The sequence below is a fragment of the Mytilus californianus genome, unplaced genomic scaffold (genome assembly GCF_021869535.1).
Source record: "Mytilus californianus isolate M0D057914Y unplaced genomic scaffold, xbMytCali1.0.p SCAF_30, whole genome shotgun sequence".
Lineage (NCBI taxonomy): Eukaryota > Metazoa > Mollusca > Bivalvia > Mytilida > Mytilidae > Mytilus > Mytilus californianus.
The window spans coordinates 1,286,453-1,358,541 of record NW_026262680.1 but is presented as its reverse complement, the minus strand read 5'-3'; the positions used below and the strand labels follow the sequence as shown (position 1 = coordinate 1,358,541).

The window sequence follows — 72,089 nt, the reverse complement described above, 5'->3', positions numbered from 1 at the left end:
ACTGTCTATCAACAGTACTTGTCTATACCTACCGTCGGTGGTTAACATACAATAAAGTACTCCTATATGCAGTCTATTAACTGCCTTTAGGAAGCTAAGTCCCTATGTTTTCTGGAATCTAGGGAGCGCATTAATCCCCAATTTTTGATAGAAACTCATAGACAAGTAATTTTTAGCTCAGAATGGTCTAAATATATTTTTCTTTCAACAAAAGTATCATTTCTGGAAATTATTTGGCTAGTTTAAGTAAACAATGAACCCAAAAGCACTATTTTTTGTCAGAGTAGGGCTACTTTTAAAATTGTAGGGAATGAATAAGTGGTATCTGTATATATGCTTACTGTCGGATATGATACAATATAATACAGCACTCCAATATACAGTTGATAAACAGTATCTGGCAATATCTACCCCTTACTTAATCGAAATTTAATTCATGTAGAAGCACCTACTAAAATAATACCGATATGGAATAATTTAAATTTAAACTCATTAATATTAATTTCTTTTGCATCGGAAATATGATTTTACGATATTTATAAACAGTTTCATTTGTTTTAGTTTCTTGATTCTATTCAAATCCATGAGATATATTGTTTTAGGTTACTGTTACCTAACGCTGAAATGCATGCAGGTTTCCATCTGTAAACGGTAAAGTCCTGTACGGGATGTATAAATACGTGTCCAAATAAAAGTAAAGTGCTTGGCGTTTACAAATTTGATGGTAAAATTATTTCCAAAGAGGGTTGTCCTTTGTGCTCTACGGGATTTATGATTAAGTATCCACGTTAAATAAGGGATACGTTTAATCGTAAGCTTCGAGTAGAGAGAGTGCCATGAACTCCGCAAATAGAGAACCCTATCAATAAATCGTTGAGATATCTGGAGGTCGCCTCTGGCAAGACTGAAGTTCTTGTCAATCAAAAGAAGGGGAACGATTCCAAAGAGGTATCCAAAAAAAGAACAATTTTCAAGTGGCATTCCAAATTTCCGTATTTATTTCACTTAACTACGATTGACCGATTACAGGAATATTATGTCCCTATTGTATTGATTATTTAGTTCTTTTCCCGAACTTGGCCGAAATATTTGCCGCTGGATTGATGACAAACAGCAGTCAATCAATTTCTTAAAGTGCTTCTAAATCTTAAGATCATATTATTTTTAATCTAGCTAATTAAGTATGATCGGTATATGTATGTATGATATTTGCGCAAATTTTGAAAATATTGAAATATATTTGTTTTCATTTGCGCCAAAACAAAGTTTTCATTTGCACCAATTATCCTTTTTTTTTTTATTTTCGCCAAATTATTTGGGACAGGTTAATTCTGATACATTTTAGATAATTACATTGACTTAGTTTAACCAAACGCAGCAGTTCATTTAGTACATGTCTATGTTATAGATAGATGAGCTTCAGTCTGTTACCCGATCATTAACTTAAATTTATGAATGTCATAAAGAAAATTCAGGCATAAACTTATATAGAAATGAAAATCAGATCTCTCAACGTGGCAGCAACAGTAACATAACATGAAAAGGGGAAAATTACTTTTAAAGTATATGGTATATTGTACAGAAGGTATCACAAAGTCGCAGTTTAACAGAAGTGTTGCATGACAATACTCAGTTAGGAAAGACTTGTACATATGCAAATATGCTTTTGATGTCATACTGTTACTAACTAATTTTGTAAAGTGCTATTTTAAGTGTGATGTACACAGTTTTAGAACTTTTGCAATAAACTTATCCTGCTCAAAATTCCACTTCCTCCTCCCCGTCACGGGTTAGCAAAATGTAGATGACAGAAGGTCATGGCAGAAGGGATATTTTTGTTATTATATCAATAAATTTGATACATCTTACATGTCTCATGATTGGCGCAAATGCAAAACGCCGCGATAAATATAATGTTTTCTCGGATTTAACCAGGTGCATGTTTTCTTCCTTTTTTATCATTCAGTTTTATCTGGTCTAAATGACTCTGTCTCCAGCACGACTAAAATTATGATTGATTTTAATTCATGATGTCGGTCATATATAGTCATTCAAGCTTTCATTTTTATATAGAATGTATTCGAATCGGAAATGATTAAACATTATATTATCGTACACAACAGAACGTTCTTGTTTGGTTATTTAATTTACGCCCGCGGTTATCGAATATCTAACAAATTTAGATCATTTTTGAAAAATATAATTAAAATATTTTTCTTCAAACATAAATATATCAATTGTTTTAAAATTCCGCTGATATGTGAACAGTTGCATATTAAGCATTGATTATGTATTTTGATTTTCGTTGCAAACAACTCAAAGTTGATAACTGATAAACAGTATTGTAGTATTAGCTTTCGTACATGATAAAATCGTTAACTGTATGATCCTGTATGAATTCACATCATTTCTTAATATTAATCGTGTATAAATGTTTCACATATAGGTCTTATTTGAACATAAAACAGTATGGAAACAATGAGTGCATAGTATAACCAAATATGCATGCACAAAGCATTTATCATGCAAAATAGTCTAAATGTTTACTGTTACTGTATTGTATATAGCTCAATTCAATTCAATTCAATTTCAATTTCAATTTCACAGTTGTTTTTTTTTTTATTTTCAGCAAAAACATGATTTCTAACAATCAACATGAACTAATGTGGTATGACGATAACACACAATAATTGCAACTGCTTCCGGCAATCACACTCATGTTTTTATTTTCATCGATGTCAATCATCAAGTTAAGATGAATATTCATTACTACCCTCGGTAGTTAACGTCCCTCGCTGGTTAACTAAGTACCGATCACCGACCAGACCACCTGAACCACAAAGGCCAACAACTATCACTCTTCTCAATACAATATCCTACCTTAGATCTTTCATTTTACGTATCAATGAAAACTCACATGTGGGTTTAGTTCTGGAGGAACAATTGCATTCAGATTTAGAACACTTGAGTCAAGAGGTGTCTTATTTTAAGCCCGTCGTAAAAATTCTTCTTATTATTTATTTTTAGCCTTTGAGATATACGACGGTAAATTATACTTATTTCTGACTTCGGTGCAAGAACCCGGCGACATTTGGTTTCTGATGTTATTGTCAATGATGGAACATGGCAGATAATAAAAAATGGAAATTATGGACCTAAAATTATTTATTTCACTCAATGGAATTCAGAGAACTTTGGACCTGGCTTCAGAAGAGCGGACACAAGCGTATTTCAATGATGGTATAGATATAGGTGGAATCACTGATTCCACTGTAAAAAAATTATGAACTGGCTATTTATTTGTCAATTTGCGAGTAAATTTTTTTTATGTCATTTTTTTATTCAAGAAGCCAGAAAACGCCTGGTTATTATTTTGACGCCGAAAACACACCTATCATTACATCACCTTGTTTAGGGGCCAAAGAAGATAACGTCTTTACGAAAAATGTTCTTTAATGAAAACTTTACACTGAAATAATGATTCAAATTGAGTTATGTACTTGTTTTGCATTAAACTAGAGACATCTGTGTTGTATTTGAAGCTTTGAGAACGTCGAACGGTAGTTTTACTGTTGCAGATACATGTTTACAAGTCTTCGCTACGCGTCGGCGGGTAAACTTAATTTGTGACTATAAAACTACCGATGGAAGTCCGCAAAGCTTCTTGTAAAAGACAACACAGTTATCTCCTAAATAACCCCTTTAGCCCCTCCCTCCTTTTTTCCCCAAAGGCAAATACCAATTTGATTTGCCAGAGAACCCCCCTTTTTTCTCCTAAAGGCTATTTTCTTCGAATACATTTAAATAAGTTGACTCTAAACCTTCCAGCATATCTGCTTCCAAGTTAAAATTTAGCATTAACGGTCACAAAGGATCCAGGTCATCCAGATCTGACATGTGAAAATGGTCATCTGACGTAGCCATTGTTATTGTCATACGAAGTATTTACGTCACAAGATTCATACGCAAGGAATTTTGTGAAGCGGCTCCGACGGGTACATTGTAATTGTACGCTTGACAAGAGCCAATGAGAAAGCGTGTTACATAAAGATTGCATTAGAAATACCCGTTAATGAATTTCTGTTTTACTTTTTCAGACACAAATATGAATGAACCTATTAGCGACATACCCCTTGATGAATTTCTGTTTTACTTTTTCAGACACAAATATGAATGGTCCTATTCGAGATATACCCGTTGATGAATTTCTGTATTACTTTTTCAGACACAAATATGAATGGACCTATTTGAGATATGCCCGTTGATGATTTCTGTTTTAATTTTTCAGACAAAAATATGAATATTCCTCTTTGAGATATGCCCGTTAATGAATTTCTGTTTTACTTTTTCAGACACAAATATAAATGGTCCTATTTGAGATATGGCCGTTGTTGAATTTCTGTTTTACTTTTTCAGACACAAATATAAATGGTCCTATTTGAGATACACCCGTTGATGAATTTCTGTTTTACTTTTTCAGACACAAATATGAATGGTCCTATTAGAGATATACCCGTTGATGAATTTCTGTTTTACTTTTTCAGACACAAATATGAATGGACCTTTTAGAAATAAACCCGTTGATGAATTTCTGTTTTACTTTTTCAGACACAAATATGAATGGACCTATTAGAGATATACCCATAGATGAATTTCTGTTTTACTTTTTCAGACACAAATATGAATGGACCTATTAGAGATAAACCCGTTGATGAATTTCTGTTTTACTTTTTCAGACAGGAATATGAATGGTTCTATTTGAGATATACCTATAGATGAATTTCTGTTTTACTTTTTCAGACACAAATATGAATGGTCCTATTTGAGATATACCCGTACATGAATTTCTGTTTTACTTTTTCAGGCACAAATATGAATGAACCTATAAGAGATAAACCCGTTGATGAATTTCTGTTTTACTTTTTCAGACAGAAATATGAATGGTCCTATTTGAGATATACCCGTAGATGAATTTCTGTTTTACTTTTTCAGACACAAATATTAATGGTCCTATTAGAGATACACCTGTTGATGAATTTCTGTTTTACTTTTCTAGACACAAATATGAATGGTCCTATTAGAACTAGACCCGATGATGAATTTCTGTTTTTACTTTTTCAGACACAAATATGAATGGTCCTTTTGAGCAAACACCTTTTGCTACCATGTGATCAAGGTTTCTGATGATTAAATTGCATGTAATTTTTTTTAATTGAAAAAAATGAAAAAACCTGTTATATCATATATGTGCATGATGGTGATATGTTCAATCCATCAATTATATAAATTTTCTAAATATAGATTGAAAAAGTTTAAGCTTTTTGTATTTGATATTTTATCATATACACTTAACAATAGCATTATTAACTATATCTCTAAGTTTCTTTTTCTGGTATCTTTTTTAGTACTGGATAATTCTTTTTGAGTGTTGTGCTTTTATTTAATTTGATCAATTTAAAAAATATTTTATAAGAGAAGTTTTACTAATTTGGGTTCAGGTTTTTTTTTCAGCCAGAGAATCATTATATTCTGAGATATGTTAAATTATATAGAAATTGTACTTTAAAGGGGCATTTGCTGTCAAATTCATATTCACCGAAATTGTTTAATTTTTTTTTATATCTCTTAGCTAATGCCCCGTTAATAATGACATTTACAGAATCATATCATATAATCTGTATTATAACATATTTCAGATTCTTATTAATGCATTCAGAGGATTTTAAAGAGGGCAGAACCTCTTTATTACATGTATTACATTAGTGTGAGTATACCCATCTCTGACAGTTTACAACCATTACCAGGGGAGATAACTCTTAACATTCATCTCATGAATATTCAAGTATTACAGTAATTTGCCACTTAAGAGATAAACTACAAATATGAATGGACCCATTTGAGATATGCACGTTGATGAATTTCTGTTTTAATTTTTCAGACAAAAATATGAATATTCCTCTTTGAGATATGCCCGTTGATGAATTTCTGTTTTTACTTTTTCAGAAACAAATATGACAATATATGAATGGTCCTATTTGAGATATGCCCGTTGTTGAATTTCTGTTTTACTTTTCAGACACAAATATGAATATTCCTCTTTGAGATACCCCCGTTGGTGAATTTCTGTTTTACTTTTTCAGACACAAATATGAATGGTCCTATTAGAGATATACCCGTTGATGAATTTCTGTTTTACTTTTTCAGACACAAATATGAATGGACCTTTTAGAGATAAACCCGTTGATGAATTTCTGTTTTACTTTTTCAGACACAAATAGGAATGGACCTATTAGAGATATACCCATAGATGAATTTCTGTTTTACTTTTTCAGACACAAATATGAATGAACCTATTAGAGATAAACCCGTTGATGAATTTCTGTTTTACTTTTTCAGACAGGAATATGAATGGTCCTATTTGAGATATACTCATAGATGAATTTCTGTTTTACTTTTTCAGACACAAATATGAATGGTCCTATTTGAGATATACCCGTACATGAATTTCTGTTTTACTTTTTCAGGCACAAATATGAATGAACCTATAAGAGATAAACCCGTTGATGAATTTCTGTTTTACTTTTTCAGACAGGAATATGAATGGTCCTATTTGAGATATACCCGTAGATGAATTTCTGTTTTACTATTTCAGACACAAATATGAATGGACCTATTAGAGATATACCCCTTGATGAATTTCTTTTTTACTTTTTCAGACACACATATGAATAAACCTATTAGAGATAAACCCGTTGGTGAATTTCTGTTTTACTTTTTCAGACAGAAATGTGAATGGTCCTATTTGAGATGTACCCGTATATGAATTTCTGTTTTACTTTTTCAGACACAAATATGAATGGACCTATTAGAGATATACCCCTTGATGAATTTCTGTTTTACTTTTCAGACAAAAATATTAATGGTCCTATTTGAGATACACCCGTTGATGACATTCTGTTTTACTTTTTCAGACACAAATATGAATGGTCCTATTGAACAAACACCTTTTGCTACCATTTGATCAAGGTTTCTGATGATAAAATTGCATGTAAATTTAGATTGAAAAAGTTAAAGCTTTATGTATTTGATATTTTATCATATACACGTAACAATAGCATTATTAACTATATATCTAAGTTTTTTTTCTGGTATCTTTTTGAGTACTGGATAATTCTTTTTGAGTGTTATGCTTTTATTTAATTTGATCAATTTAAAAAAATATTTTATAAGAGAAGTTTTACTAATTTGGGTTCAGGTTTTTTTTTCAAGCCTAAGAAACATAATATTCTTAGATGTGTTCAATTATATAGAAATTGTACTTTAAAGGGGCATTTGCTGTCAAATTCATATTCACCGAAATTGTTAAATTTTTTTTTATATCTCTTAGCTAATGCCCCTTTAATAATGACATTAACAGAATCATATCATATAATCTGTATTATAACATATTTCATATTTCTTATTAATGCATTCAGAGGATTATAAAGAGGGCAGAATCTCTTTATTACATGTATTACATTAGTGTGAGTATACCCATCTCTGACAGTTTACAACCATGACCAGAGGAGATAACTCTTAACATTCATCTCATGAATATTCAAGTATTACAGTAATTTGCCACTTAAGAGATAAACTTCAAAACATGTGTTAGAATTCAATTTCCATTCTCTATTTTATCAAAAGACATTCAATGTTGCAAAAAAGTAAAAACTGTCTTTTTTGTTTAACCATGTCCAGAGAAAATAACGAATTCTCTTTTCAATTTCATCTCATGAACATTCAAGTATTATGGTAATTTTCCACTAAAAAGATTAATTTCTAGTATTGATTTGAAATCAAAACATGTACTTAAAGACATTCAATGTTGCACTAAAGTAAAAATCATCTATGACAGTTTAACCATGACTAGGGGAAATAACTATTTCTTACCATTCATATCATGGTTATTAAAGTATTACGGTAATTTGCTACAGAAAAGACAAATTCCTAGTATTAATTAGAAATTAAAAAAATGTCAGACTATCAATGTTGCAAAAAATTGATAATCGTCTCCGACAGTTTAACCAGAACTAAGGGAAATAACTCTTTCTTAACAATTTCATCTCATGATTATCAAAGTATTACGGTAATTTGTTACTAAAGAGATAAATTTCTAATATGAACTTGAAATTATAAAATATAAAACACTAATAAATTCAAAAATTAAATTTTGTGTATCACTGCATATTAAAGGAAATGGCATCCATGGCATTGAACTAAATACATGTACAGTGAATGCTACTTTGTGGTGTGTTACGTATTAAACAAACATTATTGTGTTTATTTTGTCAATACTTTATCTGTTATACTTCCTGGTATTATTTCAGGTATTTTATGTTGGCTCTAACTTGGATGACAATAGATGGCATAATTTGTTTATCAAACTAAGAGGCAGCCATCTTGAATTATTTGTGGATTCAGAACAACCAATCATGTATTAAGTGAGTTTTATACAATGTTGACTGACAATTTATTGATCAATGAATGTTAAATATAATTAAAACGAGTTAAATTATTGGTTAATATAAATGATAAACCAATCTAATAACTAAAATTAATATAAAAAAAACCAAAGAAACATTTAGCAATAACCAAGGATTTGTAAGACTATACAAATCCTTGCAATAACTAATCTGCTAAAAAGAATGTCAATAACCAAAATCTTAACAATGGAATCATATAGCCTGAGTCCAGACTAGTTGTGATTACCAGAGGAGTTATAAGATCACTAGTATACAACTGTCGCCACGGGGGTTGAAATGAATTGTCAGTAACAAATTGAAATGAATTCAGCCAAGCCCCTCCTCCCCCTTCTTAAAATGAAAAAAAAGTGCTCGAAGTCAGCTTGACGTCAAGACCATATGTCAAATTTGACAAATTTTGTCCACAATATATTGCGAATTCCTTCTGAAGGTACATGTACGAGAACACATGTTACGCATACATTGTACCTGCTGAAAACACTAAAAGTAAGTTGATGCAAATGATACGAAACTTTCTATCTTGAGGGTCAGCGTCTTAGGCAGTGACGCATGTTCATATTTTTACGAGATTATTCCAAAAGTACAAATGAGTTTATTTATTTAGAAAACTTAATATTCTTTATTGAATATATCGTAGCAAAATCGTTTTTATCTTTTCTTAAAACCATACATTTTTTTTATATTATGTTCTGCACTATTTGTATTTTACTTTAATGAGTCCGCGGATTCTGAGTAAAAATATCGTTATATGAACTTACTGTGTTTTTGTAGTTGCAATGCAGACGACAGAACGGATGGCTTGCAGATATCTATTCTGAAAGTGAAGCTTTGTGGCTGGCTGAATATATTAATACACATCTAGGTTTGCATTTTTATCTTATATATCTTCGCTCAAGATGAAGAAAACTGTGCCACTCCGCACGGTACCATAGTCAACGTCACACTCCCACTTGTTTCAACACGAGAATTTTAAAATACTGAACGATTATATATTCATCTAACTATTCAAACTCATATAACAATTGATTTTTATACTACAGTTAGTAAATAATTACAACTAACATAAAGCGACATAATATTTCATAACTTTCATATCTATTTACAATCCCTATTTTTGTTAACCATCAATTTCTGCTGACTCATGAACTAATGGCAAGGTTTAATTGTTCATAACTTGGTTTTGATAAATACATATATTTTCGTCAGTTAAACTTCCATTGTGGCACTCTTTTTGTCCTTTCTTTTAATCATGTTATTAAATAAATTTATACCTGTTCAGTTTGATATATGTTTGTCTGAACGAAAGGCATTGGATGAACTTTTGGTTATTGTTGAATAAACATCCAAATACATTATAATTATTTGTTACGGGTGAACCACGAACTTAAGGGTTCAACCAAAAAATGTTCATTTGCCTGTCTGGGTTGAATGACGAAGTCAATATCGTTTACAATTTAATGTTCCTACAACATGTACATCCACGAAAATTTCGTAAAAAAATAAAACTGGTTTTTTTCACTGTAATCTAGTCATTATTGTTTTACTATCCAATCTACAAATGAACTTTGATTGTTGAAATATACAATGTCACGTGGTAGCCTATCCATAGAGGGACCGTATCAAAGACATAGATAACTACCTGTTTAAATGATCGAAAATTTTCGAGACGTTCCGAGAATCTTGATTCTGAGGATATCAAATGGCCCATAGACACTTCCAAAACTCACCAATATATAAGCGTGAACCCCTCAGGGGGTTCACGCAAAAAGAATTTGCATCCCATTGCTATGTCATATCTAAAAAATATCTATTTTAACATTCGTGTATATATTCATGTATATTTTGTCCCAAACCCGTGTATAAATGTATAGTTTAAAGGTTCACTTATCGATTGCCAATGCGTTTTCCTTCATCAGGGGGGGAGTGGGGTGCGCTAGGGAGTAAATATTTGAATATCTTAACTTTTTCCTCAAGTCCCCACCTTAGTGTTAAATTGAATTATCTGAAATGCGCCTTGTTTTCTATTTATATAGCAACTATCATACACTTAATGTTTTGGAATTATGGACAAAAATAAAAAAAATGCTCCACAGATTCTCTTCAAATATGCAAGTAGATCTCTAGCTAAAGAAAGCAACAAACAAAATGCGTGCTATATATTATTTCTTAAACAATAAGTTTTATCATAAAGTTTAAAGAAAAAGGGATATTTTGCTCCTTAAAACAGGAAGTTTTTATCATATAGTTTAAAGAAAAAGGGATATTTTGCTCCTTGAAACTAAATTACTATGCACATGGGTCTTCTGTTAAGATGCATTTGATTGATTTTTGGTGTTTAATTCCACTTTCAGCCCAATTTGGCTATATCGCGGCAGTCAGTTGTTTATATTGATGGAGTATGCCGGAGTCCTCGGAGAGAAACATCGACCTTCGGCAGGAAAACTGGAAATCATGGTCAATTAGGATTGGAGTCGAACTCACCTGCCACGTGCGGGTTTAAATTCACAACCTTACCAATGAGTATATATAAAACTTCGAATGTTATTTAGTACCACTCAAATGATAATTATTTCACAGTATTTTAACCATACGTAAACTTAAATTTAGTCCTTCAAATATAAAAATTACAAAAAAAAAGAAAGTTATTTTTATAATTACAGCAAGGGAAAAAAGCTATCGTATTTCAGTGTTTACTTGGTCAACAAAAACTGTATCATACGTTTATAAATACCGCCATTAAAAGAAAAAAAAAACATTTTCATTGCAACATTGTATAGCATTTAACTTATTATAAAATCGTTTACAAGTACAATGTATTCGACTCAAGTGTTCCAAGAACACCCTTAAGTAATGTTAATCTTTTTCAAATATCGTAATGTATTTAAAGGTTATCATAGTTTGGATCTTAAGACATGTGAGAGGTTCTTTAAAAGTTAAGCCAACGTTACTTATTTGTTCATCCGTTAGAATTATATTATAATATACGCCCTTTTCTACGTTTTTTGTGCAACTTTATTCACTTGGCTTATACTATTAACGTTCTTTCATCTTGCAAACAATTTAATTTTCTTCTGTTCATTCATACTTCTTTGTGCCTGGCTTTCATGTGTTCTATGAGGTGTTTAAAGAAGAAATATAAGAAGATTGCGAATTATATGTGAATGTAGGAATACATTTAATCTCTTTTGGAATGAAAAAGTGGTTAGTTGTGGTATTTTCATTTCTGTCATTCTCAAGTTATCGATATGTGCTTGGTGAAAGAACACAACGTTCTGCGGGTGCTCACTGTGAGGAGGCGAACATCACAGATATCGAAATGGAAGTTAGCGTAATGAAAGAAAATTATGTTGCTCTGCTTCAAAGAGTTGTTGATAAAGAACATGAAATTGCATTCCTAAAAGGACAAAAGCAAGTTTGAATATGAACATCAAAACACTAGGCGGACATTTTCATGCGAAATTGCAAGTTAAAACAATATCACTATACAGCAGAAACTCGAACTATGTGACACAATTCACTCTTGGACTACATTCAATGACACAACACATGATCTCATTAAAAGGGTCAATGTGTTAGACAACAAATATTTGCTCCTGGAAAGACCTGGAGGGCATTTTTATAAAATAGGTACATCTTTATATCATTATGTACGGTTTAGCATGATCCGATATGGAGATTTTTTATATTCGCAAAGGTTAACGTAAGGTTGTAATGGAACATACACAGAAGATGAAAGAACGTTCTCATACTTTACTAAAATGTAGTTTATATCGTGGTTATAAGAAAAAGGGATTATTATGTGAATAAAAAAAACTAAATGACAGAAATTTTATATTAAGTACAGGAAGATATCTCTTGAAAATGTTTTAACAAAATCAAAACATCGAGAATATACTTTTCATTATACAAAATATTTGAGTTATATTATTTAAACCAAAAAAAAAAAAAATCATTACTAATAAAAACATTCATAAGTATAAGACAAAACCTTAGGATGAAAAGTTTTACAAATGAATTGCCTTCTTGTCTCAATATTTAGCTATTTGATAAAAAAATCTAGACCGATCGTGTTCTGTTTTTTACAAGAAAGCGGAAGACGCTAAAAGGACCTTGATGATAAGAGCTAATCATTTATACTAAATAAGAAAAATATTTTCAATTATATTTCACATAAGGAAAAAGACTAAAAACGAGTGTAAAGCCAGGGGGCGATACAACTGTTAGCCGTAGTTTATCGTGAATTTCTGTTATGAATAGAGAGAAACCATCATTTGCGTCTTTTCAAATAAGAGCCAACAGTAGTTGACCGATGTTCAAATCTCATAAATTGATTAAGAATATGCAAATTAAGAAAAAAAATAAACTGACAAAGGGAATCGCATGAACTCAAAAAGAATAAGCATCTTCTGTTATGCATGCACCACCCGCAAGGCGAATCCATACTCAGGAAATGTCACAATCGGGAATAGAACACAATCGGTAAATTTACATATCCGAAAATAACCTTGTATTCCGAATCCCTGCTCGACAGAACGGATAAGAGTCAGATATTGGAAGAAAGAGAAATCTAAGGTTTTACATATATAGTTGCAAATTTTAATTCCATATGAACTTTCATTAAAACTAATGGGAACTGTCCAATTCAGATGAATATAATAAGCCAATGAATATATTTTAGCTTTAAAACGTAAAAAGAGTTTGAATGTCTCTTTGGTATCTTTCGCCCCTGTTTTTCAATTATGTCATGCATTAGACATGTACAATCAAAGTCCGTTATTTGTCGAATTTGATATCAAACAGTAAAAAATAGGTAAAAATACTACTTCAAGGGCAAAAGATCATGTTAGGAATCAATTGACAATATCGGCTATTGCACTAGTTTGTAGACCTTATTGTGCTGAACATTTTTTAATTACAATTTCTCACCATTTCTGATAGTTATTTGTAGATCTTATTGTGCTGAACATTTTAATTGTTTACAGTTTCTCTCTATTTATCATAAAATTCTCGAAAAAAAAGCAAAATGAGTAAAAAATGTCAATCAAGGGCAATAACTCGTATAAAAGGGTCACTTGACATATTCGAAAATGTTGACTTATTTTTAGATGATCTCCATGAGCTGTGAATTTCTGCTTTTTACAGTTTCTATTTATTTGACATAACTTCTGCAAATCTTCAAAAATGGTAAACATTGTTTTTACAAGGGCAAAACTACTATAGGGGATCAATTGACGATTTGGCAGTTTGGACTTAATATGGCAGAAAGTGCCAATTTACAATCTATCAAGACCATTACTCCTACAAAAAGAAAATCGTCCATATCGCAGTGACCTTCTTTTTTGTCATCAGAAACAATACATTGAAATTGAAAAGCATTGAACGGGTCATATTTATTGCTCGCAAACAACATAAAGTGCAATTTTCTAATCTATCATGGACCATAACTCCTTAATGGAAAACGAGAAAATCGTCAATATCGAACTTGACCTCCACTTCGTCATCAGTTACAACATTTCAATTTTGAAAAGCATTGGTTGAAAGAATAATAAGCATATAAGTTATTGCACCAAAAAAAACAAAATTCTTTTAACTTGACTCATATGTTTTGTTTTAATTGATAGAGAGTTTTATAAACTGGGTTGGAGGCTGGAGGATACGGGAAGACTTTGGCGCATTTTATTGTTTTAGTAATAACACAATGTCATGGGACAATGCACTTGTAAATATGGAAAAATGTCTCCGATATGTGTTCATGTATAACTTGAATATCACACTAATTGACCTTGTGTCGTCCGTCCGAACATCTGTGTGTTTTTCGCTAGAATGCACAGCCATAACGTATGAATAGTATCAGGGTTAATGGGTTAATGAGTTCAAATTGAGATTACTCTTCTCGTCATTAACTTGTGTTAATCTGTAATAATCTTCGGATCTTGATCTTGGTCGTCTCTTAAGATAAAAAATAACAAAAGTTGCCACTATCTTGTAATACAATGATTTAAAGCGAAAAGTATTTTAATTAACACTTTGGTGATCAAGACAAGAACTTAGCTGGACGTTAAGACCCTTTTTTCAATTTGACAAATTATGTCCACAATTTATTGTGAATTCCTTCTAAAGGTATGTGTACATATGTTACGCATAACTATTGACAACACCAACAGTAATTTAATGCAAATAATACGAAACTTTCTATCTTGAAGGTCAACGTCTTAGGCATTTACGCATGTTCATAATTGTACGAGGTTATTCCAAAAGTACAAATAGGTTTATATATTAAGAAAACTTAATATTCTTTATTGAATATATCGTAGCAAAATCGTTTTTGTCTTTTCTTAGATCCATACAATTTTTTTATATTATGTTTTTTGTAGTTGCAATGCAGACAACAGAACGGATGGCTTGCAGATATTTATACTAAAAATGAAGCCGTGTGGGTGACTGAATATATTAGAACACATTTAGGTTTGCATTTTAGAAGGTCTTTCCACTATTGATTTTGTTCTGATTATTATTTTTTTTTTCTTCCGCCAAACTTTTTTCTTGCGCTGTATTATTGTTTGAAAAGATGTCGCTTAGTTTTTTTGTATATAATATCACACAACGCTTTTGAAACTGACCCTGTTTAACCGAACACTTTTCTGTGTAAGAGTTATCTCCCTGAACACTGCTTTTCTTGTTATGAGATCTCCTTCGCAACCGTAAAAGAAAGCGACAAATTTATTTTTCCAAATTGCTCATTATATCCTCAGAATGTAACGTTTTATCTTGACCGAAGCTATCCGGAGACTTCATATAAGAGTTATTTCCCCTTTTGTATTTAAAATAAGTGAAATATAATTGTAACTGGTAAACCATAAGTAATAGAGACCTAGGGTCTTTTGATTTGAGGTCTTTTAGAGCCAAAAAATAAAAGAAAATTAGGTCAAGATCAAAGGTCAAGGTCATGTTCTGATATTTTACGCTAGGTTTATGTCGCTTCTTCCCCAAAAAAAAAGATATAGATATTAACAAAACAATTTAACCAAAATGTTTGTCGCAACATGTCCTTACTGGAAATTTTTGTCAAAATGATACGCGTCATTTTTTTGCAGGGTCAATGCCCCTGAAATGGGCAAATCAACAAATTACTAATTAAAACTTGAAACTTTGCAGCTATCATGTTGTAAATGTATCTTATTTCTATTATCAACCACAGTCTACCACTACACTCCCCCCTTCTTTTCCAATTGATCGTTTTTTAGTTATCCCATTTCTATGAAAAGAAAATCGCCTTCAGTCCCGCCGTACATTTTACTGTAAAAATGCTAATCCCTCTTATGTACAAACTTCTTTCTGTCTGAAATTGAAATCCATCCCTGAAAAAATCTGCTCCAATTCATGTATTTTCTAAAATTAATCCATAAACGTTTTGTTAAAATACTATAACAACAGCATTATTTTTGTATGCATGCAATGAATGAAGACTCGTGATTAGCGATTATACAATAGTTTACCTGTAAAAAAAATCAAGAAATTATATTCCCGTTAGCACTATAAATGCGGTCCGGATTGAGAAATGTAAATCGATGACGTATTAATCGCTCCAAAGTTCGTCAATATTAGTGAAATCCTACAATCAAATTTCTAAACATGCGTTTAAATACAATTCTGTGCTCCTGTAAATATGTGTACGAAAAAAGCATGCATGATCCAACATCAATGACCTGTAAATGAAAGAAAATTAAATCCGTTAGCACAATCGTTATACACAAGTCTTGTCTTGACAACATCCTCCTCTGCAAAGAATTTTAATTTTTTGTGTATATCAGCATGGTGACGTCACAATCACACCATCAGCGCGTGCTACCTAAAAATAAAAAAAAGGGGTTTTCCCCTTTTCCGAAAGAATTACAAATGTGCACGTAGATTAAAAACAAAAGATCCATGCAAGTCAGGTCCGATTTCCTTTAAATACAAAATTAAATAAAATGTACACACAATAAGTAAATAAAAAGAAAGAATATTTATAGATGCAAGGATATTTTTTGGAGGGGTGTTTAAATACTTGCATGTTCATAGAAATATCATAATTTAGATATAAATGAACATGTTGCACGGACCTGTTTTCGCATTATCCTAGAGGCTAGGTCCAGTATGTTTAAACAGGGGAACAAGGCTCTTAATTCCGTTTTCGCTTGTTCCTAGAGGCCAGGTGCCAAATGCTAAAACATGGGAACTAGGCTCTCAAGTCCTTTTTCGCTTGTTCCTAGAGGCTAGGTCCCACGTGTTTAAACAGAGGAATTAGGCTCTCAACTCCTTTTTCGTTTGTTCCTAGAGGCTAGGTCCCACGTGTTTAAACAGAGGAATTAGGCTCTCAGGTCCTTTATCGCTTGTTTCTTGAGGCTAGATCCCACGTGTTTAAACAGGAGAATAAGGCTCTCAAATCCTTTTTGGCTTGTTCCTAGAGGCTAGGTAACGGTCTTTCCCCTTCCAAACATGGTTGTTTGATTAATTGATTGATTGATTGATTGATTGGTTGGTTGGTTGATTGATTGATTGGTTGGTTGATTGGTTGGTTGGTTGGTCTGCTGATTAAACACAAGGGACCTAGCCTCTAGGAACAAGCCAAAAAGGATTTGAGAGCCTGATTCTCCTGTTTAAACACGTGGGACCTAGCCTCAAGGAACAAGCGATAAAGGACCTGAGAGCCTAATTCCTCTGTTTAAACACGTGGGACCTAGCCTCTAGGAACAAACGACAAAGGAGTTGAGGACACTTTAATGACATTAATCACGGCTTTAATCATTTAATTTAAGTTTGCTATATGAATAGGGAACAAGGGAGAATTTCAGATAATTAAATGTAACACTAATGAAGGTTCGTGAAAAGGTTATTGTTTTCTTTTTAAGAAATTGAAGACAAATAAAACTAATGAAGTATTAATGATTTTTTGTTTTTATTTCTTTTCCAATTTAACAACCATTAACAATGAACTGATCGCTTATTTATTCATCTAACTATTCAAACTCAAATAACAGTTGATTTTAAACTGCTGTTGGTAAATATTTACAACCTACATTAATCTACATAATATTTCATAACTTTCTTATCTATTTACAATCCCTTTTTTGGTTAACCATCTATTTCTGCTGACTCATGATCTAGTGGCAAGGTTAATTTGTTCAAAATGTGTTTTTGATAAAGACATATTTTAAATTAATATTAACAGAAATAACAGCAAAATTAATACAAGGAATGGCTCAACTCCATTAAATAGTTATAACAGATGTACACGCAAACAATATGTTATAGATAATCCATATTTCAAGGTCTTTTTTGTCGTATAACACACCGATGTGTGTCAGGATTGTTCAAATAAAAGACCGACCGTAGCAATCCTGACACCCCAAGGTGTGTTATACAAAAAGAAAAACCTTAAAATATACATTATCTGACTTATATACCGCCAAAAATCATTTTTTTTCTGGAACGTTTGCGGGATATTGTATCCCAATTTACGGATCACATTAAAGTGGGATATTCTTTCTTTTCTCATGCATTTATGTATGACAACGCCCCACGGCTCAATTATAAGGTGAAGTAAAACTCACTAATCTAGATTTAGATGTTAGTTAACACTGTCCAGTTAAATCACTGTAATTGCACGAAACAAGAAATAAAATTGTTTGGGTATGTGAAAATACAAGTCATTCACTTTGTAAGTACATTATAATAAGGGGTGTTATGTATTTTTTCTCTGGTTTTGTCAAATTTTTACCGCGAAAAAGAAATTATCTTTTCAACAATTTAAACGGAACTAACTTTTTTTTCTTAAAAAATTGAGAATCAGTAGAGAATACACTACAAACCAGTAAAAGTCTGAAATGGCCTATATCTGTACTCGACTGTAATGATTTTTACGCGACCAGTCAGAATTGGTCTGAATTTTACTTGATATTTCTCGACACTAATCTTAACCATACTCGACTGTACTGATTTGTACTTGAACCTTATCATTGCCATTGAAAAAAGTCTGAACTATTACTCGACCAGTCTGAAACAGTGTTAACCCATTCTCGACCTATTGTTTTCAGCCTGAACTATACTCGACCAAAGGTCTGAACAATGCTAGACCAGTCTGAACCATACTTTCCTAAGTCAGGAATCTGATGTTCAGTAGTTGTCGTTTGTTGATGTGGTTCATAAGTGTTTCTCGTTTCTCGTTTTTTATATAGATTAGACTGTTGGTTTTCCCGTTTGAATGGTTTTACACTAGCAATTTTTGGGGCCCTTTATAGCTTACTGTTCTGTGTGAGCCACGGCTCCGTGTTGAAGACCGTACTGTGACTTATAATGGTTTACTTTTATAAATTTTGACTTGGATGGAGAGTTGTCTCATTGGCACTCATACCACATCTTCTTATATCTATTGACCAAATAACCTCTATTTTTTTCAAATAAGACTGTTTATATAACTAACTTTTTAACTGATATGACAACAGCCACAATAAAGTAAAGATATATTTACAGATTTTTACATCATTACATAATTATCAGATTTATCAAATCGAGATAGCCAAATTATCTAATTTTTAAGTCTGAGTCTGGGTAAAAAAAACTACTAAAAAATACACCTGTACTGAGGGTAATAAAACCTTATTAAGGTGCTTCTTGTTTGCCATGTGCTTTTTTTTAACAAAAATTAATCATTGTTAATTCACCTAAATTCTTAAATAAAAACTGCATTAGGTTTCATGGTTACATACAATAGATATATAACTACCTAACAACAGCCAACAAAATGACTGAAATTGTTTAACCTTATATAAGAAATATATCTATTCTTATTATAATTTGGCATATAAATGTATACATCTAAAAGGGATAAAAGTTTAAGAAATGATTAAAATTGTTCTTCTGATCAGGGGTAAACTATACAGTAATACCTCCTGCTTGGGGCACACTCATTAAAAAGAGCACACCTGGTCAGAGAGTAATAAATTTAAAACAAAATCCTGCAAAACTTAAATCAATTTTGAATTCAATAGAAATTTAATACACGTGTATAAAGAAAAATAGATTTTATGTTTACCTGTAAAACACATTTGACTGAGGTAATTAAACCTCATTAAGGTGCTTATTGTATGCCAATTTTGACAAAACTTAATTAATCAACCTAAATTTTTACTGAAACTTTGGAACATAATTTCTTTTTTAAAAGGTTATCAAGGATTGCTATGGAAATTCTATAATATTAAATTCTTGGTGTTACAAAACAAGGGTGTCATTTTCAAATTTATTAGGTTGCTTTATACATGTGTATACAAAAAATATGTTAACTGCGTCATTAACTAAACCCGATTGGCACCATCAATTTAGAATGTAGGACAGAAAGTCACAGGACAAAAAGACACAGACAAAAATTTACGGACAAAAAGTAATAGGACAAAAGGTCACAATTCCGTTTAGATTATTTTTCTTTAAATAAGAACACGCTTATTTATAAAAGCATTTTTGTATATTTCTTGAACTATAATATATAGAGCAATTTTGTAAACCAAAATGTATCCCATAAAAAAATCAATAAGGTTGAAATAATTGTTAAGAAAACAATTTGTCAAAGTTGAAGCCATTTAAGTATAAAGGGCTTCATGGTGCCAAGAAATATATCCTTAGCATGATTTAAATTTGATAAATCTTCATTTATCAACGCTTATGAACAATTTCCTTAACTGTAACATGAATAAATGTAATAAAAAGTAACTATTTCAAGATCTTTCTCTAAAATATTCAAACAATCATAAACAAATTATTTGTGACTTTTTGTCCTGTGACTTTTTGTCCTTGACTTCCTGTCCGTTTTACCTAAATTTTTTCCAGGCTTAAGTTAGTGTTTAAAATTTTCCGGTAACCATAAAATATATCTGAAACATTCAAAAAGTTTTGAATAACATTTAAGATATTTGAATAATGGTAGAAAGTTCTAGTACTTTTGATGTATAAAATGCAATGTGAACTCGATCGTGTATATAAACATTCTTTTAACCAGAAACTTAACTTATTACATGAATTTTTTTTAATCCGACCAGAAATCATTTCCTTTGATCATCTTGTTTTTTTTTTATTTAAGAGGTGATATACATTGTATATATGAGTGTTGATGAATATGGTGTTGATGGTTATATTATGTTTATTGCGAAATTTTGGTTTCAATGCTATATTAAATACATTTTGGATTTCAAATTGTTCAAATTTCTAGCCAAGAGAAATAACTAAAAAATAGTTCCTAAATTGACGAAATACAATAGATATATACAGAAATAGGTCTAGGTTGGTTAAGACTTGGTCGAGTATGGTTCAGAATATGTTGTGTATGGTTCGGACTAGGTCGGGAATGGTTCAGACTAGTACGAGCATGGTTCAGACTTGGTCAAGAATGGATCAGACACTTATAAAATTGTTAAGTAGTGGTCGGGTAAAGGTCGAGAACAAGTTCAGACTGTTAAATATGGTTCAGACTACAGTCGAGTAATATCGAGTAAATTTCAGACCAATTCAGACTGATCAAGTAAAAATCAGTACAGTCGAGTACAGATATAGGCCATTTCAGACTTTTACTGCTTTTTAATGATATTATATAATTTTATCTCGAATAATTGTACATGAAATCTGTGTTCTTGTTCTAGTGTTTTAATCTAAAAAATGGAGCAAAAGATTGTTTCCGTACAAAACCTTAAAGGAATATTTAAGATAGACAATGGTATTAAAAACCCCCGATTGACAACAATACACGGTTACTATCAAATTATGTTTAAAAAAACTGTCGTTTGGTTTTTAATCGGGGTAAATAATGACACAGGTCATTATTTTATGCATTGAAGCACTTTTCATTGAAACTTGGTATTGTCCGGGTTGTTTCTTCAAAAGAATGACCTATCATTCTGAAAGAAAATAACTCTATACAGGTATATAACGTATTCCGAATTGCTTTCATTTACTGAACACTAAAAAGTAGACAGATGATACAATGGGGACATTAAAAACTCATTAGCCGAAGACAAACTGGCAAATTGATTGCAAAAAGAGACACACGACGAAAAGACAGAGAGCCCTATAAAACACTTCATAGTCAAACTAAACACTGAGGAACACAAACCCTGCGAAAAACTGGGGTGATCACAGGTGCTTAGGAAAGGTAAACAAATCCCCTAGTGGCACCTGTCATGCTGCTCATTGTAAATGCAAATTCTGTGATAAGTCTAATTCTGTGAAAATATAGAAGAAATATATTCTGCTGAAACGAATGAATACCGTTCTTATTCTCTATTATAAATGTCGAACAAATCATCTTATGATGCATAACAAAAATTTAAGAAATTACCAAAAATATTGGATAGACCATCATTGCCTTTGTAATGTTATACCTCTATCCCAAGTTAGGAGTTGGTTTGGTGCCCGTAAACATGATTGACATCGCCACATTATGTATGTGGCTGTCCCATGTCAGGAACCAGTAATTCAGTTGGTGTGTTTTGTTACTTTATATCATATTTGTTTTATTTTGTACATAAATCAGGCCGTTGGTTTTCTTATTTGAATTGTTTTACATTTTTTTTATGTCGGTGCAAGCTTTAAAGCGGTTTTGGTTTTGCTTATTGTTGAAGGCCGTGCGTCGACCTATAGTTGCTTTCATCTACGTAATTTGGTGGATAGTTGTCTCATATCTCCTGATTTTTTTTTTTTTTTTGTAATGACTCGGAAAGTAGCTATACATCCTTCGCTTATTTTTCGTGTTTGATAGTTCCTGATGAAGATGAATCCAGAAAAAAAACCAAAAAAAAAAAACGTTTCATGTTTCAGCTGCATCCAATTTATAAATTATCAGTTTCATTTTTATATATTGGTCCAGGCTCAAAATGAGGTGGCAGAGGTTAAATCAATTCATTTATGACATACGAGTTTAATTTAATATACTTAAAAATAGAAGACACGGTAAGATTGCTCATGACACAACTATCCATCAGAGACCAAGAGTCATGGATGTTTGCAACAACAGGTCACCATTTGGCCTATGTACATTTTTAAAATATGTTTTAACTTACAATAAGTCAGAATAAGTCTGAATAAGGAGACACGTTTTTAAAAGTATGTTTAATATGGTTGTTTATATTGCGGACAAAAGTGCATTATATTTGTCTATGTTATAATAAAATAATAACTTACTTATATGTATAAGGGGGTACCCAACACTTTGAATACAATAGATTTGGCTCGTTTATTTTTCATAAAATTTTGACAAAATATAAAAATTTTAAGAAATTAGAACCACACAATTTACAGGGATTATTTAATTGGATATATAACAGTTTGACAAACACAAATTTTCATATTTGAGAAGCTTGATTTCTTTTTTTTTCTAATAGTATGTGATTTAAACGTTCAGTTGATTTTTAAAGAGTTAACTCCATTATGTGTTCTGTAACCCCTTTAATCCTATTCGTTTGTACAATGTTGAAGGATTGTAATCTACAAATTGGCTTATTTTCTAATTATTTGTTTACCATCTACTAAACTGCTTACAGAAAATATCAATCTGTGTACAGCTTTATATTGGATATACAACTTACTGTAGTGTTCGGTATATAAGAAAAGTTAATAATGGGTATAAATCGACGAAACTGTAAACTTTCGTACAAGATTTCTATGTCAAAAATTCTGAATGCTCTTTGCTTGTTTTAGCCACGAGGTTTTGGATTGGTGGAAAAAGAAACAGTAATGGAAAATACGAATGGGTTACTTCCTGTATAGAGACCAGAAGCATGACCTACACGCGGTTGGCACCAGATGAGCCAAGACCGCAAGGTAGATTCAAATGTGTCCATTTAAGGCAAAAACATCAGTAAAAATGGGATGATTATGATTGTGATGTTGAATTGAATTTCATTTGCAAGATATATCTATGGCAATGTGCTCGTTGTAATGGTTAATAATTTCAATGCCAATGAATCAAAGTGTTAATCTGAAGATACATTTGTAGAAAGTCTGTACAACAGTGAATAATTTGGCCAAATGTATGTTAAATCAAACCTTTTCTATTGAACATTTTGACATAAAAACATCATACTACAAGAGTTTGAATTTTAAATTCAGTTCAGATATTCTTAATTTTCTTTTACTTCAGTTAAATAAGATAGACGATGAAAGTATCAAATTGCTATCATGGCTATACGAACTATCTTTTCAGAGAAAACAAAAGTAATATGATATATTATTGGAAATTGAAATTTTCATATTTGTGTTTGTTTCCTGATAATGTAAATTTCAAAATAAGACTGAAAAGGAAAACGTGAATATCTTTCAATGTTAAGACAGAACGAACGACTAAACTAAGAAGCTACATCCGACTTTTTCGATACATTGGAAATCAGGCAAAACAAACAACAACAAATAACACATGGTAAAGATAGTCTGCTTTCGAAAATGCACACAATGGGTTTGGGTTAAAGAGGTTTAAAGCCCGCTTACACATTTTGTATATGTAAGGACATATTTCGTTAAAGTAAAACACATTAAAAAAAAACTGTTTAGCCCATAATCTTGGACAGAGATGGCATACGATTTCGAAAGCAGCATCAACACTCTGCTACTAGAAACTAGCTAAGGTAGACAGAGCTATTTGTTTAATACTACCGCTAAACCAGTTCAGACACAACTCTACCAGAAGTTCTAAACATCATATAAAATGGAAAGCGATAGTATTCGTGAGAAACCAGTAGATAATTAAGTAGAGGGTCGAAATTGGAGTACCTTCATGACGAAAAACTGTAAAAAGTATTGCCAAAATGACGTTAACGGTAGTTTTCTTTATGACGATAAAAAAAATCCACAGATTTTGACGAATCACGTTAATTTTTTTTCCAAAAATAACGATAACGGATATTATTTGAGATCTCTGACGATCCATGAAAAGGACATTTTGACGAATCACGATAAAATGTTAACCAATTTGCCGTTAATTGTAGCCGAGAATGACCGTTTGACGACTGACGGTAAAGGGCATTCCTACCCTCATAGTAGTTTAATGATGTTGACACATCATTAAGGTTTATAGAATACAAATCCAGATAAAAACTATCCGAGAAAGTAGCTTCAAACGATTAAAAGACATGATAGATGGACAATATGATATTATCCTGCTTTCCATGTATCATACGAATCCAGAGTTCAAATGTTAAATTAACAAATTGACAAACTTAGACACCAATCTACTGTATTTAAGATTCGACCAATTCATGATAATGATCATAAAACTTTGCGGATTTCACTGGTACTTCCTCATTACCTTTTTGTTTCAATGTTTGTCGCTACGAGCACATTCACATAAATTATTTTTTTGTTTAACTTAAAAACTCTCGCAAAAACGTTTCTTTTGAAATTGCCATAGTATTGAGCTCAGGATGTGCAAGTTGGAGATTTTGATAACTAATAACCCAGGTTTTACCCATAATTTTCATCGGAAAATCAGGAATATGACAGTCGTTTTTATTTACTTGTTCCGTTGATTAATAGCGTTTGATTTTGTCAGTTAATATGGATTTCCCCTTTTTGAATTTGCCGTGGTGTTCGATATTTGTCATAATTTTGTCTACTACTTTTCAAAAACTGAAATAGTCACGTTTGTCAAATATCCGTCCATCATGTATTGCAAGTGTATAAAATACATGAGATACAAGCACTCATTTGCTGGTTAATGATTAGAAGTCGTCATCAATATGTTTGAACGGAAAATTTAAGAACTTTGAAAGCTGTTTTTGAATCATTTGAGATTGTTTGTATTTATACATCTCATTTGTCTACTACATCAAGACGAAAATAAGGTAAAATATCCTTTTGTGATTGAAAACGTTGGATGTAAAGGTTGACAAGTACACGTAGGTGTCAGAAATGACAGGTGCAGTTTTATTTTTGAGGTTATCAGTTATTGTTTTCTATGCAGACTATTGATTGATATTTTAGTCTTGAACGCATGATTTTTTATCAGTTGTTATTGGCTTTGTACTAGAGGCCAGTAACTACGAGTACTCTCAGTTCTGTAGTTAGTGTCTTTTTGTTGTGGGATGTACCCGTACCCGTCCACGTCCACTCTGTGGTTTTGTTAGATGTATTTCTATTTGTATCCATCTGATGAGTTAAACCTTTTTCAACTGATTTTTATAGTTTGTTCTTATGTTGTACTGTTACATCACTGTCCCAGGTTAGGGGAGGATTGACGCCTTCAAACTTGTTTAACCCCGCCACATTCTGTATGTGTCTGTTCCAATTCAGGAGCCTTTTATTCAGTGGTTGCCGTTTGTTGCTCTGTAACATATTTGTTTTTCGTTCATTAGTTTGTACATAAATTAGGCCGTTAGTTTTCTCGTTTGAAATGTTTTACATTTGTCATTCAGGGGCCTTTTATAGCTATTGCGGTATGGGCTTTGCTCATCGTTGAAGGTCGTACAGTGACCTATAGTTGTTAATTTCTATGTCATCAGGTCTCTTTTGGAGAGTTGTCTCATTGGCAATCATACCACATCTTCTTGTTTTTATATTGATTGATAATTATCATTTATTTGTATAAATAACATTTTAACTCTAATTTCCGGGACAATTTTACATTATAAAAAACTACTTTATTAATAATACTATTTATAAAATGTTACATTATTCAAAACACTACAGTTTTTAGAACCCCAGGAATATATTGCCTTAGTCGTATGTACCATAACGTTTTGGAAGCATCGGTTATAATGCTGTTCGTTTTTGATTTGGCCTTCTAACATTCCTGATTGGAGCGCGTCTAGTAAACTAAATGGTAAACCTGGTTTCGTCGACAAGTGTTAGTAAGTACATCCCTATAGCTCTTACAGTTGAAATACGTAAGAACTTTCTGGTGTAAAACTATATCATTTTGCAAAGTTTCAGTTCTATTTATGAAATTCTACAAGGTAAGTTGGGGAATATCATATACAATGTTCATCCTTTACAAAATATAATATTGACAGATAAGATGCTGATATAACATATACCATATCATACTTCGTAAGTATGCAAATATTTATATGTATGTATCAATGTATCTTTTGTGTTTATGCAAGGCGGGTTCATAAAGGTCAGATTCATTAAACTCGAGTTATTTTGTCTTGCGTTTGAGGTGAACCATTTCAGAATATCACTGTAACATGTGTAAGTAGTTTATGACTAACTTTAAATGTTTTTTTTCTGAAAATGTCATTTGTGCATTGATTTTGATACATTACTGTCAATATAATTCAAAATTAATCATTTCCTTCAGGGGATATACTTCAGTATGTGTACTCTTGTTTATATTTTTGTGAATTCATGTTATATGTTTTGGTAAGCGGCTGTCCAATTGCATCTATAACTTATCTTTCACTTCTTTACTTTAACTATAACGGTGTTCGTTACATCAGTTGACAGACAACCTGCTTCCTTATTCCTTGTCATTGTGAGTTTGTAGTTTCCCATGCTATGATTTAGCGTTTGACGTATGGTTTTCGAGTGCCACTTGGGTATATCGGTATCTTTTCTCTCTCAAAAAATATACTTTTAATTATTTGAATAGTTCAGTAAATAAAGACGAATAAATATTTATATAATTAACCAACCTTACAGGCACTTAAATCTTATATGATTAGAAAGTGGCTATTGGCTTTTAGACTGTCTTGTGATAAAAGTCGGGAATAGTATAAATAATTGTTATGAAGAAAATACAGACATTGTTTTTTGTTGTCAGTATGGCACGCCATAAACACTATAACTACTAAATCCTAACTTATCTCAGATAAACCAGGATTATCTGAGCTTTAGACCGGATTATGTCAGATAAACCGGGATTATCTCATGTTAATTCAAATTCAACAAAAATCCGGGATTTTCTCAGAAAAGGTAACAAAAATCATTAGCTGGAGAAAATCCCGGTTTATCTCAATTAACTCAGAAAATCTATTTTTATTTGACCATATTTCAGAATATCCTAGAATTATTTGAAGTAATCAAACTTTAACCGATTCTGTGAGTAAATCGGGGATTATCTCAGAGTCTAAAACAAATTATGAAACATAAAATAACATTATGTGACATTAAATTTGTACATATAGTTTTTGTGAATTAAAAAACAAGCAGTAACATTGTTATTAGTTTCCATTTTTAAAAGACGAAAATTATTCATAATTTTAATTTACTGAACTGATTCCGGTAAAAAAGATGAACGTTGTTTAAGCAATGCCTACTATGTTCTTATTTCCTTTCAGTAATTTATTTGTTTAGTTTAATCTTGACAATTCCAGGCAAAATATATAAGTCTCTAGAAATAATATATAACGACCTGAAGATTAATTGTATACTAGGCTGTTTAATGATCGGTAGTGTGGTGTATGCATATTACGTTAGAATTATTAGTATATTGCTTTACAACCATCTTTCATGCCCTTTTTACGAAGACTTTGAATTGGTGAAACTTGGACTTCTATTTCGGCCGAAATGGACAGGACATTGGTATGTTCAGGGTCTAGTTATCTCACGTTTGATTGTATCAAAATAAAGATGTTTTATGATTTATAATTAGACAACTACCCTCTAGACACCAAATAAAGTAAACGTAATAGCTTTATGTCAAGGTAAAGCCTTCACCGATGAGTAATATCCATACCTTTAAGTAAGCTATAAAAAATGCAAAAAAAAAAAAAAAAAAAAAAAGCCAACGGTCAAATAACAAAAACCAACGACAACCACTAAAATCAAGGCTCCTGACTTGGGACAAACAATTACAGAATATGGCTGGTTGAAACATATTTGCAAGCGTTTAATCCTCCACTGAACTAGAATAGTTATGTAGCTGAATAACATAGAACATACTGTAAAAACGAATTGCAAAATGCGTGACCTATCAGAACGACACAAAACAAAAACAAATATAACAAAAAGACAAACGACACACTGTACGATCTAACAGTACTCGCAATAATAAAAACTCGCATTCTAATTTCAGTTGTTATTTTCCTTCAGTGATTCCCAGTAACAAATGCACGCATTAATTTCTGAATTTACAGTACAAATCTAATTGAGTAAATGCAACGACGTCATAAAGAGTCTGACAAAAAGATAACCTTTTGAGTCTGTTAACTAGAGATGGGTGCGGTCCTAAATTTTAAAAAGAAAATTTTGAGTGATTTCCGAGTCTGACCCAGACCAGATAGGTCTGCCTCTGTCTGGTCCTGAGATTAGGACAGTCCCTGACCAGACCATGGAAAAGTCTGATTTTGATAGATCATCGTATTAAGCACTTTTCAAATAAGGCCAGACCTTTGATTATATATTATATCGCATTCTTCTTTTTCCAAAGACAGCAAAATAGAATACTAGTACTCTATATCTATACATATTAACATGTTTTAATTGTTTCATGAACATTCTTATTCCTATTATTTTTGAAATTTCAGTAGAATCACTGAACTGATAAGTTATTCTATAGAATTAGTACTAGAGTTTTTACAATAAAATAGATTCCCTGATTAATTAAGGAAATTTGTAAACAAAACCCAATGTTGTTTGTTTAAATAAATCATTGAAAAAAAAGCTAACAGCATATACCATCGACACTGAACAAGTTTAATATTAATTTGTCCTATTTAATAAATACATAGCATAGGTTCAGCGGAACAACTTAGCTTGGATAAAGGATGGGAAAGTCAAATTAACATTGGGCATTGGGACTATCATGGAAAGTAGCAGATAGTGTCCCAGGGCGATTTAACATATGGAAAGTAGCAGATAGTGTCCCAGGGCAGTTTAACATATGGAAAATAGCAGATAGTGTCCCAGGGCAGTTTAACATATGGAAAGTAGCCGATAGTGTCCCAGGGCAGTAACAAATGGAAAGTAGCAGATAGTGTCCCAGGGCAGTTTAACATATGGAAAGTAGCAGAAAGTGTCCCAGGGCAGTTTAACATATGGAAAGTAGCAAATAGTGTCCCAGAGCGGTTAAACATACAGAGAGCGAAGCGGTTGTAACCAAAGAAATGTAAATGCACAAACTTCAAACTTCCAATTTCCTTGTACTGAAAAACATTTTTAAAAAACATGATTCAGTCAGTAAAACATCTTAAACTGAAACCTTGAACTTTTAAACGGTCATAGCGACACAAAGAGGCAGTTATTAAGCATTACGTGCAAAGAATACTTGACTGAAGTACCATCGGGAAAACATATTACATAGTTTCCTCCACTTATTCTGAAATTTTCCTTATAAACATGATAAACATAGCTTTCGAAACTTTATAAAAATTTGTTCTGTTTCAAGGTTAATATGTTATGAATATCATTATGATAAGAAGGGCGAGATATGACAAGTGTTTTGGTACAATTGCCAACGACAATTGACAAATGATTATTGTTTTCCTTACTTTCTGTAATAATGAGGTCCATAACTAAATAACATTTCATTATTTGCAAATAATTCAGTAGGTTTGAAGAAGTTTTGATTGTCATGTTATTATTTTAGTATACACATGACAAGTGTAATACTTTTTTTGTTTTACAAGTTAAAATTAAAATATGTATAAGGGTATTGAAAAAATACGTATTGACAAATAAATACCTTAAACTAAAATTCGCTGTGAAAATAATAATAAGCACTTATACCACTCTCTGCTTTTCAAACAAAAGTTTGCTGTCAATATGAATAGGAAGGAATTAGATAAAACATAAGTATTGATTAAAACAATGTTTATACTAGCATAGATATTAATGATTTTAAAACTTTACTTCTTTAAATTGTAAATTCAAATCTAATATATTGTGATATTCTTTCTGAGTTTTCTGATGAATATACATGTGCAATATTATTGTAGAATTTTTGTTTCATTAAGGCTTATAAAGGGTTTCCTTTTTTATATCAATGCTGAATAAGCTTCATGGCAGTTTAACTTTAAATTTGTGCTTACCTTTCCATTAAATACCTAAAATTTAAAAGCCGTTTTTTAACTATTGTTACATAAATACGTTAATTACTTCTTAAAAGAGACTTCATAAATAGAATACAGCAATAAAACACTACTCTTCTGCTTTGAAATTGTCAAGTGTACATACAGCTTTGTTATCATGAATAAAGACACGATGAAGAACAGCAATAAAAGCGCTGTTTCTTTCCTTATACGTGTTTTTGCTGTGCATGTACTGATGGATGGAGACCCCATAGCCTTTATTTTTCTATTACATTAACTAACTCTTCTTTTCCATAAGCAATCGTGTTAATAGGAAAAAAATAAAGAGTGACCAAAAAACTAAATTGTGAAAATCTCACTGTAAAATATAACAGTCTTTGATTCATTCATCAAAGTAATTATAGTTTTGTCCCCAAGTGTGTATTACATATTATATAAACTCTGATTATCATTTATTTCGTGTTAGCATCAATATTATTACCTTTTCTAATTTCACATTTGTTTGATCATCAATTCATTTAAGGCAAAACACATTTCATACATTCATAATAATATATTTGCAATATGCTAAACTCTGTAACCGTTTACAATCAATTTATTGAGAGTCAGAAAACGAGCGAAAGCAATTCAATAAGTCTTAATTATTTGAATACTTTATATCAAAATTCATGTTTGAAGAGAACAGTTTTTTTTTTCCTTATCACGTTATTCATACACATAAAATATCTAATAATTTATAATACCTGTATAATTTATGTTCTCATCACAGGAGTCATTTAGTTAATTTGTATCACACTTGTTCACGGGAAACATATCTGTATATGTAAATCTAGGTACTTTAGGTCTCACTGCACTAGAGTACACATATGCATGGCCATATCTTGGTTGATCTGTGAATAATTTCTACAGGTATATGTACATTTTTGCAGAAATCACATTATAATATATAATTTATGTGTTTAAAAATAACTATGTTAAGTTCCTTTCAAAAATACTGAAATTAGTTAAACATGGGCACATGTATGAAATAGTGAAATTACGATCAGTAGTTACGTTTTGCTTTCAAACTCTGTACAAAAAGAAATGTAGACTATATATGAACATGACAGCCTGAAAGACTAAATAGAGTTATTGATAAAGTGTATATTAGACCTGGTGTCATAGTTTATTGCTGTGAATGATCACTACAGTTGTATTAACCATAACGGGGGCCACTAGTATAGCTGCGTATGTTTACCATTTTGGTGCACATTAGAACACTTCCAGTATTTCGGTTGGATCGTTTCGCACAGTCTTTGGTTTTCTATGTAGCGTTTTTGTTACTATAGGGATGTCTGTTTCTCTTCGACTGATTAGTTTTGAATGTTTCCTTGGTATCTACCAACTCTTTTTAACAGAAAAAAGGCATTTTCTGAATAACTATAAGTAATAGATCGACTATTCCGTGTTGCAAAATCTTGACCTATTACCCACGGTTAAATGATCAATATTAAGCTTTTGTACTCAGGAAGTACCTCTGTAATTAGGGTTATAGATGAGTGTGTCTTTTTACTGTGAACCTCTTTGTCCATCAAACAGGTGTCACATGAGCCTGACTTCGTTTGGATGGTTAAATGAACAATTCAAGTTTACGTACTTAGGTTTAGATTTCAGTAATATACTATACATTTTAGATAACATTATTCTTGTATAATCCAATTTTTGACTGGATTCATTGACCTCATCTACATGATTGAATGATTACTTTATGTTTTCGAGCCTTACTCAATTTCTGTGTTACTATGCATAATTGAATTCTTATACAGTCATTTATTAATCTTATCAATGCAATAGACTATTTTCATATTACCGACTTTTAACTCCGGATGATATAACTTGTCGACTGGTTACCTTGGACATCATGGTACCAATTTAGGTAAGAGTAAGCTAAAAAAGTAAAACCAAGCTTTTAATCGGTACAATTTTGGCGGAAAATTACCTGCTTAACATTTTTTTCTACAAAATCATCGGAAAACAGTAAACTTTCCCCTCAAATAACACCGATTATATGTTTGATTTTACTTATTTTGGTTGCTCTTACTTGACCGAGTACCATGATGTCCAAGGTAACCAGTCGGCAAATTATATAATCCGGAGTCAAAAGTCGGTAATATGAAAATAGTCTATTCAATTTAAAAATTAAAAGAGAAGCGAAAGGTACCATAGGGATAATCAAACACATAAGTCGAAATCGAACTGAATGCCATTGCTAAAAACGAAAAACGACCAAAAGACAAACAATTGCCTAAAAACACAACATAGAAAGCTGAAGACTTAGCTACACGAATCCCACCAAAACCAGCGGTTATCTCAGGTGCTCCGGGAGAGTTGTGTTGCTCATGTTAGAACAAATCCGGTGACAAGTCTAATTCGGTAGATCACCTTCAAGGAAAAGAGAACGGGATTGTGATTAAGACAATTGGACGAGATCCGTCGTCATCTGTGAAACAGATATTTCATAACCGTCGACAAACTCGTGATGACGTCTGCAAAATTTTCGAAAGTAGGATTTCAACTTCGCCACTTGGAACTCTTGGTTTTAAAGCTTTCTTGTAAACAGCAACCCTCCGTAAAGGAAATCATGATAGGAAACGCAATTTCTGGAATATCGTTTTAACTGGGAGAAATATACTGCATGCATAAACAGGTGCTGGTTGGAATGTTGCTACAAAGAAATAGAAAGAAGCTTTAATCATCTCTTTTGTCGTAAATCTTTGCTCTCAACCTACCCTCATTGTCAATTTCTAGATGAAAGTCACGATATGAGGCAAACTTAAACGTATCTTTTGTATCCTTTATTTCAAGTTCGAACGGATAGATACGTTCAACAAAGTCATCAAACTTTGAATTATGTAGTGAGAGGACATCAAGCAGATAATGCTAGCCTCTTGTAAGTCGTCCAAAGAAGTTTTTTATGAAGTACGCCTCATATGAGGCAAGGAACAAGTCGGCATAAAAGGAGCACAGTTGGTTAACTGGAAAATGACGTTTGATGTTTTGAAGAAAAAAAAACACGTACTCCAAACTTTAACAAATATGCTGTCAATCAAGAAATCAAGCATATTAATAATGTCAGTTTCAGAGTTTGAGTGTTCCTTTTGGTATCTCTCTCTCTATATATATATATATAACACTTTGAATATTCAAGTTATATAGTACCACTCAAATGATAACTATTTCACAGTATTTCCAAGAGTAAACTTAAGCGCATCAGTTTTGAAATTAAAAAAAAATAAGATTTTCAGTTCGTTAACTATTACAGCATCTGTAAAATTTCATCTTATTTAATTGTTCACATGGTCACCAAAAACTGTATCATACGTTTTTAAAACCCGCCATTAATAGCAAAAAAATCTTTTTTTCATTTCAACATTGCATAAAATCAAACTTAATGATTTAGTAGTTTACACGTACATTGTATCCAACTCAAGTGTTCTAAAAACAAGCTTAAGCAATGTTAATCCTTTTCAAGTATCGTGATGTATTTCAAGTTGATCATAGTTTTGATCTTAAGACGTGTAAGAGGTTCATTAAAAGTTTGGTCAACTTTACTTATTATTGCATCCGTTCAAATGATATCATAATGTACGACTTTGTTACTTTTTTTGTTAAACTTTATTCATTTGGATTATACTATTAACCTTTGTTTATCTTGCGAACAAATTTTCTTTTGTGCAATAATACTCCTTTGTGCCTGCCTTTCATGTGTTCTATTAGGTGTTTTAAAAAAATATAAGAAGATTGCGAATTACATGTAAATGTAGAAATACATTTAATATTTTTTGAAATGAATAAGTGGTTAGTTGTGGTATTTTCATTACTGTCATTCTCCTGCTATCGATATGTGCTTGGTATAAGAACACAAAGTTCTGTGGATGCTCACTGTGAGGAGGCGAAAATCACAGATATCGGAATGGAAGTTTGCGTAATGAAAGAAAATTATATTGCTCTGCTTCAAAGAGTTGTTAATAACGAACATGAAATTGCGTTCCTGAAAGGACAAAAGCAACAGTTAGAATATGAACTTGAAAACACTAGGCGGACATTTTCATGCGAAATTGAAAGTTTACACGATATCACTATACAGCAGGAACTAGAACTGAATGACACAATTCACTCTTGGACAGCATTCAATGAAACATCACATGAGCTGATTCACAGAGTCAATGTGTTAGACAACAAATATTTGCGACAAGAAAGATGTGGAGAGTATATTAATAAATCAGGTACATCTATAAATCATTATGTACGGTTGAGCATGATCATTTGGGGAGCTTTTGTTATATTCGCAAATATTAAATTAAGATTTTATAGGGACATTAAAAAAAGCTGAGAGAACGTTTTCATACTTTGCTAAAATGTATTTTATAAGGAAAAAAGCATTGTTATGTGAATAAAAAGAAAACTAAAAGACAGAATTTTTATATAAAGTATAGGAAGCTAGCTCTCGAAAAAAATCTTTTAACAAAATTATAAAAACATAGAAAACCTATTTTACAATTCTTTATAAAACAAAATTGAGTGATATATAAAGGTAAATTTAATTTTAGCTTTTTAAACAAAAATGAAATATACAGTATTGATAAAAACATTCATTAGTATAAGTCAAATTCAAAGGATTTTGTTCATTTGAATTAAAAGTTTTTCAAATGAACTGCCTTCTTGCCTCAACATTTATCTGTTTGATAAAAAATCTAGACCGATCGTGTTCTGCTTTTACAACATGGCGGAAGTCTTTAATATCACCTTGATGATAAGAGCTAAAATAAGAAGATGATTTCCAATTATATTTTACGCATGAAAAATGAATAAAAACGAGTGTAAAGCCAGGTGGCGATACAACTGATAATCGTACTTAAACGTAAAATTCTGTTATAGATAGAGAGAAACAATCAGTTCCATCTTTCAAATTAGAGCTAACAGTAGTTGACCGATGTTCAAATCTCATAAATCGATTTAGAATATGCGAATCAAGTTGAAAGAAAATGACAGAGGGAGTCGCATGAACTCCAAAAGAAACAATACGGGTTCGTCGACAGGGTAAGCATCTCCTGTCATGCATACATAACCCACAAGGCGAATCCCTACTCAAATGTTACAATCGGAAATAAGACACAATTGGTAAATTTACATATCCGAAAATAACCTGGTATTCTGAATCCCTGCTCGACAGAATGAATACGAGGCAGAGATTGATAGAAATAGAAATCTAAGGTTTTACATATATTGTTGTAAATTTTAATTCCATATAAACCATCATTACAACTAATGGCAACTGTCCAATTCGTATGAATATAATGAGCCATTGAATATATTTTAACTTGAAAAATTTCAATTTTCAAATTAAAAAGTGTGAAGGTCAATTTTGTAATGTGAAAGATATTAACAAACAAAAAGTCCGGTAATTGTCGAATTTGTTATCAAGTAGTGAAAAATAGGTAAAAGCAATACATCAAGGGCAAAAGCGCCTATATGGAATCAATTGACAATATCGGCTATTGGACTTGCTTGTACATTGTAGATCTTGTTGTGCTGTTAACAGTTTCTATAAATTTAGCCTAACATTCTCGGAAATACGCAAAATGAGTAAAAAGGTCTTTCAAGGCAATAACTCCTATAAGGGGTCAATTGACCAATTCATCAATATAAATATGTATTAATAAGTTGACTTATTTGTACATCTCAATGATCTTAACATTTCTGCTGTTTACAGTTTCTATCTAATAATCATAGCTTCTGCAAAATATGCAAATATGGTAAAAAATTGTTTTTCCACTTCTTGTGACATAAAAAGCCATTTTCAGTCTATGAAGACCATAACTCCTGCACGACAAAAGAGAAAATCGTCCATATCGCAGTTGTCTTTCTTTTTGTCATCAGTAACAACAAATTGAAATTCGAAAAACATTGGTTGAACGGGTCATATTTTTTGCACGTTTACATTACAAAGTGCCATTTCCCGATATATCAAGGATCATAACTCCTGAATGGAAAATATGGAACTTGACCTCCACTTTGTCATCAGTTACTACATTTTTGAAAAGGTTTGGTTGAACGATTCATAAGTTATTGCACCAAGAAAGTCCTGTTAACTTAAAACAAATATGTCGTTTTTTTGTAATTGATAGATAGTTATATTAACTGCGTTGGAGGCTGGTTGAGACGGGCAGACTTTGGCGCATTTTATTGCTTTAGTAATAACACACTACCATGGGACGATGCACAGGTAAATATGGAAAAATGTCTCCGATATTTGTTCATGTAATACTTAAACATAACACTTAATTTTAATTGACATGGTGTTTGCCATACGGCCATATGTGTGTCCTTCTTCAGCATAAATCATTTTCAATCGACCAGTGGGGACATTGATAGGTATTTAATCTGATAATGTGTATGTTTCTTTTAAAACTTTTTAAAGTTTTGTTTATAACCAATGTTTGAACTTCTGCCCCCATAATGTACTCAGAATACGTTCACAAATGCATGTGTAGCCGCTCATTCTATGAAAAATTATTTCAAAATTACGATTTATGTACGATTATGAGTTATATGAATATTACAATTACTAGAAAGTGAAGTCAATTAGTTTGAATACGATCCCGGTCAATGTTTACAAACTGACCCTTTCAATGTTCATCTGTAGTAAACTTCGGATCTTTATCTTAATCTCGTCTTAACAGTAAAAATTCAAAATTGCCATTAATATTATTAAAACGTTTTAAAGTGAAAAGTGTTTTAATCACCATCTTGACGATCAAGACCAAACCTTAGCTTAACGTCGAGACCCTTGGTTCAATTTTGTAAATTGTGGCTGCACTTTATTGTGAATACCTCTTGAAGGTATGTGCACAAACTCTTTACTTATCTATGGACAACACCAATAATAATTTGATGCAACTGAGACGAAACTTCTATACTGAAAATCAATATCTGAGGCATTTATCTATGTTCATAATATTATGGTACGTTTAGAAAACCTATTATCGTTCCTTTAAGGAATTTGTCGCAACTAAATTTTTGTCTCTTCCTGCATAATGTACATGTATACAGTCTTTTTAATTAGGTGTTGCAATATTTACATTTTACTTCAAAGGATTATGATTTTTAAATAAACATAACGGAATATGAACTTGTGTTTTGTAGAGGGAATGCAGATATCAGAACGGATGGCTTGCAGATATTTGTTATGAAAATGAAGCCAAGTGGTTGGCTGAATACAGTCGTACATATTTAGGTTTATATTATTTTAATTCCTCGCAATAAGGAAGGAAAGCACGCTAAATTTGTCAATGAATTAACACTATTCGTTGCTAAATATCTAATTGGGGGAAAGGTTTCACATTCCATTTTTTATATTTCATAATGTTGAGTAAAAAGATGAACGATATGAGATTTTTGGTTGAATGAAAATCATCCGATGATGGAATGATCGATTTTATGATGAAAAATAGCTTTTGTCAATCTATCTGAGCAAAACGACCATTTACTATCTAAATATGGGTAAAGGTGAATTTTAGAAAAGTAAATTTAAAACGTATGACTTTTAAAAGTTTAAAAGATTTGATAACTACAACCTACATATATTTACATAATATTTTATGATTGGTTTACAACTTTCCTATTGGTTAATCATCTATTTCTACTGCCTCGTAACCATGTTGCACGGTTTAACGGGTGTTGGTTTTATTTAATCTCAATATTCCCCTTACGTATTTTCGATCAAGGAAGTGTAATTCAAAGAGAAAAACAACAAAATAAGTACAAAAAAAGGACTTGACGTCATAAATACGGTATACAGAAAAAAAAAACCGAAGTATACACTAAATGACCAAATAATAAAACAAATAAGATCGTATTATAAATTGCTCACTGCTACTGAAAACAAGCTCAAAGAACTTATCTGCTGAAAGGAAAATTAACCGTTCTTCTCTCTACTATTGCAGTATGGATGTAAATAATGTAGGAAATATACTTTTATAAAAGGTAAAACAACAACGAAAAAATAACATGGTCCTGACAGCTTGATTTGCAAATGTAATGTTTTGATAAATACTTATCCACCCTTGGCTTTCAATTTCATGGCATTGTCTTTCTTGATGACGTACCGAATTCATGAATTGTTATTTTTCTTTTCATATTCTTTGGTTCAGGCACAAATGGCAGTGACTAAGGTTAAATAAATATCTGCTTTACTTGCACACAATCCCCCCTCCCCCCCCCCCCCCCCCCCCCGATCCTATTGCCTCTGTTGATTTGATACATTGACCATGATAGTTAATAGGACAACTATCCACAAGAGAGCAAATGTCGTGGAATTTAGCAACCATGTGTCACCAACCGGCCTATGTGCATTTAAGAAGTATGTTTTTACTTAGTTAAACATGATTTCAGAATAAGGAAATAAGTTTTCAAAAGTATGTTTTATATAGGTTTTTCCAACATAAATAAGTATGTTTTTTCTATGTTATAATCATATTTTAACTTACTCATATATTTAAAATCTTAATCGTTTGTTTGTTTGTAATCTACTTTTGTTTTTATTTTCTCATCATTTGATCACATAAATATTGATTTGTTTACAACTTTTTGGCGGATATACAACTTACTGTTGGTTTATATCTTGTTTGTATATAGGAGTACACGTTAATATTGGGTATAAATCAATTAGACTACAACTTATCAAACAGGATTTCTATAAGTCATCCATACTAAAGATCTTTTCTTGTTTTTAGCAACGAGTGTCTGGATTGGTGGAAAACAAATCAGTGATGGAACATACAAATGGGTTACTTCCAATGGGGAGACCCGAGGCATGGACTACACGCGATGGGCGCCAGATGAACCAAAGCCGCAAGATAGTTACAAATGTGTTAATTTATGGAAAAAACATCAGTACAAATGGGATGATTATGATTGTGATATTGGACTTAATTTCATTTGCAAGATTTATATATGACAATGTTTTCGCTGTAATGGTCGATCATTGCATTGCAAATGAATCAATGTGTTAGACTAATGATACATTTGGGAGAAAGTCTGTACAACAACAGCATATAACCAATTTGGTCAATTGTATGTGAAATCAAAATTCGTTTTAAATATTCTTAAAAATCTTTTACTTGGGTTTAATAAAAAAGAATATGAAAGTAACAAAAATACTATACAAACTATTTCATGTATTTTTTTCAGAGAATAAAAGAGTAATATGAAATATTATTGGAAATGTCTGTTTTGTATTTGTGTTTGATTATGCAATGATTTCATTAAATATCATGAGACAGTTCAAAGGAAAAGTCAGTGCCAATGATTAAGGGTGTTGTTTGAAAAGTTTCTATCACACACACACACACACACACATCTCTTTTTTTTGGGTTAATATAGAAAATCTGGTAGATTTTATCGTTTTTTAGCACAACCAACATAGTCAGGTCTCTCTTTTAATGTCAATAATTGCATAATATGGTAAAAAAGAAAGAATATGACATGTATTAAGGAATCTAAACTTATTTCATTGATTTTAAAGTACAATGTATTTCCTGTAATGCGGTTTTCATTTATAAAAGGTTATTATAATTGTGTATCCATGATTTGCTACCAGTGGCATGTGTGGACCAAGAGTGCAACACGAAAGACTAGCCAAGGTGATATGAACGAACAAGTCAACAAAATGTTACTCAGCAAATTACCTAGATTGATAATCACTTACAACTGAACTACTGTACGTCCATGTTCATTTTTAATCAAGCATTAAACAGTTTGAAACCCATACATATATAGAAGAAAGGTCAGGTAACAAATACCTTAGACCTACTAAGCCAAATCTGTGACCAGGATTGTGAAGGGCGAAGATGTTTAATGGCGAGGATGTTTAAAACATACTACTACGATTTGAAATCCGTCCAAACGGCCCCATTATACATTTGTCAAATTTGACGATCCTGCAATGGCTGAAGAATATGTCCTTCTGTCACCGTTTCGACATTTTGTGGATACTAATGTCGAAATGAATGATAACTCCAACCTGAAAAAAAACACTTACATAGAGTCTAATCGACATCGTACACTGCAGCTACTTTAAAAACAATGTCGTCAATCATTAAAAATGTGGGAAACAGTAGTTTGTCGATGTTAATCAATAAAAATGATGCAAATCAAGGTAACAGAAAAAAAAACCAGAGGGATCCAAAGGAGCAACCAGATGAGTCGATAGTGTTAACTTCTCCTGTTATGCATACATCACACTCAATGAAACTGTCACCATCGGGAAAATGACACAATTGGTAAAATAACATTTTAAAAAGCTTAAAAATGTTCCCGCCTAAATCAACAAAAATTGAATTGGTATTTTCTCAAAGGATAATAACTGGTCTCTACGTCGACATAAAAATCCAAATATTTTTAAAATGTATGGACACCTCAATTTATTTCAGGAGCATAATATACGTACAATTTGTAAATAAAATGGTCAGTCTGAACTACACTTCCCGTAAAGGTATGTAGGACTTAGCCAAACTGTTACAGGATTTGTTTTTAATGTTGTCCTGAAAATGGGACAGAACAATCATATATATGAAAATTTGAAAAGAAAGTGTGTACTGAATTAATGCGCGTTTAATGATGTTAAAAACTCGAATATCGATTGGAAAGAGACAAATCAAGATAACTAACAAAAACTGAGAGTAAAGGAGCGAGTCCGGGTATGTCTACATGTCGAGTGCATCCTGCTATTTTCATAATGTGGAAAACAAAGCTAGCATGACAGGAAACTCGAAGAGACACATTTCATCTAAGAATTAAGGTATTGAATTAAATACGTTATCTGACAAAATTGATAAACACGTCCCACATCTTTACAATGTTAAGGAAGATCAGTTTCTTTAACTTTAAATGACATTTGAAGTGAATCTTTAAAAAAATATGACAGTTTTTGGTAATGAAATAACACCGCTTTAGCAATCAATTGATGTATCATGGCAAACGATATAGAAGATACAAAATTTTTTTTAAAATACAGACACACAATAATTTGAGCAAATATTTGATTTAAATATGTTAAAAAGAAATTAAACTACCTCCAGTAATTGTTACTCTCAAATCATGAGGGATAGAGACACTAAAAATAAATGTTATTAAGGTCAAAGTTCAAAGTCATGATCTATTTTGTGTTTGACTTTTCCCTATAGAAACTTTATCATTGTTACCCTTTAGAAAATTGTATGAAATATCTACAACAGATTTTATACTAAATTGTTAGTTGTAGTATGTCGCATATCAAAACAATTGTGGAAAGGATAAGGTGTCATTTCGTAGGAGTTTTGTCCCCTTGAAATTTAAAAATAAGTTGTATAGTAATATAGCTCAGTAGTGACCTTGTTGTGTTTAATGTTAGGTCCTTGCTGTTTGAATTGGAAAACCGGAAGTAACTAATTTCTTTCCTCAATTTAATCAAATGTATAAGGAAGCCATATATTTTTGGAAAAACTGTTAACCAAGCGTATATTTACACTGAAATCATATTCCACATGTTATAGACATTGAGTAGACCAGAAGCCACTTATTATCTTCCTTGTAAGTGAAAAAGAAATAAAACACATGTATTTGTTCAGTCAGACTTAGAAAACTTGATACAGGAAGTTCTTTTTTAATCACAAAGTTAAAAGTTAAAAAGGAAGGCGGATATTTTGAATATATTTTATTTATTTATTTAAATGCTTTGTATGTATTACAATAAGGCTACAAATTTTACATGTTACCAATCGCCAACTTTATAACACACATTACATCCTACTTAATACATAAAATAATGTACCATTAAACTAGATTCAACGCCGTTCAATACTACGTGGATGTGCATAATACCATCCGATAACAGTATTAACTCTCAAAGTTTGGAGGACGTGTTTTTCGACAAATAATCGGCATTCCCATGGGAACCAACTGTGCCTCTCTTCTTGTCGACTTGTTCCTTTATTCATATGAGGCTTACTTCATACAGGAACTTCTTCAGAAGTTAGCAGTATCCTTTAACTTTACTTTCCGCTACATAGATGCTGTTCTCTCACTATATAATACAAAATGTGGTGACTATGTTTAACGCAACTATCCCATCGAACTTGAGATAATGGATACAACAGATAGAGTTAAGTCTGCCTCATAGCTTGACTTACATCTAGAAATTGACAATGAGGGTCGGTTGAAAACAAAACTTTATGACAAAAGAGATGATTTCAGATTCCATATTGTGAACTTTCCATTTTTATGTAGCAACATTCTAGCAGCGCCTGCATACGGAGTATATATCTCCCAGTTGATACGATACTCCAGGGCTTGTATTTCCTATCAAGATTTCTTTGAGAGAGGGATGCTGCTCACAAGGAAGATATCAAACCAAGAGTTCCAAAAGAGGGACAAAAGATACCAGAGGGACAGTCAAACTCATAGATCGAAAACAAACTGACAACGTCATGAAGTGGTGAAGTTGAAATCATCCCTTCACAGATGAAGCTGATATGTTCCTAATGTCGTAACTACAATCCCGTCCCCTTTTCCCAAATGTAACCTACCGAATTAGACTTATTACCGGGTTTGTAATTAACATGAGCAACACGACAGATGTCATATGTGGAACAGGATCTGCTTACCCTGTCAGAGTACCTGAGATCACCCCCAGGTTTTTGAGGGGTTCGTGTTGCTAAGTCTTTAGTTTTCTATGTTGTTTTTTGTGTACTATTGTTTGTCTGTTGGTCTTTTTTTTTTTAGCTATGGCGTTGTCAGTTTATTTTCGACTTATGAGTTTGACTGGCCCTTTGGTATCGTTCGCCTCTCTTTTAAGTAATTATCATTTCAAATTCCTGAATAATTGAAATGTGTATGTGTCTTGGTTTAGGAAATGTGAATATGTACCAGCAAATACCTTACAAAACTATGTATATTGTAACGTTACGGGGTTTTCGAGTTAGGATTCCCGGCGTTACTTATGTGGGCCTCCGGTGAAGGAAGTAATAATAACAAGTTTTAGCTTTCTAAAAACCTGTGGAGTGTTTTGCTGTATCTTATTTTCAAGTGAGATGCGGTTTGTGTGGTTGTTTAAGTATGGTAGAAGTGTTATTTGTCTCCTTTGTGCATAGTACTCTTAAGTGTGGTATTATAAGCCCGTCTTAGATGTGACGTATAATGCATACCGTAGTTTATTCATGACTACTTCCTACAAAAACTAAAAATTGTATTAAATAAAGGCAATAGTAGTATACCGGTGTTCGAAAGTCATAAATCGATTAAGAGAAAACAAATCCGGGTTACAAACTTAAACCGAGGAAAACACATCAACTATAAGAGGAAAACAAATGAACAACAGTAACACCGAAGTGCAACAACATGAATCACATGACGGAACAATAGGATGGATAGAAAATATTTCCTTTTGGTTTTAGAATTCCTTTTGGTGTCATTTAGGAGATACCGTGATTTTTAAAAAATATGATTTTGACGGGCGAATTAATAAAAGGAAATGCTATTCATGTCATACACTGTATCTAGAATGCTTAGGTCAATTTACTTCAAACTGTACAATGATGATGCTATGGTGAATGTAGACTCTCTTTGGATTTTGAAAAATTGTTTGGTGCGCCGTTCCAGAGTTGTGGAACTTTAAACAGTAATTTCTGACGCAATAGTTATTTGCATATGAATAAACTCATGCATGTTTTCCTAAACAAACATTTTTACTTTTTTGTTATTAGATGTGACATAACTATTCAAAATATTCTCTCAACCATTCTGATGCACGATTCGGGAGTGTCATCTGCTCTTGGCGTAATTTTTTTTTATATCATTTAGTTTTGTAAAATGAAATACATGTGTTCTGACCAAATTTTTGAAGATCGTTGGCAGTAATATGCATCTTAAGTGTTGGTTTTTGTGCATATATAGTCAGATAAGCACTCAGAAACTTGTTCAATGATGTCACTCTCCTTATTTATCAATAAGATATAGTAAGGTGAACAGTAAATGCAAAGTTATTCATTGATCGGGTATCATATCGAATCTTGAATACCCGTAATGTAAAAAAATGTCCTTATTTAACATCTTCTCCTGTCCGAGATATGTTACCAATTCTATAACTCATATTAAACAATTGAATCTTTCCCACACCATAATGCAACCAATGATAACCAACATTAGTTGAGTAATAACTTCAAGATTGCGTGAATAGCATATGAAACTAATAGATTCGCACCGTGATGCGTAGCAACAATCATTATGGAAGCCCATATTTTGTCTTATTTATACTTGAGATATAAGCAATACAATAAATGCAGTGGTTCACAAAAATGTCATTAAATAAATTATATTGATATAAAATAAGTAATACAGCACGGTGTATTACTTATACTAAGTTAAAAAAAAACAATTCTGCACTCGGTGCAGTACATTCTTATAATCTGCGTACTCGTTGAATGGCTAGCGATTTTACCCGAGCAACCAGTACGTCAGCACTTTAATATGAAGACTTATTTATCAAGTCTTAAATATTTGTTCCGAGTATTCTTACCTTGTGCTGCAAATCATAGTAAACTGCTTACTGAATTCAGACTCTCGGAGAGAATCTCACAGTTGGACCATGGGTTCTGCAATTTATATAAAAACGTCGTTTACTTGTGACGTAACACACAAGTTATTTACATTCGGCGCTTTACAATGAAATAAATGTAACAAAATAATAAATAAGTTCACTGATAAACAAAGTCAGTACGTAGATTAAACGAAGTCATGAAATAATTCTAGGTCCAGGTAACCTATTCCTTCTGACAAATGTGACAAATTCGAAACAGAACACAACAACGAACATTTGCATGTAACAAGCGTGGAACAGAGACTACAGTGATAATATAAACATTCTTTTTGATTTACACAAGGTAATACCACATTACAATATATGTTTTATAATAATTTATTAAAAAATCGGATAATTTAATTAAGAAATATTATCTGCTGTGTCAATTTTTAGAACTAATTAATTCATTTTACTACTGTTGGTAAATATATTGAATAAAACCCTAAAGCCGTACATATTACATTTGACAGATGATCAGTGGTCTTTGGCCTGTACACTGTGTGTTATGACCGATCAATAAGTACATTATGATCGATGTACTTATTGATAAAATTATGACAAATGATACTAATAGGATAATTTTTCCTGGTGTGTAAAATGCTTACAGTTTAGAGTCCTCGATTACCACTAAAGAGTAGAGGGTTGTGGGAGATAATACACATGCTTTAAGGTTTGAAATATGTGTAAAGAAAACACATCAACGATCAATTAATTCAATCTCACGTTACTGCTAATGCATATTATAAGGGTTTTAAACACATCGAGGGGTATCAAGATTGATACAAAGAAAGACCAATCATAGAAAGCGAATATATTCCTTAATCAATCTTGATAGCACATGTTGTTATATTTCAAGAAAAACCTTAAAATATGCATTATGCGAGATAAAAACCGTCACACAAAACAGCATTTTCTCTAAAGATTTTGCGTCATTTTACCGATTACATTTAGGTATGCTTTTGTTCAAACCATGCCCAATAACTCTAATAGTATGTACATGTAAATCAGGTGAAACGAAATATGTAAATGAAACTTATTAATCTCGATATAGACATTTGAAATAACTGTCCAGTTACATATTGATAAAATTGCATTTATATTTTCTAATAATCAAGAGGCAAGACACTAGATTAAATTAATTTGATATTAGGGTCTTTGCAAAATAGGCACTACTTAAGCTAGGTAATTTACTATAATATCTTAAAGTTTATAAAATGAACGGCACCACTATTTTTTTTATCTCTGGTTCCATGGCATCATTAATGGGATAAAGCCTTTCATTTAATGGGACAAAGCATGTCATTTTGTCATCAATTTAAATGAATTTATTCAGAATATTTGCGAAAATTCTTTCGTCTGACAATAGTCTGGTAATAAGGATAGAGTACCTTTGTTCTCTTTAGTTATACTACCGTATTTGCATGATCATGCGTTTAGTGGTTTTAAGAGTCTTAATCAATATCGTTCAATTTGCTTATACAGGAAATAAAACATACGATAAAAACATGCATTTAGTATATTTGTAAGTATGCATGAATTGGCATTGAGCATTTCAGTTGGCACAGTAGTCTAGTACAAAAAAATGGTCGTAAAATAACTTTAAGTTTGTCATTTTGAATGGTATTTAGGCAAATGAACTACCATTCTGACGGAATATATATCAAAAGGGATTGCAAAACGGTTGGTAAAACCACCACTTCCTGCATATTTCTAAATCATCATATATTGAGAAAAAAAATCACACAATTCTTTTACATTTCGTTATAATAAATGTATGTTTGTTTGATAAGACACTGTTTTGCTGCTTATATCATGTGCGTAATATTGTCAAATAAAACGACTTGCTTTCTGCCAAAACTAAACGTACTAACTATGAAAATAGAATGTCTAGAAAAATATGAAAATTTTCCCCAAATATAGTACATTTATTTTTAATTATTCCTTATTTATTATATAAATAGCATTTTGGTTGAACAGAATTCCATTGCTTCTTCTTTCGTTTGGTACCTTAACTATCTGTCTTTATATTTGAGATGATGGCAAACAAAAAGTAAAAATAACACTTTATTAAAATTGATGCGTCCGAAGCGCTTGTTCCATTCGAGACAAAAATATGAAATTTTATAATTTTATTTGAATCTAGAAACACTGTTGAGTTGTCTTTCTTAGACGCATCTATTCAAACCGGATATGTGAGACAGCAACAATTGCCTTTAAAGAAGTTGAAAAGAAGACAACTCGTTATTATGATGTAAAAATTTAAAATACATTTTTGTTTTATAACTATGTAAATAATCCACCTCTCATTTGCCTTTTCCGTTTACATTCCTTCATAATCGAATTGTTCGTGTCTTTTGAAAGTCAAACACTATTGTATTGATATTTTGATATCTTATCTCATTGTCGCATAGGCACAAAATGTATCAATTACTTGTAGTATGACTAATCGCTGTATTTGAATATAAAAAAAAAAAAAAAATCCATATCGGCGTTTGGTCACGAGTAGTCGTATTTCTAATATACATATAAAGGTTCGGCGATTAGTTATATTTTTTACTTTCTAGAAACACTGTATCAAAACTCTTTTCTGTATTAATATATCAATTCTGTCCAAAGAATAATTGTTTTTCACTTCCCATTTTGAAAAAAACGGAAATTCTAAACAAATATTGAGGGATTTCTTCTCCGATATCGTTTTCTGTAATGAATATGAGATAATTTGGATACAAAAATTCGGATACGGACAAAGCGTTAAATTATAGAAGTGAGATTTATCTAGGAAAGCATTTTATCTGTCGGGCATCGTCTACTAAATATCGTTGTGATGTTTCCGGAAACGCAATATATGCCAATGATGATGGCACAAGAAAACCAAACACAGAATTAAAACCAATTGTTCAGAATGTTTGGTTTCAAATTTACTTGCGATTTAGGCTCCAAGGCCATACAAAGATTACGGAGATTGCACTGACTCGGAAAAACAATAAAATTGAGAATGGAAATGGGGAATGTGTCAAAGAGACAACAACCCGACCATAGAACAGACAACAGCAGAAGGTCACCAACAGGTCTTCAATGCAGCGAGAAATTCCCGCACCCGGAGGCGTCCTTCAGCTGGCCCCTAAACAAATATATATACTAGTTCAGTGTTAATGAACGCCATACTAAACTCCAAATTGTACACAAGAAACTAAAATTAAAAATAATACAAGACTAACAAAGGCCAGAGGCTCCTGACTTGGGACAGGCGCAAAAATGCGGCGGGGTTAAACATGTTTATGAGATCTCAACCCTCCCCTTATACCTCTAGCCAATGTAGAAAAGTAAACACATAACAATACGCACATTAAAATTCAGTTCAAGAGAAGTCCGAGTCTGATGTCAGAAGATGTAACCAAAGAAAATAAACAAAATGACAATAATACATAAATAACAACAGACTACTAGCAGTTAACTGACATGCCAGCTCCAGACTTCAATTAAACTGATTGAAAGATTATGTCTTCATCATATGAATATCAGGCACAATCCTTCCCGTTAGGGGTTTAGTATCATACCATCATAACATATATGAGAAGAACATAACCCGTGTCATGCCAACAACTGGTTTTTAAATAAATGTGTTTAGTGCCGATGCAAAGACCCTATGAGTGAATCAATATTAACACCAAAATATGCAATCTTTAATGACCTGACAACAGTATCGTAACTATATCCCTTCTTAATAAGTCTATTTAAAGGTTTTGCTAGTTTCAGAGGTGAATACTGACATTTTCGTGCTTTATAAAGAATATTTCCATAAAAAATTGGATGTGAAATACCTGAACGTATAAGAAGTCTGCATGTTGAGCTATATTTACGAATAATGTCCTTATACCGATGATAAAATTTAGTAAATGTTTTGACTAGTTTGTGATATCGAAAACCCTGGTGTAATAATTTTTCAGTAATACATAAATTTTTCTCGTTAAAATCTAAAACATTGTTACATACACGAGCGAATCGTACAAGTTGAGATATATAAACACCGTAAGATGGTGACAAGGGAACGTCACCATCTAAAAATGGATAATTAACGATAGGAAATGAAAAATCATCTCTTTTATCATATATTTTAGTATTAAGCTTTCCATTAATGATATAGATATCAAGATCGAGGAAAGGGCAGTGGTCATTGTTAGTATTAGCTTTATTTAAAGTAAGTTCAACAGGATAAATTTCTTTAGTATACATACTGAAGTCGTCATTATTGAGAGCCAAAATATCATCCAAATATCTAAAAGTATTATTAAATTTGTGTATCAGATGTTGTTTCGATGGGTCTTTGCTGATTTTTGTCATAAATTGTAATTCATAGCAATACAAAAAAAGGTCCGCAATAAGTGGTGCACAGTTAGTCCCCATTGGAATTCCGATAACCTGACGATATACGGAATCTCCTAAGCGAACAAAAATGTTATCTAGTAAAAATTCAAGGGCATATATAGTATCAAAGCATGTCCAATTGTTATAGTTTTTTTGTTTATTGCTACTAAAAAATTACCTAAAAATGTTTGAACATATATATTCACATTCTGGCTTTTTAAATGCCCATTTAATTAGGTGTGTGATTTTTTTCTTAATGAGAATGTGAGGCAATGTGGTATATAGGGTAGAAAAATCAAAACTTTGAACAGATTCAAAATCACCAATATATGCATGTAATTTATCAAGTACTTCCAACGAGTTCTTGACACTCCAAAAGTAATTAATTCCACTATTTTCGAAGGCCTTATTTGAACAATTTATTATCAGGTTTTTGATTGTACCAAGTGTACTGGTAAGAAGAATAGACAATTTAGTAGTGGAACAATGGCTTGAAGACGAAATGAATCTATATTTGTAAGGTGTTTTGTGTAGCTTCGGAAGCCAATACATAGTTGGGACTTTCATTGTATTTGGTTCTGCTTGTAAAGCGGTATCTAAAAGTTTATGTTTGTTACAGATGTCCTTTTCTGAAAATGGAGTCAGTTGGAATGTTGGTGAATTGGTGATTTCTTTTTTCAGAACCTCAATGTAAAATTTACGTCAAACAATAATAATATTGTTAGCAGCTTTATCGGCCGGGACAAAAACAAATTCCTTGGCTAGTTCTTTTAGTTTATGTTTGATACGAGAAATAGGTTTATTGTGGTTATTGTTAAGAGTAAAATGTTCTTTAAAATGTTGAATACGTATATCAACTATGTTCATTACTGAATTAAAAAAAGAGTCCAAAGATTTTTTGTCAGCTTTTTCCCGTTTTATCCATTTCAAACAGTAAGTATGGATCGAGTCGTGGATGATATTACGACACTCATTCCAATTAATAATTGACGGGGGACGATATTTAGGTCCTTTACTGAGGAATGATTTTAACTCTCGGTCTTGAACGATGTTAAGATCTCCTGTTATAACATGGGAAATGGGTCCATAAATGTTTTCGGAATTACTGCAATTACATGAAGTAGGTGTATTTTCACTGATATTAACATCTTTTCACAATTGGCTATAATTAAACACAAATTTCCGGGTAGATTTCTTGTAAATATAACAAATAAGAGGGAGCTCAGTATTATCAAAATATCCCGGAATTTGTTCTTTAACAGAATGGTCGTTAAAAATACCGGCAATATTTACAAAATCAAAACCTTTATTGACATACTTTATTTTAATAAACTGTTTTTTATGATCTTCAGGGCGATCAATTTTGGGAAAAAGTTTAGAATAACAATATGCCATTATAATTTGAACGATTTCATACTTAGGACTGCTATATGAAATTGTGTTGCAATCCTCTAAAATTTTATTTAACTTATTAACCGGTAATGAACAGAGCTTTGTTAACAGATAATGTCTGCCGTTGTTTTTTGAAATAGAAATTAGGTCCGAAATATTGGTATGATTGGTACGAAATTTTCTTTGATTGCGAGTTTTTCTACGCCCATGAGAACGGTTTTTACGAACAGTTTTAGAAACTATATCCAAAATGTTAACAGAATCGGTTCTTGATATATTACCAATTCCCATGATATTATCATTAAGACCGAGAGGGTAGACTGTCTGTAATTTTTTAATCCAATTTAATTCAATTATTTTCCGTGATCGTACAAACTTTGAATGAGATTCACCAGGCTGCTTATTTACTACTTCTAAAGGTTGAACTGCTAAATATTTAATAGGATGATTGTGCTTCTTAAGGTGTTGATAAATGATACTTTTGAATTTATTGGGTCTTTTAAAACGATACAGATGTTCTTGAGTGCGTTTAGATAAATATCGTCCAGTTTCACCTACGTACTGAATATCGCATCCCGGTTTGTAATTTCAATTTTCAGAAAAAAAAAAATTCAAAAACCCTGAATTTCCATCAAATCATGATTTAATCTGAACTCATACTGTCTGAAAACTGCAGTACTTTTGGAAAATTCGTATTCATAAAGGAAAACATAAGTTACGTCCCTTAGAAAAAACTAATTTGTTTGAGATACATGTAAGGTAACTAACTAAACACTGATTTCTTAAATACGTATGCTTGTTCTTTTCTCTAACATCATAGAGTAAGCTGTCTTCTTTTTCGTTATACATTGATTACGTGTAATAAGAGATGTGCACCAAGTCACTATTTATAGAACATGGACGTTAATATCTGATTTCAATGTAGCAAGTATCATTCTTAGCGGTATAGTTGAAATCATCCCTTTAATATTCTACGTATGTCATCATGATTTTATTGACCACTATTAGATATCAATGTCACAGATGACCATGGATATATTACAAGTATAGTAGTCTTGTCGATTGTGACAGTACCGAATGAGAATTATATCCGAATTTGTACATGACATATGCACGAGCAACACGACGCTTGCTATTTGAGTAGGATCTACTTACCTTTCAAAAGTATTTGAGATCAACTCCGGCTTTTTTTTGTTGGATTCCTGTTTGTCAATCGTCAGTTTTATTTGCAGCTTTACGTTGATTGTTGTTTGCTTTCGTCGTTTTTTTCATTGTGTTGATATTTTTATGCCTGGTTTGGTCTGGTCCCTTGTATATCTCTTTCCTTTTGACGGTAAATATATGTTTATTTCACAGTCACATGCAGTTCATCATGATCCCTACTATATAACTTCCAACCTCAGCAGAATCATTAGCATCAGGCAGAACTTCATTATAACCAACTCCAATAAAGCAGTATTTCAAATATTTCAGGGACAACCAATGTAAAAATTATCATTAGATTAACGTAACGCACCAAAAAATTGCTCTAATGTATCGAGCATTTATTCTTGTCTGTCTATAAAAGTTTTAAATGGATTTGCTAAATCAAGTCAATATTATCTAAACAAAATTTAGAACATAACATAGACAATAATATTAGGGTCAAAGGCCATGGATCTTATGTTTATATCAAAATATGTTTAATTAAGGAGTTATGACTCGCTTCAAATACTTTTGATTAGAGCGCAACTAATAAACCATGTGCAGACAAACCATGCGGGTATAATTGTTTAAAGTACATAATTATATGACTTGTATTTCTAATGAGTCTTTTAAACTCTTGGTTGAAGCTACTGCCGGTGGAATGTTTCTTTTCGAAGATATTACAAGCCAAGTAGTGCTGAAAATAAATATCATTGAACCGTTTTCTTATGGTAAATTTACTCTTCATAAAGCTTTTAAATCACTCAAAATACTACGTTTTCTTTTACCCCATAGCATAGATGGCCTTAGCAAGTACTAAGTCACGATATGACATTTGTTTTCATTCGATCCGTTGGTTGATTACGTTTGAATTTGTCAGTTTCAATGGACTTCTTCTTTTTGAAATTATCTTTGATTTAAGTACTTGTGTTGATTAACCACACTTTCTTTTAATTTATGTTTTCAGTGCTCTATAAATGTCTGATTAATTTGGGTGTCGACTGTTTAGGATCGAGTGCCGCTGGTTTGTCTTGTGTAGCGTAAAACAAATAATAAAACTGATTCATTTTAATTTGTTTTGATGCACTGAAATACCGTTTGGTTAAAAGAAGTTTTGTTTTAGCACTAAATGGAAATTGTTGGTAAAGTGTTGAAATAATTTATCTACATATTCTCACATATCCTAAATATATATAAGACACTAGAAAAGGCTTTAAATTGTGAAAATAAACCACTTCTTCCTTATTACAGGCGCAACTGATTAGATATGCAAGATAGGCCAAGTGGCAGTTTTGATTTGATTTAGACGAAAAAGAAAGAAACAGATATAAGTTAAATCAATAGTGGTTTTCCTACATATGCATTATATATTTATCAGACATTACTTCCAGATGTCTAATGCTAATGATTCATACGCTATTTATATAATATTTGAATTTTTAATTATAAAAACATTTATAACGCTATGTTTTTGATATAAAAAAAACAAGATATCTCTTTTATATCTTATTTGAAAGGAGTAAGAAAATCCAAAAGGCAACTCAAATCTTGGGTAAAAAAACAAAACATATACAACATTTTATCACAGACTCCAAAGAAAAGTCAATCAGAGTAGAATACATATTAAGTGTCCGAACTTCGCTCACAAGGATCTGACCACTCTCTGTTCTACTTCCTGTTCTGGTAATCATTACATCAGCCAATAAAAATCTGCCTTCAAATTATTGAAGATGTGATTCATTACGACGAGACATCAAGGTCCCGAAAGATCTTTAAAACAGAATATGTAAAACTGAGCATTGTTAGATCCTTTTAATCCAAATAAAATAATAGGAATAAAAAATATGTTATACAACCAGATTGCAGAAAAAAATGCACAATTTCAATTTCAGCTTACATTATCTCAAATTTCTCTATAGCAGCTTCTACAATGCCTGTTCTGCTGCTGTGTTATGATTATTAAGTTAAACTTATTTTTTTAAGTCGTTACTTCATGTAATTTCGTATACGTACATACAATATGAAGATTATATTCTCGCGAATATCAATTAATCTACATTTTTTTTTTAGCAACTTTGGTTTTATAAATATATGAAGTATTCAGTTCTAAAGTTTAAACAACATCTTTAATTATGCAATATTGATCCAATTTCTACTTAATTATTTTATTTGATATGAAGAGGACGGTATCTTCGTTTACAAGTACATGAAGTATTCAATTAAAGTGTATGAAATTTGAAATGCGGATAATGAAGAGTCATTTAAAGTAAACGTTTGGGTAATCTTTTATCTTCCGTCTTCTTCTTTTTTTCTGTACATTCTTGTCCTCCTTTTTTCTGCTATACACGTGTGCGGTCATAAAGATTTTGTAAAAGGAGAAATTTGTTAAAAATAAAACGTATATGTAAGAGAACAAGTGAAATCTGATGAAATGAAAATGTGTTTAGTTGTGATATTATTTTGTCTATCATGCTCCTGCAATGGAAATTTGCTTGGTGAAAGTAAACAAAATTCTGTGGATGCTCAAAATAAGGGAGCAAATATCACAGATATCAAAATGGAGGTAAGCATTATGAAAGACAATTTCCATGCTCTACTTCAAAGAGTTTATAATAACGAAAATGAAGTTGCATTCCTGAAAGGTCAAGAACAACATTTTGAACATGAACTTGAAAACACTAGACGGATATTTTCATGTGAAATTGAAGGCATACGAGAAATCACTACACAATACGAACTTGAACTGAACGAAACAATTCGTTCTTGGACTACATTAAATGAAACAATACAAAACCTCAGTCACAGTGTCAGTCTGTTAGATACCAAATACTTGCTTCTAGAAAATGCGGAAAGTCATATCAGTAAGTCAGGTGTGTATATTTATAATTTGGTATAATCCACTGGCCTATTGAGTTTTTTTTTATATTCGTACACATTTATCTGATGACTATGAGCTATCTAGTATTTTAAGCGATTTGGTTTAATTTGAATATCTGTTCCAATAATTTACATTTTGAATTTGCAATGAACGTCAAATGGCAACATTTACTCAATCTTAAGGATGTTCGATAATCTTTTTTTTTTTTTATTTTTGTCAGATATTCTAAATCCTCTATTTTTATCCATGCAGCGCAATAATAAAACTTTGCCCGCTAACCCCTTCTATTCTTTTTATAATTTTATTGCATGAAGTATAAAAAGTCATTTTTGAAAATCTTATAAAATCCTTGTTATATTTTCATAGTTAAAGGAAAAGAGGCACCAATGTCACATGCATGAAAAATCTAGAGAGAGAAATTTCCATCCAAATTTTCAAATGATTATATCTCAAAATTAAGGACACGGACCTGCTATTATTTTCTGCTTTTTAAGGTCTGTTCTTGATATACTATCAATTTATAACAGTTTTTTAAAAAGATTGTTATTTTGAAACTGAGTAGCAAACAATCTTAATTATATTAAATTGGCCTGGATGTTTTAAGAGAAAAATTAGCAATAACATCTTTTTCAGACAATTATGAAACACAATAATGGAAAGGTCTTTTTCTCAAAAAAAAAAAGAAAAAAAAACAAAACATTGATGACATTTCGCACGATGCGTTTTGTACAATTATATGACTAGTTAAAACGTCTTTAATGTAATGCTGCTGGTTGTGTCGTTTTCAGTAAGCTTTTGAAATTCAAAATACTGACGCTACCGACACTTCTTATTACATATATTGATTTAGCTGGTAACTTAAAGTAAAATACAGTACACATCAATAGTTAAACTATAAATTGGTCTCTCCGGCTTAAAACTAAATGCTCTTATTATTTGTTTGTATTTATACGTTCAGAAGAAGCTTAGAAATATAAATTTACAAACACTCAAACTTTACCCAATAAATAATAGTTTCGGGTCAATTGTGACACATTTTATCATGCAACTAGAAGGCTCAAGGGGTTTTAATATAAATTTCTAAATAATGATATAAGAACGCAGAAGACATGCCAGGGTATCAGCTTTTACATGTCGAACACTGTTTGTAAGTGACATACATTTATATGATATAACATAATATTGTACAAACATGAATAAATGATAAAAATGAATATAAGTATCGCAAAGTTGAAGGAGTATACATATGTCAGTAAATTAAGTGAAAATGAACATCAGCTGAAACAAGGTAAATGTGAAGCTTATCGTAGATTGACCACGGAGGAGTCTGTAATTCAGTGGTTGTCGTTTGTTGTTGTATATCATCTTTGTATTTCGGTCATTGTTTTTGTACATAAATCGGGCCGTTAGATTTCTCGTTTAAATTGTTTTACATTTATCATTTCGGGTCCTTTTATTGCTAATAATGCGGTATGGGTTTTGTTCATTATTGAAGGCCCTACGGCTACCTATAGTTGTTAACTTCTATGTCTGTTGGTCTCTGATGGAGAGTTGTCCCATTTGCAATTATACTATATCTTCTTGTTTCTATATATCACTTCAAAGCTATGTACATGGCTTTTCTAAATGGAATGATTAAAACAACCGAATTACTCTTACAAATGGACTGCTCTTTTTAAAGTATTTTAGCCTAGTTTTGATGTTTGCAATGGCCTAATATATACATCGTTAAGTAGAACGAATTAAGTCATAATGACATAATGGTGGTATCAGAATTACATACATAAAATACTTAAACAGTCCGGACTCTATAGACTCTTTCAATCTCAGTGTGGGCAAGATTAGATAAAGTTCAATCACATAACTAATTTTTTATGAATTTTATATGCAATGATCAATAGATATACAATGTTTACTAATTGGGGACTGTTGCTTAACACATGCCATGCAAAACGCCTTCCAAAAAAAAACCTCAGTCGGTAAATTATGATTAACTGGAAATTTGAAAGATTCATAAATGAAAGCATTATTTTTGCAAACTAAGACTTTATCAAAGTAAGTTCAGTTTAAGGAAAATATCGTCGATACAATGATTGTCATTTAGACTGGTACTTTACCGCGAATATTTTCTTCAAATCAGGTTAAATATAAATGTTAACTTATAAATTCTTATTAAGGTGGAACATAACACTACAGGGAGATGACTCTGTAAAAATCAGCTGAACGTTTTAATCACGTTCTATTTTTAAGGAAATATTAAGCTTCTGAATGATCAAAATTAGTGTTTGTCAAACTGCTGTATATCCAATGAAACTTTTTCCGATAAAGTGTGTGGATCAAGTTTTTTTGACAATGGGTCAAAGTAAATATTTTGTCAAAATTTTATGACAATTAAACGAGCCAATTTAATTTCAGTCAAGGTGTTTGATACCACCATAAAGCTTTGATTTCATTTGAACAAAACTTAAACGTAATCGAAGAACAATGTCTAATACGAATGCACTGTTAAAATTTCCCTTTTTTTATCATGACATGCGGTTTTTAGTTAAAAGAAAAAATGAAAAAATTTGTTGTCAACTGAAATAATTCAAACAAAACTTTCAACTTTCAATTGAATTTCATGTTAATCTATCAATATTAAACTTCAGAGACATAAGGGAAAAAGTAGCATAGCACATATAGAATCTGCTTCAAAATGTAAATTCCTATAAAAAGTAAAATAACAAAAATATCGAACTCCAAGGAAAATTCAAAACGGAAAGTCCCTTATCAAATGGCAAAATTAAAAGCTCAAACACTTCAAACGAATGGAAAACAACTGTCATATGCCTGACTTGGTACAGGCATTTTCCTTAGTAGAAAATGGTGGATTGAACCTGGTTTTATAGCTAAGTCAAATTAAAAAACATCCATAATAGATGGGGAAAAAAGAATTACAGTTTGAAGCCAATTTTTCATATCCAGATTTTTATGTTTTGACCCAAATAATAATTTAGGACATAAAAATGACCAAAGGTCAAACTTCCTCTGAAATAAAATACTTCATTTTATTTTTAAAATGATTTTTAGAAATAATCTTGATGTTTGTTTTTACATCTGACTAAAAAACTTACCAGCAAGAGTACGCACATAGAGGAAAAACAATTGGCCTTATTGTCTGTGATGGATGGACGTCCAAACAATTGCTTTATGAGTTATCATGGCAGTTACGGGACTCATTAAAACATTACAATTTTTAGAGTATTATATTACAAACAATTTCTTCATTTTAGAATGTAATTATCTTTCTAGTTGATGGTAAATGGACAGCGTGGGTGGAAGAACCATGCAGTGTCACGTGTGGTGTTGGTGTCCGTTTACGTCATCGTCAGTGCTCTAACCCGTATCCCAAAAAAGGCGGGAAGAAATGTACAGGAAATGATAATGAACAAATCACGTGCACACAACCTAGCTGTTTACCAGGTGATTTTGTTTTAGAATTAAATATCTTTCACAGATGAACATATAGTGTAAACGTCAAATAATAATTTGTACAACATACCTCACTTAGAAAAAAAGATTTGCAATCCAAAACAATAAGTCGAAGAACACAGACAACACCGTGTCATGCCTGTCCAAAAGTAAATCCACGAAAAGCATAAAACAGATCAAAAACACTTCTAAAAAAACACGGAAAGCACAAACATTTTCTAGAAGCGTTACCGTTTCCTGCTCCAGAACCTGTCGAATTGGTTATGGCAAGTAATTATTCGTGGATAAGTCTGATGTCATAATCAAAGAGACTAAGACGTCTCATTATTCATCGTGTATTAAACAAAATAACAGTTATTCCAACTCGAAGCAACAGGAACTACCAAGGATTTGTTTAAACCATATTTTGTTGATAAATTTTAAATAAGATATTGTTTCTCCCTATTCAGAAAAATTATTCTAGTCTGTTAAAGGCGAAATAACACAATTTAGATAACGTCATGATTTTCTATATTCTATTTGACTCACGTTAGTTATCAGTGTTCTTAGATATACAGAACATTCTAAAACGAATAAATTTGATATATTCGTTTTGGAACCTGTCAAAAACAACCAAATGGTTGCCAGTTACATCTTTAAATTTATCAATATACCTTAGCTATATTTGATTATTCATTTAGGTCAATTTTAGTCATATAGCTCTGGTAGTGTATACTGTCAGGTTATCAGATATTTTGTTTTGAGCGTTCCTGGTGAAGATAAATCCAGACATGCGCTTCTGACGCACAGGATTTAAAATCTGTAATTCACAAGCACTGGGTCGATACTCTGGTGGTTGACTGTAAATCCCCGTGTGTATCATTAGTTCAGTAGTCAGTGCTCCAGCAGCCGGTTGTACAAACGTGGCGTTAGCCTAATGGGTCATTAAGTCTTCATTAAGCCTTTATGATTCATTAGGCTAATGAAGACTTAATGACTTATTAGACTAATGACACGTTCGTACAACCGGCTGCTGATAATACATGATTTATCATTTGGAAAGTACTAAAATACTAAGAACGTGTTCCTTTATTCATATAAGGTTTAGTTTTCTATGTTGTGTACTGTTTTTGCCTATTGGCATTTTTCTTTTTAAGTCATGGCGTTGTCAGTATATATTCGACTTATGAGTTTGAATGTCACTTTGGTATCTTTCGCGTCTCTTTAATAACATACTTTCCAAAATTTGACGTTGATAGGTTAAGAAATTACTCAGATACTTAGGTTCGAACTCTTTCAGTCAAAGTTGCCCATAGATATATTTAGATATCTTTTTATGTTCCTTTTTGGTGATCTAGCTAATAAAGTGTTTCTATGTATTCATGCATCCCTGGTTACCAAATGTCAAGATTGAGCCTTGCTGATAAACGTAAATCCAGGATACCGCTTCGGAAGCACTAAATTTTAAAAGCGTTATTTTCTTTTACTAGCACTGATAGATACCACTGATGGTGGAATGTAAGTCCCCTAGGGTATCATCAGTTAAATAGCCAGTGCTACGGTACTGTCAAGACTTAGAACATATTTTCTGAAATTCATCCAAGAAAAATGAAGAAATTACTTATCTACTCAGGTTCCAAAATTCATCAGGCAAAGTTGACCTTTTATGAATTTGGCTATTCTGTGTAGGTCCCTTTTGGTCAAATAGTTTCGAAAATATCTACATATTTATACATCTGCGGGTTTCAAATGTTTAAGTGTGAGCGTTTCAAATGAGTTGCAAAGTTTATAATTTTTTGTTATAATAGTCTGACGTCTTATGAGTTGGTACCTAGTGAAGCATAATAAATTTTACTTTTTTCATTTGTAAATATATCAACACGATCAATTTGAGATGGGGTTTTTTTATCAAAAAAAACATGAATGCAATTGATAGGTTACAAAATGCTTTATTTCCAACAATAGGAAATATAATGCTTTGATTACAAAAATCCAGAGTTTAACAAAGTTATTTTGTTTTTCATTGACAGTGGACACATTAGAATGCCATGGGGGCTGGATAAAACGTGATGATTTTGGCGCAAGTTATTGCTTTAGTAATAAATGGAATACATGGGACGAAGCACAGGTAATTATGAAAATAATGATCTATGCAGTTGTTATCGAATAGTCCGTTTGTATGTATGTTGGCGTTTGTTTTTGTTGCCGTTCAGTGTTTCTGTTGTTCCGTTGTTTTCCTCTTAAAGTTGATGTGTTTCCTTCGGTTTTAATTTGTAACCCGGATTTGTTTTCGCTTAATCGATTTATGATTATTGAACAGCGGTAAACGACTTGTGCCTTTATTTATTCATAATTGTATTCTGTCGACGCGCCCGGTCTCCATCCTTTTAGGGTTCATGCGATTCCTTCCGTTACTGTCTGTTGCCTTGATTTGTCTCTTTGTAATCGATAAAAGAGATTTGAACATCGGTGAAATAATGTCGCCTTAATTCACAAAAGCTTCATGATGAATTCTAAGAACCCTGATGGCCGTCCGTACATCTGACCATTCTTCTATCACAAATCATTTCCCATCCCTATCGTAAAGACCATTCAGTGTTAACAAATATAACGCTGCATGATTTATTTTTAAACTTTAGTACCTGCGACACAAACAATGTTGGAAAATTCGCTCTGGGGTTAGAAATGTAATTAAATGTTTGACAATCTCTGTTTATACCTTTATACAATTAGAAGCAAAAGTGATGGTTTTTATGCTTGAGTTACACCATTCGAATGTACAACCAGTAAGATTGAGATGTGTATTTTATTGAAGGTCACAAACTTAAATAAACTTTATAAAATTTGCTCTAAGGTTATTGATCATCAGTGTCCGTTCTATATCTTCGGATCTCTTAGAGTCATACAGTGACACTTTATATCATATTCGCCACTAAATATATTTTGAATAGTGTTGAACTCTTCCTCAAGATGACAAAAAGCAACAAAAAAAATAACAACATAGCATCAAATGCAGACCTTTTGTTAAAAAATATAAACAAAAAAAATCAAAAGAATAATTCCACCTCATGAAAATCCATAAGTATGCGACCTGGTAAGTGATTTCAGTTGGAGGAGATTGTTTATATACACAGCGTACTATTAAAAACGTCAGCTGAAAAGTTAAAATAGATGAGCAAATGCAAGATGCAGATCAATATGTTTACTGATATGCCCTTAAAAAAGGAAAAGCTTTACTGGTTCCAAGTAACCTAATTACGTACATCATTTGTGTTATTAAGAAATGAAATCAAACAGGAAATCGTTATTATACAATTGCACTTGTAATTGATACTAATCTATATATTTTTATCTATATATATTTATATCCGGGTTATATGCCCATCGGAAATCTTTGGAGGTCATGTCGATGGTTAATTAGTTGCGCCCTGTTTCAAAATGTTTTTACTCTTTACGGGAGTTGTATCAATTTAGTACACATGAATCGGCAGCTAATGTCGCTGTACACAGAATTATATTTTTCTTCATGTATATGCTTTTTTGTTGGTTTTGGAATATTTGTATTTGAACAAAAAAATGAAAATGTTGTTTCAAAATAAAATGTCAAAATAAAAATGCATTTGTCTTGTAGGAGCAATGCGGAACACAGAACGCATCGCTTGCAGATATTTATTCTGAGAATGAAGCCTTGTGGCTGGCTGATTATTGTCGTACACATTCAGGTTTGTGGTTTATTGAAGCATTCTGCGCTCAAGGATAGACAACACATTACTTGCTACACCTTCTGCACACTATACATCGCCACAATACAACTAGGACGAAGGTATCAAATGCTTTAGAAAGACATGTTTACAATTCAAAATTGAATTGGCCGAATGATAAACGATGTGGTATTGAACAAAAATGAACGTTAGCTTGTGATATAAACATAATTGTTTTATAATAATACCATTTCATTCAAGTGTCTTTCACAAAACTACAATTCAGTCATGGAGATTGCTATCAATCTTATTACAATACTTAATTGGTTGATTGATTGTTTGTTGTTCAACGCCACTTTCAACACTTCTGTGCTATTTCGTGGCGGTCAGTTTTTATTGGTTTGGAAGCCGGAGTGTCCGGAGAGAACCACCGATCTACGGTAGGAAAACTTACAATCTTAGTCAATTAATATTAGAGTCGAGCGTACCTGTCACGTGCGGGATTCGATCTCACAACCCCAGTGTTGACATCCTAGTGATACAGTAGTTCGACTACTTAGACCACTCGGTCATCGAGGCCCCTATAGTACTAAAACATGTTAAAGACTTCTAATCTACAGTAAAAGGATAAACTATGATATTTTTTTTAAATTGAGGACTAATTATAGTAAAAAAAAGAACAACAACAACTGATGTGTTAATTACCAATCTCTTTGTCGTCTTATAATATTTAATTTGTAATCAAAATTCTGATTATAACGTATGCCCGTCTATTTGCTTACATCATATGATGACATCATATCACCGTGTAAATCCATTTTCAATGTACTATTGGTTCCCAGTATATTACCAATGGTTCGTTAATGACCTACTGATCTATGTTATCACATACAATTTCTTTGGTCAAGATTTATATTGGTTAATTTCATATTTCACTTTGTAAAATCTACTGATCTGGTCATTATCAATTTTCATTTATTAATGGCAAACTGCTAATGTATTATCAACATGCACAAGAATATTTAGAGCATATACTTAGAAAGAATATATGAAAGTTTAGGACAGTTCGTGTGAACTATAGTTTTCTTTTCATTTCTAAAATCGGTAACAACAAACACATTGATGGAACGTGAAACATAGGAAATTTGTAAGAAATTTAATCAGAGAGCAACAAAAAATACAAATAAGAAATTTAAAGGTAACCGTTTAGATTTTCAACGATAACCCTGTCTCTGTTCAATATGTCAAAGTCAGCCATCTTAACCCTACTCCATTTTATATAAGGTTTGAATTGGCTTAGCAGAAACTTTTGCACATTCCCCCGAATTCTCCAAATCACAAAAACAACAAATACAAACGAACACATTAAGAAAAATACTGACGAAATTTCTGCTTAAGACATTCATTTTAATTTTTATCATCATGGGTGAGGTTTCATGTAGCATGAAATACATAACACTTGAAGCATAGCAGGTAATCACTACAGATCAACAGCATTTTGTCATTTTCATTCCTGCCAACGAAAAGTAAACCTCATATTCAATAAAAGAAAGGACTGCAAAAACTAGTTTTTCATTGCATTGTTAGTTCAAGTTTTCAGGCTACAGAAACATGTGGCGTCGTTTAACTAGTTCTTTATTTTGATCTTTGCTACACTTTATTTAATCAGATGCTGAGAAAAGGGTACATTAGGAAAATTCAAAGAATAATCGGTATACATGGTATAGGAAAATCGGTTTAATATGTACTAGCGTTAAGGTAGATTACACAACTTAGGTAATCGTAACAATAATAACAATCATGAACAATATGGAATGAAATAATGTTCGGAGGAAATGAAACCAAGGTCAAAATAATTGACCTGCTAATACGTTATCGTTCTGTCCCACAACTTAACGGTATGGCAGTTAAACAAATAGCATATAATGGAATTGTAGTACCTAGCTGAATAGTTTCACACTGTTTAAAAAACAACGGAGTATTATTGCTACATTGTACTGTGCATTTTGCCTAATTTGGTTTTTTTCGCCAACCTATATTCAGATAAGTTTATAATTACTGATATGTTGACTACATACTAATTTAAGCACTATTTTGATTACATTTTATTAATGTGTTTAAATCATAATGATTTGTTTAAAAAGTAATGATAAATTAACAACTTACTGGTCAATTTATAACCTATGTTGGGGATAAGTTCCTAAGACTGCACCTTAATGAACCCCAAGAGGAAGTCAACATATGATATTCATCAAAAGATTAAATTAAATTGATTTTTAGCTTGTTGAATTATGTTTTTCCTACATTACACTTAAGCTACACAAGTACAACATATATATTTAAATAAAACAACAAACAATATATGACCAACAAATAAAAATGTTTAAAGACACATGACTACCACAGACGAGAGTTCCCTTGTTTTGTAGTTTTACTCATCAGCTTATCTAACTCAGTAGGAAAATGAAGAAGATACAGCTAAAACAACTCTTTAATTTCTATCCTACAGACCACAAAAACAAAGATAGACGTCTTCCAAAAAAGCATTTAAAGGATATATTGCAATTGAGCTAAAACGATACCTAATATCAGTCATGTTTTTTAAACACAGGAACAAAAGAATATGCCCCTTAACCTCTGTATAAGTCCTTACGTTTAAAACAACTCGCTTACCTTACTTCAGATCTATTGTTTAACGAAATCAAATACCGTATATGTTTAAAAATTATTGTCAAAAAGACCTTAATCTCCTTTTCTTTATTTTGTTGCAGGAACAGATTTCTGGATTGGCGGAAAGAGTGACCATGGTATATACAAATGGTTTACTTACGATGGTCAAACCACAAATATGAACTATACACGATGGGCAAAAGACATGTCACAGGCTTTTACGTACGAGTGTGCTGAGTTATGGGAAGACTTCGAGTACAAATGGTACAGCTACGATTGTGATACATATTACAATTTCATATGCAAGACGTATGTTTGACATCATGTTCATTGTTGTCTTCTATCATTTTACTGCTAATTGGCTGGTTATAATTGAAGAAATCCTAGTTATACTACAGCTCATAACGCAGTTTAAAATGATTATACTGCAATCAAACTTTACTGATTTCAAAAATTTAACATGATTATACAATATCTAATTTAGAATAAAAAAAAAGCTAAAACTGATATTAGATATATTAAGAAAATATAGTAAAAGATGCATATATTACATGTATTATAAAAAGATATCAGCTTCAAATATAAAGACGTTTTTTTAAACAAAAAAGAAAATAGAAAATATTATTTATGTTTAAGTCATTGTTTTGATTGTATTGATATTTCATGGCAAATAGCAAATGACAGGTTGTAACGTTGCCTTCCATAAATGCCATATATTGATTTATTGTTGTAATCACATCTTTTTTTATTGCTGTAACCTGTATTACATAGACTACACTCATTTGATTCGTATGTATATTTCACATTTATAGTTGACCTCCGTAAATTTTACGAACGCCATCACGAGTTGGTTGACCATTATGGAATAACCGTTTCACAGATGATATCGGATATGTTCCTTATGTCGTAACTACAATACCCTCCCTTTTCACGAATGTGACTTACCGAATTAGACTATTTACCGGATGCGTAATAACATAAGCATCACGACGGGTGCCACATGTGGAGCAGGGTCTGCTTACCCTTCCAGAGCACCTGAGATCACCCCCAGTTTTTGGTGAGGCTCGTGTTGCTTAGTCTTTGGTTTTCTATGTTGTGTCATCTGTACTATTATTTGTCTGTTTGTCTTTTTATTTTTGGCCATGGCGTTGTCAGTTTGATTTCGATCTATGAGTTTGACTGTCCCTCTGGTATCTTTCGTCCCTGTTTTAGAAATCCCTACTTTATTTTTACAACATTGCGAATATAATTTTACACTAATGATTCATGGATAAGATGTCATAGGACAGTTTATGGACCAAGCTGTCTTTTAAAAAAAATTATAAACCGTTTTAACATGTTAAATATGAGGTTGAAATTGTTTTAGGGACTTGAACGAGGCAATCAGCATTCTGCTCTACCGGTCCAATATACGATATTGATATATACGATTAATGTCTGAAAGATAAATCGTAGCAATAAAGGTACAAAATTAAGGCTGCAATAGTTTGCCGATGTTCTAATCTCGAAAATAAATAAGAAGAGGCTCATCATAGAAACAAACAAAAAAACTGAGAGAATCGCATGACCTCCAAAATATGCGAGACTGGGTGCGTCGACAGGGCAAGCGTCTCATGTAATGCATACATCACCCGCTCTGCGAATCCACACTCAGTTAAAATGTCACAATCACAAATATGATGCAAGATCTAATTGATGTCTACTATTTTAGAGAAGAAACCACAAATTGAGATAAGAAAAAGCAACACTAAGATTTGCTACGAAGGAAACATGTAAACTAAGCATTCTACCATAAAGCCCAGTTGGTATTTGAAATGTTTGAAGAAGTCCAGCACAAAATGTAGAACTTTAATCAGTACATCACTGCATAAACCTGTACATTTGCCCTTTAAACTGATATGATAATGCAGTGACAAACAAGAAAACCCCATACTTTAAAAATTAATGGAATGACTTACCTGATGTTTGAAAATCCATATAAGGAGTGTTTCAGATAGATTAACTCTAATTTACATCGGAATAGAAGTAATTAATCTAGAACATATTATGCACTCCTGTAACTTTTGTTCGCTTATAGTGCCAAAATATAGTAGAATGAAATGAATTTGGCAATGATGCATTATTTACTCAATGTCTCTCACTAAAAACTTGTCAAATTAATAAAAATGAAAAGATGTAGTATAATTTCAACTGAGACAACTATCCACTATAGGTAGACGTCGATGAAAACAACCGAAACATGAAACATGCTCTTTTTGAGTCAATAGATGTGCTGCAAGATATAAAGTGTTATCGTCATTTTTATTACGGATTCGATTCAATCGCCAAAGACAACTTCAAGGAAAAAACACTCTATCAATTAGTATTCATGGCTTGTTACATGTTGAACGTAACGGCGAAAAGGAACCTGCGCTTCACGTTGTTCATCATCATTAATTACGTATTATGGTGTTTTATTTTTATTTCTCTTTGTGTATTTTCAACATTTACTGTTTAGTCAATTTTTTGCCATAAACTTTTGGCGTGCTCGATATTTATACATCCCGCCATTGTGTTATTGTGCTTTGATAATTTTTGGTATTCTTGTCTTCCATTTTTGTTAATGTGTTTTGTCTATAGAGTGTCCACATGCCATTTTGTTTTTCTTTGTTGACATAGTTGTTTGCTTTTATAGTGATTAAGATTATGACACAATGTTAACTTCTGTACCCGAATTTCTGACATTTTTATCTTTCATGTCAGTTTGTTTCGCTCACACATTGTTGTCAATATGATGACATTCTATACGACTGTCATACAAGTAGCTTGCTATAAAACCAGGTTTAATCCAACATTTTCTACAAAAGAAAATGTCTGTACCAAGTCAGAACTGACAGTTGTTTTCTATTCGTTTGATGTGTGTGGGCTTTTGATTTTGCCATTTGATAAGGGACTTTCCGTTTTGAAAAAAGTAAAAAATACCGAACTCCAAGGAAAATTCAAAACGGAAAGTCCTTTATCAAATGTCAAAATCAGAGGCTCAAACACGTCAACCGAATTGAAAACAACTGTCATATTCCTGACTTGGTACAGGCATTTCATTATGTAGAAAATGGTGGATTAAACCTGGTTTTATAGCTAAGAAAATCTCTCACTTGTATGACAGTCATATATGATTCCATTACATTGACAACAATGTGTGAGCAAAACAAAAAGACATAATAGGTTAAAATGTCAAAAAGTAGGGAACAGCAGTCAACATTGTGTTATAAACTTAATCACTATAAAAGAAATAACTATTTAAATAAAAAAGGGCATATAGACACTTTGAATTTTCCTTGGAGTTCGGTATTTTTGTTATTCTAATTGTTACATGAGTTCGGGCATGATGCTTCTTTTAGAAGGCTAAACGATAATCTGTTTGTGAAAAAGAAATCATTTTTGAAGTCGTTCTTGGAAGATACTGTTATTCCTTTCTTCCAGGATAAATGATAGCAAGTATACAACTGTTTACTGCTTCAATGGCAGTTCTGAAATAGAATCAAATCTTGTAAATGATCCAACAACAAATAATTACTATCAGACTCTTCATGTTGTTACAAAACTGAATTTTGAGAAGTAGTAAATGGTCGCTAAAAACTTTTAAAATGTGTACTTACCATCTCCATCCTTCAACTTTACAGTTTATTCCTACCTGAAAAATCAATTTCCGTGCTTGTTTAGTAGAGAACAATTGTTTTCATATAAAAAAATATTACAGGGAACTCTCAAGCTTTTTATGAAATGGTGTGTTTCTTGGACATGTGTAATCGGTGTTAAATAATGCATTCTACAAAGTCAACAGAGAGAGAATAAGGGCGTTTACTTCAAAGTATGGTAAGGTATTTCAGGAAACTAAAGGCAGATCATGCCCAATACGAAGATTTCTCTGTTCATCCGAATATTAACTAAATTTCTAAAGGATTATGCATTCGAACTTCACAATGAATTCGCGTTCCAAGACCGATACCAAAAATTGTACCCCTGGATTTTTTTAGAGACTGAAGCAGCTTTGTACCTAGACTATCAGTCAGTATACCCGGGTGTTTAGTACATACGAAGAGGTAAACACAAGACTAGTGATGCAGTGTTTGTTTTCCAATTAAAATATGTTATTAGTAAATATATTTACAATGGTCGTTTTGTAACCAAGTCTTCAGACACTAATGGTATATTACTTTGTTAAATCATTTACACATATGTCAAACAGTGTGGTTCCGAAATGGTCGCTTTTCCTAACCAAAGACTGTTTATAACCGTGTTCGTGATCAACGCCATGTTGTTGAGCCAATCCCGTGATGCACAGCATACTACCAACTGCCTGTCATCTAACATGATACAACCCGGCGTTTTTTATTTTTCGGCATACGCAAACGGGGTGGTTTATAGCCATATATAAGGCGTTGAACAAAATCCATACGGGTATCAAAATTCGTCGATTTTTGCTGGCTCAGACATTGCTCAGACAGAGACACGTCTGTTGAAGCTGATCTGTATGACCAAAAGGCAAAGTCAAATCTGTAAATGTTGATCTAAATGTCCATTGTGAAGTCGGAAGTATCTAACTATCATCCGAGGTATTATTCAGACTACAAATTCTTCGAACACGTCAGCTGGATAAATGAACCATCATCCAGATCACCTCTGAAATATGGATGGAGAATAGGGGATCGATCTTTAGTTCAAATATATTTTGAAGGTCCATTTTCCTCTTACAGGATCGTGTTTGCACATGCAAAGACAAAACTGTATTTTTCATGCACAAACATGTGTTTTTCTCAGATAATGGTTGAAGAAAACAGCTAGTATATCAAACTATTTAAAAGACAGCTACAATAGTAACGATGGGGATAATGATTGCTATATATACATGTATTAAAATTAATGACCAATATTTCATATGTTTGTACTCCCTGGGGCTTCAACGTGGGTTGGAGCTCTCTCACTCTTCTTTCGTTTCTCTCTAAAAACAATACCAGTAGTCTCCAAACCTCACTTAGATGGTGAGTTTTGATATCAACTTGAAATAGTACAGTGTTCATGCATTGTATATCATAATAGCAACATCAACACAGTTTATATCCCAGCATTCCATTTTCTTGGACATACAAACTGACGGTCAAGTATTACAGGAAAATATACATAGACAGCGTCAATTGTAAGATATCTTATTGATTTTTCATTTCTGGGAATGATTGTGTATTGTGTGTTTATCAAGAAGATATCGATCTTTCTAATCGGTTTAAGTCAAGAATTCGCTATCAATCTTTGTGGCGTTCTATACACAAGTTTTTGAAATACAATTTTGTTTAGGTAAAATTCTTCTTATGTAGATAAAATATTCATACATGTACCTATATATGCTGTTGACTTTTACGCATCAAGACTAATACAACATTTTGTACAATTATGGACTCAATTTCTTTTTTTTTTGCTTAGTTGTTTAAATTACCAATAATGAGTTTCATAATTTTTTCACTGAAACTTGGATCGAGTGTTAATATTACTGTACCTCTATCAACTCGGTTTTTCATTGGATGTGAACCAAACTTTTCTGAAAATTACTATATTTGTTGTCAAATATTATTGCATACCTTTATCTAAGATTTAAATATATTAAACAATTTCAGTCTAAAGTTCACATGAAACATGTGTAATATCGACGTTGAATGATCACGACCGACCAAGTGTCAGAATAATACGTGTTAATAAGGCTATGTCGGTCATATTGTATGACCATTTTTTTTTTTTGGCACAGCCAGTGGGCATGAACTTTGCTGCCGTCAATTGTATAGCAATACAGAAACCTGTAGTCAAACTCATAAAGATCGATGATTTAAATAACGTTCAATGGAATTTTGGTAGATAAACCCTCCAATGCGTGTAGGTCAGTTAAAATTATTGGCAATTAGTTTCAATCTTACTACCGAAAAGCACAGGTTAGCAACAACTTTGCTGTAGTGAGGCAGGTGAGATCCCAATTGCCCAATGTCTTAGTTTCAGATATTCAGGTAAGAAATTATTTCGACAACCAGGAAAAGGTTGAACTAAATGACATAATAGCTTAATCGTGGTCAAAAATTTGTTTATAACCAATTATTCATTAATTTAAACACCAGGACCAGTAACTCCATCGGTAGACATAGGATTATTTAAAACTAAGGTATTAATTCTTAGCATTAATGGCTCTAAGAACTTGCTTCATTTCATCTCATGTCAATCTTTTGAAAATGCATATAAGTAGGGTGACGATAAATGATCAAAACCTTCAAATTGACCTATGAACTTGACTCCAATCTGAAAGTTATACGCCATTTTTATCAAATAAAAAAATCGTGTAATGTAGGGAAACTTCTCAATCCTTTCTTTAAATAAACAAAGAGAGAACAAAAGTTCCAAGACAATTTCGATCAAAATTAGTTGAACATCCTGAGGAGTTAACAGATATTTTGAAAACACAATTGAATAGGTCTTTTTTAAATTGTCGATGAAAAACGATAATAAGCAATATAGTTTGATAGGACAAGTGGTCGATTACACATGATCAAAAGCTATCGCGTGACAAAGCATTTATTGGATATTTATTGAAGGAAAACAAAAACCGTGTTGATTGAAGATTGGCGCCTGTTGAAACGTTTAAACCCGCTGCATTTGTTTGCACCTGTCCTAAGTCAGGAACCTGTTTCAGTGGTTGTCGTTTGTTGATGTGGTTTTTAAGTGTTTCTCGTTTCTCGTTTTTTTATATAGATGAGACCGTTGGTATTCCTTTTTGAATTGTTTTACACTATCAGTTTGGTCCCCTTAAAGGCTTGCTATTCGGTATGAGCCAAGCTCCGTGTTGAAAGCCGTACTTTGACCTATTATTATTTACTTTTTACACGTTGTGACTTGGATGGAGAGTTGTCTCATTGGCATTAATACCACATCTTCTTATTTCTAGTTAAGATTTTTGTATTTTTTTATCAGTCTGATTAATCTGGAGAACATTGTTTGATTTGTTTACTATCTTTCTCTGCAGACATTGTCGTCAGTGATATGTAACTAAATTTGCGCTTGCTTAGTGTCCCCAGGACATGGGGGTGTGCTTGATTTGTAACAGCTTAGGCGGAAGAAATTCACGTAGTTTAACTCGAAATGTTTGAGCCCTTTCATTTGTGTTATGACTCCTCTTGTATCTGGGTTTTTTATTCATAAAGAGCCTTAATAACCGTTGCATTTGTTTATGAAAATGCGTTCTACATCAGGTTAGTTCAGCGCTTCATCTTT

At 32.0% G+C, this 72,089-nt stretch overlaps 2 protein-coding genes across 3 annotated transcripts; both read left to right on the top strand.

Moving 5' to 3' along the window:
• Positions 1 to 34,044: 34,044 nt before the first annotated feature.
• Positions 34,045 to 39,777, top strand: LOC127736388 (C-type lectin domain family 4 member F-like). The gene is made up of 4 exons (XM_052246904.1): positions 34,045 to 34,773; positions 36,676 to 36,773; positions 37,694 to 37,784; positions 39,283 to 39,777. The coding sequence occupies exons 1-4, from the start codon at positions 34,335 to 34,337 to the stop codon at positions 39,504 to 39,506; spliced, it is 852 nt and encodes a 283-aa protein (XP_052102864.1). The 5' UTR covers positions 34,045 to 34,334; the 3' UTR covers positions 39,507 to 39,777.
• A 14,564-nt stretch (positions 39,778 to 54,341) lies between these two features.
• LOC127736387 (uncharacterized) lies at positions 54,342 to 65,529 on the top strand. 2 transcript variants are annotated; one of them, XM_052246903.1, is made up of 5 exons: positions 54,342 to 54,967; positions 58,276 to 58,446; positions 60,465 to 60,562; positions 62,066 to 62,156; positions 64,907 to 65,529. In XM_052246903.1, exons 1-5 carry the CDS (start codon positions 54,538 to 54,540, stop codon positions 65,122 to 65,124), a joined length of 1,008 nt encoding a protein of 335 aa, XP_052102863.1. In that variant the 5' UTR covers positions 54,342 to 54,537; the 3' UTR covers positions 65,125 to 65,529. The 2 variants fall into 2 exon arrangements, with proteins under 2 accessions (XP_052102863.1, XP_052102862.1); XM_052246902.1 differs by having other exon boundaries at positions 54,343 to 54,976.
• Positions 65,530 to 72,089: the final 6,560 nt, after the last annotated feature.

Excerpts from the sequence above, each read along its gene's own strand:
- LOC127736387 (XM_052246902.1), top strand. The coding sequence starts at position 54,538 with ATGAAAATGTGTTTAGTTGTGATATTATTTTGTCTATCATGCTCCTGC. Across the intron at positions 54,977-58,275 it reads AAGTCATATCAGTAAGTCAG|TTGATGGTAAATGGACAGCG; the intron begins GTGTGTATATTT and ends TTATCTTTCTAG. Across the intron at positions 60,563-62,065 it reads ATACATGGGACGAAGCACAG|GAGCAATGCGGAACACAGAA; the intron begins GTAATTATGAAA and ends TTTGTCTTGTAG.
- LOC127736388 (XM_052246904.1), top strand. The coding sequence starts at position 34,335 with ATGAATAAGTGGTTAGTTGTGGTATTTTCATTACTGTCATTCTCCTGC. Across the intron at positions 34,774-36,675 it reads AGAGTATATTAATAAATCAG|ATAGTTATATTAACTGCGTT; the intron begins GTACATCTATAA and ends TGTAATTGATAG. Across the intron at positions 36,774-37,693 it reads TACCATGGGACGATGCACAG|AGGGAATGCAGATATCAGAA; the intron begins GTAAATATGGAA and ends TGTGTTTTGTAG.